The sequence below is a fragment of the Ochotona curzoniae genome, unplaced genomic scaffold (genome assembly GCF_017591425.1).
Source record: "Ochotona curzoniae isolate NIBS_2020 unplaced genomic scaffold, NIBS_Ocur_1.0 contig_1274, whole genome shotgun sequence".
NCBI lineage: Eukaryota > Metazoa > Chordata > Mammalia > Lagomorpha > Ochotonidae > Ochotona > Ochotona curzoniae.
The window spans coordinates 7,923,626-7,994,128 of record NW_024465023.1 but is presented as its reverse complement, the minus strand read 5'-3'; the positions used below and the strand labels follow the sequence as shown (position 1 = coordinate 7,994,128).

The window sequence follows — 70,503 nt, the reverse complement described above, 5'->3', positions numbered from 1 at the left end:
GAGTAACAGAGGAGGAAGAGACAGAGAGATAGAGATCATCCAAGTGGTGGTGTCCAAATGGTGGTAACAGCCAGGGCTGGGCCTGGTCAAAGCCAGGAGCCTAAAACTCCAATCAATCTTCTACGTGGGTGCAGGAGCCCAAGCACTTGGGTCATCCTCTGCTGCTTTCCAAGGGATGTTAGCAGAAGCCTGAGTGGAACATTTGGGATTGAACCAGTGACCACATGGGATACCATTTTCAGGCAGCAGCTTAACCCACTACACCACAATGCCAGCCCCTGAAATGTGTGTGTGTGTGCGTGTGTAAAACTGTTTTAGTTTTACCAGTCTGAAGCATCATCTGTTTTTAATTTATCTGTTTTTCTTTATTTTCTTAATTATATTTTAAATTATTATTCATATGCATAAGGATTTGTGTTACTAGGAAGACAGAATGACAGGATAAACAGAACATAGTGTGTGACACAAGGCAAAACTGGATTTGAATCCCAATTCCCAGCTCACTGGTTGTGTGATGTTGAAACACTCATTTAAAACTGAGACCCCCAATTCCTCAGCTATAAAAAAAATTAGCTGATAAGAAACCGTCTCACAAGTTTAGGAAACGCTAGAGCACATAGTAACTCCTGACATTCCGTAAGCGCTCTATAAATGGAATTTCTTGCCTTGCTTAGTTCCTGCACTTAATACTGTTGCCATTATTGCCAACCGACTCACCTTTTGTGGCCGAATGGCTGTAGGATCTGGGAATCCAGGTCATCTTTTCTGATTTATTTTGTGTTATGATACCACAGACACTTCAGTGTGAAGTAAGTGTTAAAACTTTTTTCTTCCATTTCTCTGAGTCCCTAGGGAGAAGGCAGTTAGGATTATTTAATTTGCTGGCCAATTCTCATGCTGCTATCTTCTGCCTTGCACCTTTGCAAAAATTCATTCATTGCCAATGATATTTGGGGGTTTGATTTTTCATCCATGTACAAATATATCATTTGAAAAATGCCATTTTACAAAATATTTTACTCATTTGGAAGTCAGTGTGTGTGTGTGTGTGTGTGTGTGTGTGTGTGTGTGTGTGTGTGAGAGAGAGAGAGAGAGAAATGAATTCCTAGATTACTACAATGGCCAGAGCTGTGTCAGGCCAAAGCCAGGGGCTAGGAGCTTCCTCCAGGTCTCCCATTTGGGCACAGAAACCTAAGTCCTTTAACCATCTTCCGCTGCTTTCCCAGGCATATGAGTGGGGAGCTGGATTGGAAATGAAGCAGCCAGGACTCCAATCAGTGTCCATATGCGATCCCTGGTGTTACAGATGGTGGCTTTCCCTGCTTTGGCCTCTCCTATGTTCTATCTTTTTTTTAAAAAATAACTTTCTTTCATTTTAAAAAGTTTTCTTCTTAATATTGTTTACATAGCTGAGTGGGCCCATATGGGCCTCTGATTACGGTGTAGAGGATCAGGCATGCAGGAAGCTGGGTGGGACGCATGCACTAGTCTTTTTTTATTTTTCTGTTGTGTCTACAGGGGGGAGGCCTTATTGTGAAGCTGCATCAGCACCAGGTGATGGAAATCAGTCTTTTGATGACACCCTAGAGACCCTGATGTGGGGTTAAGGTTCCCAAGGGTGTTGCTGGAGTGCTTTCCATTGCCTTGAGACATTGTTGATTTCATTGCTCTAGGATTGAGAAAGTCCTTCCAAGGTCTACTGCTTGACGAATTCCACCTTGGTGCATTCACGGGCCTAGGAACATGCTGAAAGCATAGCTAGGAGAATGATCCAACCTGTTCTGCTTCCCATCTTCTAATGAGGCACTTGATATCCCCTACTGGCGTAGATGAACTGCCCATCATGTCCCTGATATGCATCTGGACATGCTGTCCACCACATAGGCATCAACAACTGAGGAGGTTCAGTCCCAACACATGTGTTCCAAGGTTGGACCACACATCCTGTGATTTTCCCATGTGGCCAGGATCTGAGTTCAGTAGTCTGAATAGTTGTGGAGTCCTCCAAAAAACCTCACTTGGGATGGGCTCAGACTTGACTCTTACATGTACTAGCTAATTCAGGGTCAATCATGGTCTCTCACCCATATCACCCAACGCACATACTGGTGGATGCAACTTGGTCAGTTCTACCTCAACACCATATCTCATATGAAACAGCGGGTACTGTGGCCCAGCCCAGTCAACCCACTGCAGAAATTGTCCTCATGCACACCAGTGGCTGCCGCAGCCTTGTCAGGGCAATGCTCAATAACCTCCAACAGGCCAGCCCCCACCTTGGTTTTTTCACATGCTGGTATCTGCCTTGGATTGGCCCAGTGAAGCCCACAATGGGTCCTGCTCTCAAGGCACACCCATAGGTTCTGCAGCTTAACTCAGTTCAACCTGCCCCTAGACCTGGCCCTCATGTATGTTGACACGTGCCACTGCCTAGTCCAGCTTGACCTGCCCCCAGATCTGGCATTTGTGTTTACCATCAATAAATGCAGCCTACTGGGGGAGTGCCCACAACCCCCCTGCCAGGCATGCTTCTAGCCCTAGATCCTACACCTGCCAGGGGGTATTATAGTCCAGCCTGATATGACTTTCACCTAGTTCTGGCACTTACTAGCTGTTGCAGCAGCACAGCCAAGCAGACCTGCACTCATTCTGATTCTTGTGCATACTAGTGAGTATGGCAGCCTAGCTCAGACTTGCCTGCCCCCTGACTGGCCCACTTCTAGTCTCAGATCTCATGCTCACCAGTGGAAGCAGCAGCCTAGCAAGGGAATACTTGAGGTTCCCCTTCCAGGCCTGCTCCCAGCCCTGGAAGGGTCTTGTGTGTGCTAGCAGGTGCTGAAGCTCAGTCTCAGCATTTGCCAGCAGATGTTACAACCTAGCTCAGCCCAGCCTGCCCCAAATCCCAGCTCTTGCCAGCAAGTCTAGTAACCTAGCCCAGTCTGGTTCATCCCCATTCCTCATGTGAACTGGTGGGCATTACAGTCCAAGTTGACCTGGCCTGTACCCTGTCTTGACTCTCACTAGTGCTAGTATGTGCTGTAGACTGACGCTGTCCAGTCCACTCCCAGTTTTGACTCACACATAGGTGCTGCAGCCCAACCTGGTCAAGCTTGCTCCCAGCCCTGACTCTAGTGTTCACCAGTGGGAACTACATTCTAGTAGGGGAATTCCCCAGGTTCCCCTACCAGGCTTATTTCCAGGAGTGGGTGCTGCTACCCAGATTGACATGGCCGACTCCCAGTTCTGGCAGTCACCAGCAGGTACTGCAGCCACACCCAACTGGCCTACACCTATTCCAGCTCTTATAGACAGGTACTACAGCCTAGTCCAGCCTGACCCACACCCAGACCCAACTGTCATGTGAACTGATGGGTGATGTGGTCTAGCGTGTCCTGTCCCATCCCATATCCATCCTTGCTCTCTTGATCACCAGTGGGTGCTAGAACCCAGCCCAACCTGGCCCACCCTCAGACCCAGCCCACAAGCATCTGACAGGTGCCACAGTCTTCCTTGCTCAGCCTAGTCTTCCCATAGTCTCTGCTCTCATGTTCACCAGTGGAAGCTGCAGTCCAGCAGGGGAGTCCCCAGAGTTCTACTAGGCCTGTTACCAGCCCCAGATCTTGCACATGCTGATAGGTGTTTTGACTCAGCCTGGGCTGGCCCACTTACAGTCTCATCTCCCACTGGCGGGTATTACAACCTAGCCCAGCCAAGTATAGCCCACACACTGTCCCTGCTCTCCTGCGTGCAAGTGGGTACTGAGGCCTGCCCCAGATCCGGCCCACACAAATGTTGAGTACTACAGACTTGCCTGATCTGGTCTGCTGCCAGCCCCAGCTCTTGTGCTTCCCAGCAGGAGCTGTGGCCTAGTAGGGGAGTTTCTCAAGTTCCCCTACCAAGCCTGTGCCCTGCCCTGGATCTCATGTGTATCAGTGGGGGCAGCAGGCATGCTTGGCAAGGCATGCCTCAGTCCTGGCCCTTGTATGTGCTGGTGGGTATTTTAGCCTGGCCCGACCTGGCCTCCTCCCAGCCCCAGCTCCTGTGATTGTCAGGTGTGTTCCTGTCAGGTGAGTTCTTTGGTCCAGCCTAGCTATGCCCATCACCACCTCCAGCTCAGCTCGCACAATTCAGTCCCACAGAGACAAACCCACAGTTCCCCTACACAATCTTCCCCCAGAGTTGGTTCTCTCATGTTCTGGTAGGTGTTGAGGCCTAGTCTGACGTAGCCCACCTCCTGCTCTGACACTCTCCAGTAGGTACTGTGGGCTAGCCCAGCCAAACATGCCCTCTAGTGCCAGCTTTTGTGTGTGCCAGTGGGCAGCAGGTGATGCTATTTAGCTCATTCCAGGTCTCCCACAAGGGATGGTGCCTTGGCCTGATCCAGACATGCCCTCTGATTTCTCCGTCAAAACTACTCAATCTTAGCTCCCTTGCCTACCTGTAAGTACAGTGGCCTGGTCCATGGAAGCTGCTAGAAGTTATTCCTTTCCTATCAAACATGTGCTCAATCTTTCCCACTCCAGTATTCTCAGACCCCTTTCCTTGAGCAATCTACTGTACCTTCCCACCACCACAGCCCTTGTCTGAGGTGGCATGTCCCAGCTCAGAGTTCCTCACCTTTCCCCATTATCTTTTTAAAAAGGATATTATTTTTATTTAAAAAAAATAAAAATTAAAAAAGAAGAATAAGCAACTTTGCAGGCACTGCTATAGTTAACACAAATTTGACATGAACTAGATCCGGGATACCTGCCAGCTACAGGTTGCTTTTCTCCCAGAAGTGTAACACTTGCCTAGGTACAGGGTAACCTAGGCAGTTGACCTAGAGCTAGGACTAGGTGTATTCTTATCAGGCAACTTTCTCCCACTGCTGAGATTTTTAAGTCTTAAGTGCAACTTGGCTTTCTCTGTAGTTTTGTCTTGGCTTATAATTTGATTTCCTGTTTCCTATACTTGTTTTCTTTAGTTCTTCAAGCAAGAGTGTCACTGTTTCTTTTCCGTGGTGATAATAAGCTCGGGCAACACATTTCCTCAGTGCTGCCTTGGCAACATCCTGTCGAGCTCCTCTCATAAACTCAAGTCTTGCCAAGATTTCCTTCTGCCTCATCCTCCCTGCTGCCTTGCCAAAGAGCTATCAGTGCTCCACTGCCTGAGGATTTTTGATATTTTGTTCAATCTGGGATTTTCCCCCCTGTTAATTCATATTTCTTTTAAAAATGCCTTCAAATATTTCTCTTATTGACTGTTGGGATCCTGGAGGAGGCAAAACCTTCTGTGTACACCTCAGTCTAGTGCCAGTCCTACAGCAAAGGTTGCAGGCAATTTCTGTTAGCAGTTTTCTTTTGAAATGGAGGGCTGATGGCAGAGAGACTGAGAAATGTCCAGACATAGCTAGCTAGCTGTGCTGGCTGCCCGAGATCTGTTTTCTGCTTTCCCTGCCCCTGTTGTCCCTTCCCTACTAACATGTCAGGCTTTCAGCTCAGCAGAAGGCCTTGTTCATGTGCAGCTGTTGGCACTGAGCATGACCACATCCCTGTTAGGGATGTCTGGGATCATTTCATTTTAGAGAGGTCAAAGATCACTGTCTCACCCGCAGGAATAAGCCCTCAGGGCTCCTGAGCCCCCGCAGATCCTAGGCAGGGTCCTTGGGGCCCGGAGCATTCCTTTCTCTGCTGGAGTCTGTCAGTTAGCTCTGGCAAAAATCAAGCTTCCTCACCTCACATTTACCTCATCACACAAACTTGCCGGAGCAATGAGGGAGAAGAAATTTGTTCTTCTAATCCCCAAATGTCAGAACTTGAAGGGCCCTGTGAGACCATCTCGCTCCACCTCCCTCATTTAAGAGAACATATCATTTCCTTTGCTGTATTTCCATGTTCCAAGGAATCCCCAAGGCCGCCCATAATAAGAATCATGAGCAAGGTAGGAGCCAAGTTCATTAAGGAGTAAACTATGCGATCCAGCTGCGTGCATAGAAGACTAAGTCATTAGAAATGCGGCCTTGGCCTGGGGATTGGTTTACGAAGGATTTTCTTCAAGGGCAGAGAGAAGGATCTGCCATGGCTCAACTCCAGAGTTTTTTTGTGTGTTGGCTTGAGTGTGGGGGTGGGAGGAGAGGGGGTTGCGGAGGCTGGAATAGGTTTCCTTAGCTTTCAGCTGCACTGAGAAGTTTTTAAAGTTTGACTTCAAAAGGGCTTGCTTCTACTTCTGACTGATCTGGATGCTACAGGCCAGTTGACAAAACTTGTTTCTGTGCCTCTTACTTCTTCCCCAAACTGCCTCTCTAGGCTCCCTGCTGTCAGGATGTGGCTGGCAGTTCTGAACTGGGTCAAAAACACAGGCTCCACATTGTATGAGCACTGTTCCTGACCAGCATGGCTTTCTCCATATGCTTGTACTTGGGGCAAGATTCACCCTGCACCAAACATTCCTCTGGGTTAGCCTCTAAGCAGTGGGAGGGTGATTTTTAGCAACATCCTACAGATGAAAAGAACAATCCCTGGTGGTAGCATTGTGGTGTTGTGAGTTAGGCTGCTGCCTGCAACACCATCATGTCCTGTAAGGGCTAGTTGGAGTTCCACTGCTTCACATCTGTTCCAGCTCCCTGTTAATATGCCTGGGAAAGCAGCTGATGATCCAAGAGCTTGGGCTCCTCCTGTCCACATGGAACATCTGGATTGAGACCACTTGGATGTGAATCAGCAGATAGAAGATGTCTTTCTCTGTGTCAGTCGTTGTGTCTTGTCATTCTCCCTTGCAAGTGTGTAGAGTTTTTCAAAAACAAGGAATAAAAGGCAGAAAGACCGAGGGAAAGAGAACCTCTTATAAGGTCTTTCCCTCCCATAATGTCCTAGTTAGTAGGCGGCCAAGCTGAAATGAGGCCCTAGAACTGAGCCCAGGTTTCCCAGGCCTGTGGCAGGGTCCTAAGTCCTTGAACCATCACCTGCTGCCTACCACAGGATATGAACAGGAAACTGGAATTGGAAAAAGAACCTGGACCTGAACCCCAGCTCTACAAGGTAAGATGCGGGCATAATAGGAAATATCTGACCACCTGTCTCATGCCCAGCATGACCAGCACACAGCTGTGTTTTAAAACCTGATTTTTGAGGGCCAGTGTTATGGCACCATAGCTTGGTAAGGTCAGCCTCCCATATGAGCACCAGATTCTTCTCTGTCCCATTTCTGATCCAACTTGTTAATGCCCCTGGGGCAAACAGGGCAAGATGGCTTGAGTGCTTGAGTCCCTGACACTCATGTGGGAGACCTATATGAAGCGCAAGGCTCCTGACTTCAGCCTTGTGCAGTCTCAGCCATTGTGATTATTTGGAGAGTGAACCAGTGGATGAGAGAGGTCTCTCCTGCTCACTATAATTCTGTTTCAAATGAATAAATCTTAAGCATAGAATAAATGTAATAGTACTGGAAATTTAAAAACACATACTTTTGTTTATCTCACAGGTAGACAGGCAGAAACAGAGGAGTTCTGCTTACTCAGTTCCCAAACACCAGCAGTATCCATCCCTAGCTGCTGCCGTCATTTCAGTTGACGACTCAGCAGATGGATGATCTCTTTTTTCCTCTCACTTTGTAGCTTTCAAATAAGTCTTTTAAAAGAATTTTAAGGGCCTGGTATAGTATCCTAGTGGCTAAAATCCTCACCTTGCATGTGCCGGGATCCCATATGGGTGCTGGTTCATGTCCTGGTAGCCCAGCTTCCCATCCAGCTCCCTGCTTGTGGCCTGTGGAAGCAGTTGAGGACGGCCCAAAGCCTTGGGACCCTGCACCCGCATGGGAGACCTGAAGTAGCTTCTGGCTCCTGGCTTCAGATTGCCCAAGCTCTGGCTGTTGTGACCACTTGGGGAGTGAAACAACAGATGCAAGATCTCGCTCTCTGTCTCTCCACCTCTCTGTGCAGCTGACTTTCCAATCAAAATGAATAAAACACTTTAAAAAAAGAATTTTAAAGGTCTGGAGGACTGCCTGATGCTATGTGATTAGTAAAAAAATGTCTTTTAAAATGTTAAAGATTTATTTAGGGCCCAGCACAGTGGCACAGTGGTTGGGGTCCTCGCCTTGCACGCCCGGGGTCCCATATGGGCACCGGTTCTAATCCCGGCGGCCCCTCTTCCCATCCAGCTCCCTGCCTGTGGCCTGGGAAAGCAGTAGAGGACAGCCCAAGGCTTTGGGACCCTGCACCCGCGTGGGAGACCTGTAGGAGGCTCCTGGCTTCAGATCGGCATAGCATCGACCGTTGCGGCTCACTTGGGGAGTGAATCATTGGACGGAAGATCTTCCTCTCTGTATATCCGTCTTTCCAATAAAAATAAATCTTTTAAAAAAAGATTTATTTAACATAATGACATATAGAGAGGGAAACAGAGATGGGGGGGAGGGAGGGAGGAGAGGGAGAGAATGATAGAGATCTCTTATCTGCTGAATCACTCCTTAAATGACTGCAATGGCTAGGACTCGGTCAGGCCAAGATGCCTAGGATTCTTTTTGTGTCTCCCATGGGGTGTCAGGGTTCCCAAAAAACTTGTCCTACCACCTGCTGCTTTTTCAAGTGCATTACTAGCAACGTGTTAAGTCAGACACAACTCTTCTGGTGATCAGATATGGAATACTAATATCACAAATGGCAGCTTAACCCAGTGTGCCACCAAGCTCATCCCAAGAAGGGAAGCTTTATCTATTGATTCCAGAACCCATGCTTGCTCTAAAAAGTGTCATGGCATGCCACAAGAGGAAACAGAAAACTGGATAGACAGGGGTCCATGTAAATGAAACCACTATCTTGATCTGATTTGCAATGAATTCTGGCATCAAGCTTGACTTTTGGGAAGCACAGAAGAAAACTAGCAACGTGGTGCTAGTCCTAAAGGGGCACTGATACTCACCAGAACTTACCTCTGCGTAGCTTTGTGTTCTGTTCTTGCAACATTTTTCTTCAGACTGGCAGAAGGTAAGGAAATCGCACTAAATGAAGTGGTTTAGGTGGTGTTTAGTCATGTGCGGTGAACATTGGTGTGTGTGTGTGTGTGTGTGTATGTGTGCGGCCAGATTTGGTGCTGTCCACTTCAACTTTGTGTTGGCCTAAGCTATCTAATAGGCACACTCTTTACAATGACTCAGAAAGTTGTATCGTTGTGATTACAAAATGAATGATCAAATTAGGTGTGGATTTTGAGGAGAAACAGGGAAGCTGCAAGTAGCTGATCTATAGACTGTGGTTATTTTGGACAATCCAGACTGTTTAGAAACTTGGACAAAGGAGTCTATCACTGTATCTTGGGTGGTTAGACCGTAACTCATGATGAGTTCTTGACACCTGTTTGCTACTCAATCATTAGTCCTAGGAATTGGATCCATTTCCCTCTTATGAATGAAGTCAGTCTGACAAAGAGTGGATGCGATATTTTTTTTAATTCATTTTTTGCCCAGCTTGTTGGATACCCTGAATTTGCACAGGGAGACTGCTCAAATGTGCTGGGAAATATTCACCAGCCTGATGTTAAGGGTGTTCCAGCTGGGTTGGAATGCTGCTGGGTGGTGGTGGTGGGGGGGGGTAAGGTGAGAGGAGTCAAGACATGTCGTTAGCTCACAGGTTAGCAAGCAGCCAATCTAACAGTTGCTTTCTAGCCATGTTACCCACGGCTTTGTCCAGCTGACGTTCTTTGGCGAACTTCATGACCTCCTGGAGAAGATCTCCCACACTGTAGCCCTTCTCCGCTGCCTTAGCTGAGACTTCAGGAAGCTGTGAAGAGATTGAATCAGTTTGAATCACCAAGTACTTTCTAGAAGAAAGGTCTGCTAGACCAACTGAATGCTTCCCCCAACTCCCCTTCTCTTCTTCCCTGCCACCGCCTTCCTACTCACAATTCTAGGATTAAAATGTGCAGTCATCACTGGAAGTGGACTGTAAGTACAGGTCTGCCTTCTTCCCTCTGCTCTTTTCAACCAACCCTCTCTTCCCTAGAGCCTTGGTGAATTGCTTACCTTCTCCAGTTGTCCATCATCATCGCCCATGAAGTAGAGCATTGGCACATTATACTGGGAGGCGGCAATCCACTGCAAGACAGCCTGTAGCTGCTTCTGCAAGCTGCTGGTAGAAGACTGATTATTGACGATTACTTCTGGCCTCTGGGAGTCTTGGTATTTCTGTGACATGCCACCGATGTGACTACAACGAGAGCCAAAATTGGAATTGCTACTCGAGCCTGCTTGTTCTTCCAGTTCAGCCAGAGCGGCTCCATTGTTGCTGTACTTGGCCATGATAAGGCACAACTTCATCACAGATTCTACCAGTTGATCTATAAAGTGGCGGTTCACTTGCTTCACGCCACTCATGAAGTCCGGGTCTTGATTGTCCATGCTCTGATCTTCTTCACCTCTGTCAGCTCTCTTGGACATGCAGCTTAATTTGCTTGCTTTGGTCTTGCTGTCATTTTCATATTCATCACCATTTATGGAGCTTTCACTAAGCAGCCTTTGAATCAGCGATAGGACAATGCTTGACATGTCCAATTTTGGGCAGTCCAGCTGCTGACTGTCTTTGGAAGATACTGATGGTCCAAGACCTCCACGAGATTCCAGATGTTTCATTGAAAGTGATTTGGAACTTTGACCGTTTCCAGACTTTTCGTAATGGGCAGTTTGAGTCAGATAAGTAGTACCAGGACCCTCCTCTTCATATGAATCTTTGCCTTTGGCTTGCTGGGTCAAATGATACTGGATCAACATAAGGGCAGAAACAATCAGATCCTTAGCCAGTGAATCTGTGGAAGGACTGAGTTGTTGAGTTTTCTCGTCTTTACTAGTGCATGTTTTGCTAGGCATCTTGCCCTGATTTCCTTGCTTTTGATTCCACATAGTTAGACTCTCTTTGAGGATGTGTTCACCAACCTTTTCAGCACTGGTCAGTGCTTTGTCCTGGTCTGCTTTCATTTTGCCTTTGTCTTTCCCCTTCACTTCGGCTTTCATGGCGGAGAATTCGAGACTCTGATTCTTGGATTTTAGATCGTGGGATCCAGCTTTCAATGTTGCGTAAGACAGACTCTGAGATTTAGTCTCCTTTTTCTCTCCAAGAAGGGCACTGACTAAGCGTTTCAGCATGGCTTCCATAATATCAGCAGCATTTTGTCTTCCATGGTTAAACAGATTCCTTTTGACAGCTGAGACGAAGTCGGAGTCCGTCATGAGGACACCGGTGATGTTATGCAGGTTCTTCATACAGGAATCAATCAGATCAGACACGATTTCCTTGGTGTGTTTTAATAGCACCCTTTTCAGGACCACACAGGCTGGAATTGGCTTTCCTGAACTATGCATCTTTAAGGTTTTCATAACAGAGACCATCATATCAGATGCTAATTGATTGGCATAAACCATGAGCCCCTTACTTAAGGAATCTGCAAAATCTTTGCTATCTCTTTGGCATAGTTGTTTATCTGAACTCCTGGTCCTGTTAGTCAGCTCACTATACAGAAAAGTTTTGCGGCCACCGTCCCTGCTGTCGTCACCAGTACTACGCATTTCAGATGATGTCATTTCTACAGCATCGTGGGCCAGTTCAGAAGCAATCTTGCTCACAGCACTGCGAGGACTATTCTTCCCTTTTTCCCCAGAAGGAGAATAGATGGATTGATGGAAACATTTGCTTCCGCCTTCCAACTTCTCCTTGATTTCTTTACGGGCCATTTGGATTACCAGGGAAGACAGTCGGTTGACGTAGTAGGAGAGGTCATCCATAGAGCACTCTGTTTCAGATGAGGCAACTGACCTTTGGGTGCTTGAAGACTTGGCTATAGGACTTGAAGGACTTTGGTTGTTGTTAGTATTTTTGGATGCGGTCAATTCTAGATGTGTGGTTTGAGAACTGTTGCCTGTACAATCTATGTTTAGTTGATCAGCATAGACACTGTAGCCATTTGCAGTGGATGATCCAGGTTGTTCATTTCCTATATCTCCTACTTTGTGTTTACAACTTGAGGCTGAGGGGCTCAGTGCATGTTGGAAACCCAAGGCATATTTTTGGAGGTCATTAAGAAGCCAATTAATAACACTTATGGAGTCGGAGGGAGTTTGTTTGAACAGGCATACGGATCCCTCCGTCTGGAAAAAAAAAATCATCTGTCAGGGTCATGATCTCTATGGTCATTGTGGTTTGATCAGGGCTGTGTGTCTTAGTGTATGAATGTTTATGTGTTATATGCAAGACTAAGAGGATGGATGTTTGTATATGTGTCCCCATATCTGTATGCCTTTGTAGATCTTTGCATGTGTGTGAGTCCTTGTGTAAGAATAGGTCAATGTACTCAGGTTTGTTACAACTATTTTGTGTGTCCAAATATGAGTTAGAGTGTCTCTGAATGCAAATGAGCAAGTGTCAACAAGTGTTCTACCTATGTCTATAACTCATAATTTATGAATTTATATAAAGTAATCCATATATTAGTGATCTGTGTAATTTCTACATGCTTAATCGGATAGCAACTTATATTTTATCAATACTTGACAATGTGTCAGTGTTGCAGAGTCTGGCATTTGAGTATGTGTAAGTATCTGAGTGTGTCACAGCATTTGTATCAATGTGTGCTTTAAAGCACACAACCCACTGTGTCAATGGCTGTGTATCACTTGATGTTAAGTTTGTGTGTGTATATGTTAGCATGATTGTGTGACCATGTATATCCTATACATACTTATATTTAAGTGTGTATGTCAAAACATGAGCCTGTGTAGTCACTGTGGCTTGATGGATGCCATGTGCTAGTGTTATGAGTAGTGTTTATTCATTATGTGCATAAATGTAGAAATGGGCATTTATATGTCATACATGCAGACATGTCACTACATCTGACACTGTGTGTCTATATCTACATATGTGGGACCACTTTAAGAAATAGATTTGTTACACCAATTTTGTGTGTCAAAATGTCAGAGTGTCTCTTAAAATAGATGAGGAAATGTGAACAAATCAATGTTCATTCTATTATAATTTATTGATTTCTTTAAAGGATAATTCCACATACTAGTGATTGTATAATGACTGTGCATGGTGAATTGGGTATGATTTTGTGCTATATCAATGCTTTACAATGTATATGTTAGTGTTGCACTAATCTGGCGTATTGTCTTTGTGGCAGTATGTGATTCTAGGCATACAAACAAGTGTATCAACAACTGTCACTTGGTGTAAGTTTGTGTGTATGTCAGCATGTTCATGTATGATGTGTATACTAAAACATGAGTCTATGTGGTCACTGTGGTTTGATCAATACTATATGTATTAGTGTTCCTGTAACTGTAATAATGTATGATTCAAAGTGTACAAACATATGTGCCATTGACTATGTGTCAGTTGGTAAAAGTTTGAATGTGTGTATGTTAGCATGATTGTGTATTACATGCATACACATTCATATGTATGTATATGTATGCATGCTACAACCTGTATGTCTATGATCACTGTGGTTTGAATAAGGTTGTGTGTATTAGTGTATCAGTATACGTGCATGAATGTGGGGATGCATGTTTGCATTTGTAACATATGGTCATGGTTTGCTTCTGACACTGTGTGCCTTTGTAGCTGTGTTGTGAGAGTCCTTGTGTAAGAGTAGGTCAATGTATAGGTTTCTTTAATTTTGTGTGTCCAAATATAAATGAGAGTGTCTGAGTGTAAATGATCAAGTGTCAATAAGTAATTGATGAATGTATATGCCCTAACTCATTTATGAATTTATGTTAAAGAGTAAATCCTTATATTAGTCATTGTGTAATGACTGTGCATGTTTAATTAGCTAGAATGTGTGTTTTGTTAATGCTTGACAATGCATTTGAGCATGTCTGAGTTGGATGTGTCATTGCATTTATATCAACGTATGTATGATTCAAGGTGTCAAGTGTGTTAATGATCATGTGTCAATTGGTAAAGTTTGCATATAGGTATGTTAGCAGTATTGTGTTTGACCATGCAAGTTTTTTCATAGTGATGTATACTATAAGCGTATATGCCAACATCTATGTTTTCAAGGTGACTGTGATTTGATCAAGACTGTGTGTGTTAGTGTTATGTGTGTTTACACATGTGTGTGAATGTGAGGATAGGTGTTTGCATGTTATACCTGTAGACATGTTTCTGCATCTGATACTGTGTGCCTTGTAAATCTTTGCACATGTGTAAGTCTTTGTATAAGAATAGGTCAATGTACTCAGGTTTGTTACAACTCTTTTGTGTGTCCAAACATAAGAGTGTCTCTGCGTGTAAATGAGCAAGTGTCAATAAGTAATCAGCTATAAATTATGTGTATAAATTCAATTAGTGATTGTGTAATGACTGCATATTTAATTTGGTATGGATTTATATTCTATCAGTGCATGTCAAACGTGTATCAGTGTTGCTCAGTCTGGCATTTGAGCATGTGTGAGAGTATCTGAATGGGTGTGTCACTGTATTTGTATCACTGTGGGAGTCAAGGCCTACACATCTGTGTATCAGTGATTACACTGTTACTTGATGTCTCTGTGTGTGTATGTTAGCATAATTGTGTGACGATGTTATGTCTTTGCATAGGTATGTATATTTAAGTGTGTATGCTGAAAGATGAGTGTGTAGTCACTGTGGTTTGATGAATGTGTATGTATTTATGTGTGTATTTATGTATTGTGTACGTGAATGTGGAGATAGGTGTTTATGTGTGATGCCTGTGGACCTGTCACCACATCTGACTCTGTGCATATGTTTTTTTTTTACATATATACCTCTCCTTGTTTAAGACTAGGTCAATGTGTTTAAACCTGTTACATCAATGTCATGTATTTATCAGTATCTCATGTAGCCAGGCATGTTTTTGCCATTGCTTATAGAAATTATTTTTAAATGTAGTAAATGTGCACTAATTGTGTCATTTTGTATAAACTGATGGTATGTGCACATGCTTGTGACAGTCCATTTTGGAATATGTGTCATACATACGGTTTTTCTTTCCCTTCTTCCGTTGCTTCAACCCCTCTCTTTTCACTGAGGTCATGAAATGGTCAGCTTTTTGCAAATAGGTTTAAGTTGCAGTCAAGGAGATCTGGGTTTTGTGTGGTAAATATGGGTTGCTTTTTTTTTTTTTTTAATAAACACCAAAACTAAAATGGAGTCAGCTACCCCTGACTAAACCCCAAACTCTTTGGGGGAATGCTGTGAACCTGTTTTTTCCCTCCTTGGGTGACTGTTGTCACTCTGAAATGGGGCCTGAAATGATACTTTTGTAATAAACTAGGAGCCCAGAGACATAAAAAGAAATATTTGACTCCTTTGCACTAATGCCAAATGTCTTGTGCCTACAACAGGAACTCCAGGCTTGTAAGAATGTGAGAGTGAATTGTTGTGTGCTCCAATTCCCTCTCCAAACAGGAAACCTGATATATTCTGGGATACTTAACACAAAAACAAAAGGATTCTGTATGCAACGGTGGCATGAAATCCCAATTGTTTCTAATTTGGAATGACCCAAACATCTGGGTAATCTCTTAGAGTATCCAGAGTTAAGACTAGGCACCCAAATTGGTAGTTACTATGAATTTTCTGTTCCTTATTCTTTGTTGGATGTTGGCAATGAGTACCGCACAAGTCCACTCTAAATCAGCAAGGAACATTGCTTAGAATGTTGCTTGTGAGGCTACATCTTTGACAAAGAGGAGAAACGTTCCTTTGGAGTGGGTACATGAGACTAGAAAAGAGTATTCTGAATTTCTTTGATTAATGAATGTCACCATTAGGCATCAGTGTATTGCACTTCCTGTGGCCTCAACTTAGCCTTGTGTTCTTTATATTGTTGTAGTGTTGAAATTGATGGGAATGCTTGACAATAGGTTTCTTGCTGTGTCTGGACCAGAGTCATTGGACTTTGTGTTGGACTTAGGAATCAGAAGTGGTGGAACCTCACGTGTTAACTATACCTTGGACTGTTCTTGTTTCTCAGTGTCTTTGATCACGATGATTTCTTTCTCTTCTAGGCGGTCCAGGTTTAACTCGCTTTCTGAGGTGGAACCAGTAGCATCCTATGGAATCCAAGGGCCATATTCTTAGGAATAGTTGCTTTTGGAGACTTCTCCATGCTGCTCCTTCCACCCACCCAACCCATCACTTCAAATCATGAATGTCATGGTTCTTGTTACTCTTTGGCTTCCTGCAGGAGAAGTAGTAGGCTTGTAATGCTAATTTGCCTCTGAAGACAGACAAAAGTTTCTTCCAGAAACTGCTATTTCTCCTGCAGAAGGTGCTCACAAAGTCATCAAGAGCCATGTAGAACCATACTGATTTCATCATCACCTGTTTGGAGAGCTTGGCTTTTTTTTTTGGGAGGGGGGAACTTTTCTGACATGCTATCTGCCATGCTTTGATTCTTTCAGTCTTATTAGAAACTTCTAAATAAGTTCTAAAATGAGACTCGGAATTTAGAGTGATGGTAAAATCACAGGGATCCCAGGTCATGGGGATGATGATTTCCACCTGAATTGTCTCTGCTTTCCTGTCCTACACCACATCTTTTCCCTTTATTTGTACTTGACTCATAATCCATCTCAGTAGTTTCCCATCCACTGCAGCTCTGAGCTGCAAATACGTACCTTGCCCTCTTTGTCTTCAACGTTCAGAGTGGACACATCCACGAAGCATATCTGCATCAAATTAGGAGCATGAGTTTAGAAAGACTAAAGTGAAGGCTCTCTTTGAGATGGCAATACACTTACCTTATGACATCCTTGTGAAGACTAACTTGGATAGTACATGTGAAAGGAGCTTTATGAATGGTATGAAACATAGAAAGTCCTCAATGAATGTTAACCTTGTGAATATTGTTAGACAGACTATATACTATATCCCTAAATAAGAACAGCAATCTGCCATAAGCTCAACTTGTGTTAACTGAGAAAACTGAGAAGTAGCTTGTCCAACTGCACAAGTTCAAAGGTAGAGCTTGTATCAGAACTAGATTTCCTTTGCTTCAGGTTAAGGACATTTTCTACTACATCAGTTTTCTGAAAATGTTGCATGTAAAGGGTTTCAGGTGATACATGACTAAACATTAGTGTTTGATATATGTGTTTTATTAGAACCTCAAACCTGTAAAATTATGGACAATACTTCCTAAGATGACAAATTTTTAAAATGTAAGTTAATTTTAAAAACATTGTATTAAGTGTATAATTGCATGAGAACACGGAGCTGGTAAGAACTAGGAAATACTAGGCAAATCCATTGAAGTAACAGTATGAAGGCATAACAGTATGAAGTGGTTGAAGTATTTCTTCCTCCAAGGGATCCTGGGATAACTTGCTGGTGGAGAGGCAATGTTATTATCACTTAACATGTCTTATGCAATAGGCACTGGCTACCAAGCAGCCACTTCTCTGCCCCACCCATGGCTCTGCCAGGTGCCCCTCCCACCTCTTACATCACTTCCACCTTGTCCCGCCCATGGCTCTGCCAGGTGCCCCTCCCACCTCTTACATCACTTCCACCTTGTCCCGCCCATGGCTCTGCCAGGTGCCCCGCCCACCTCTTACATCACTTCCACCTTGTCCCGCCCATGGCTCTGCCAGGTGCCCCCCCCCACCTCTTACATCACTTCCACCTTGTCCCGCCCATGGCTCTGCCAGGTGCCCGCCCACCTCTTACATCACTTCCACCTTGTCCCGCCCATGGCTCTGCCAGATGCCCCGCCCACCTCTTACATCACTTCCCATCCTGCCCCACCCTGATGGAATGGCCCCTTTGTGACGTAGGTGTGCCCACCCACCTGCAAGTTGCTTGAAGTCAAGTATTGCTTGCCATTCATTAGCTTATGTGGGCTCTAGAATATCTATACCCATGTGTCAATACATTTCTACTGCATTGATAGTTGCTTTACATCTTACCACTTTCCGATGCTGATCTTGTTGTCCCTTTGGGCTGTAAAGATCAACCTTGCACACGCCCCTGCGGCTGTGTAACCAGTCAATATCATCAGACATCTAAAAAGAGTCAGAAAACAAGTTACAAATGGTTACATATGGGTTTGAGAAATGAGACTAGCTTGTATATGACTCTCTGGAAGGATCCTGAAACCCACCTTTTCACTCTTTCACTTTTTACCCCCTCTTCTACCCCATCCCCTCCTCCCCATCCCACTCCTCCCCCTCCCTCCTCTAACCCCCTCCTTCCTCTGGCCCCTCCCTCTTCTAGCCCCTCCCCTCCCATCCCTCCCCTAGCCCCTCCCCTCTCACTCCCCTCCCTTAGCCCCTCCCTTCTCTCTCCCCTCCCCTAGCCCCTCCCTTCTGACTCCCCCTCCCTCCCCTAGCCCCTCCCCTCCCCTAGCCCCTCCCTTCTGACTCCCCCTCCCTCCCCTAGCCCCTCCCTTCTGACTCCCTCTCCCTCCCCAGCCCCTCCCTCCCTCCCCTAGCCCCTCCCTTCTGACTCCCCCTCCCTCCCCTAGCCCCTCCCTTCCCCCTCCCCTCCCCTAGCCCCTCCCTTCTGACTCCCCCTCCCTCCACAGCCCCTCCCTTCTGACTCCCCCTCCCTTCCCTAGCCCCTCCCTTCCAACTCCTCCTCCCTCTCCTAGCCCCTCCCCTCGGACTCCCCCTCCCTCCCCTCCGACTCCCCCTCCCTTCCCTAGCCCCTCCCTTTGACTTCCCCTCTCTCCTCTAGCCCCTCCTCTCTTCACCCCTCCCTGTTTTGGCCCCTTCCCTCCCCTTACCAGTCTCTTCTCCCTCCTCCCCCTCCCCTTCCTCCTCTTTCCCTCCTCCCTCTCTTCCTCCCCTTTCCTACATTTTGGTAAGTTATCCTCTATTGACTATTCTTTCACATAGTATTACCTTCCTACCCATCACCTTACCATTCTGGCCCCCAAATGGGCTTTCCACTCAAGAACGTGTACAAAACCTTGAAAAAAAAGTTATAGAAAAACAATTCCTATGCTCTCAAAGGGGGAGATTCTTTGTTTCAAAGAAATACAGAACACAAACCTAGGAAAGAGAGGAGGAGGCATAGAAGTCCCTCGTGTGATCTGGGTATATAGCCTCAGTTCAAATCCTAAAAAAACTTTTAAAAAGTTTTTATATATATTATATATATATGAACTCATTACCTTGTAGTGAAGTTGGTTTCAACGTTGGGCCACCCAGAAAGGAGCTATGCCCCGTTAGATGGAACAGGGCAGTGCCAAGTTTTTGGGCACCTGCAGCTGGCTGCCACCCTGGTCAGCTGTTGGAGCAGACTGACTGGCCAGGCCTTTGGCTCCTGGCTCTACCACTGGGGTATGACAGCATAATTTGCTGAGTCACAATGCCCAGTGCTACATCAGACTGGCCAAGGGCGTGGCTCTCTGGCAAGCTCAGTAAGCTCTTCCCTTCAAAGTCTATCACTTGTCTGCTTTAGGACATGTTTTTTTTGGGGGGGGGTTGGAGATTAAGAGGGGACATATATTTAATGTTTTCTCCAGTTCACAACCTCCAATGTCTCCATTCCATTTCTTGTTAGATTTCCAGATCAACCTAGGGATAATCTTTACCTGATTGACAGAGGCCTGTAGTACTCCCAAACAGAAGTCCCCCAGTCTCTGAGAGTCTTAAGTGCTCATTTTCATTATTTAAACCTAATTATTTTTAAATCTCCCAATAAAAAATCAGAGTCATGTGGCAAGAGATCTTTATGTTTGTGTAGAAACTGAGCAATGTTGATAAAGACTTTTCTGGGCCCTGTGCTCCCAAACTATGAAACAGAAACTGGAGGCTGCCTTCACAGCTTCTGTAGCCTCACCTCACCACTAAGACAGCCCTAAAAGCCAGTCCAAAGGAAGGGGGAGGATACTTTACCTTCTTAGAATCAGGATACGTGATCGTGAAGGACATTTGAATGATGTTAGTTGCCAAGTTGGATGCTGAGGTGACCCTGGTAGTCTGCTTCAAGGTGGTACTTCTTGACTCAACCCTCCATACCCTTTTAAAGGCCAATTGCTCATTGGGGCAGGAATATATAGCTTAGGGCTCAGCTGTTTCTATGGAGAACAGTGACAGAACAAAGTCAGGGTCTTTGTTCTTAGGTTTTTGAGCTGTCATTGGTTTAGCTAGTTCTGATCATCAAGAAGCATGACTAGTTCAGAAAAAGGTTGAGCCAATTGGTAGAATCAGCCTTTCACAGACTCCTAAACCATGAAAAGGTTCAAGTACCATTCAGTCCCTTTGACTCCAGCCAGTGTTAAATTGGTGGTTATAGTGTTTTTAGACGATTACCCATTACACTTCCAGTTGCTTTCTGTTTAGACTAAGTTTGAAGCATTCATTTACAACCCAATGGATATCACTGTGTCCAAGTCTTCTCTCTTCCCCACACTGCCCTGTCCTTTTCCTACATGTCTCCATTTTAACCTCATACGTGTGAATAAATACATCTGAATTAATAGTTAATCAAGCTGACCATCTAAGTAATAGTTTCATATACTTTATAATACAGATTTATTTATTGGGGCTGGCATCGTGGACAGCAACAAGCTGACACCCCATATGAGTGCAGGTTCAAGTCCTGGTCCTGCCACTTCATATTCATCTCCCCCCCTCAACCCCCCCCCCCATGAGCCTGGGAAAGTACCACAAGAATCCCAGAGTATTTGAGTCCCTGACATCCAGGAATGGAGTTCCTCACTCCTGGCTTCAGTCCCTCTGACTCTCACCCTCTCCTGAAAGGTAGAGCTACCCAGGACAGGGAAGGACATGGAAGACAGAGGGAGAGAAGGAGGGATAGGAGGAAGGGGGGAATAAGAGAGAGAGGGAGTGAGGGAGTAAGGGAAGAGTGGGAAGGAGGGGGAGAAGGAAGGAGGGAAGGATGGCAGTGAGGGAATGAGCAGGAGAGGGAGTAAGGGAGGGAAGGAGTGAAGGGAAAGATGGAAGGAGAGAAGGAAGGAGGGAATAAGTGGAGAGAGGGAAAGAAGTGAGTAAGGGAGGGAGTGAAGGCATTGAGGTAATGAGGCAAAGAGGGAAGGAAGGAATGAGGGGAGAGAAGGAAGGAGTGAGGGAAGGATGGAATGAAGAGAAAGGGGGAATGAGGGTAGTGAAGGAAGAAGGAGAGGGAAGGAAGGAGAGAATAAGGGGGGAAGAAGGATGAGAGGCAGGAGTAAGGGAAGGAGGAAGTAGATGAGTGGGGAAAAGGAGTGAAGTGAGAGTGGGAAGGAGAGGGAGGAAAGGAGTGAGTGAGAGGAGAGAGGGAAGGAGGGTGGAGATGAAGGAGGAAGTGAGGGAAGTAGGGAGTGAAGGGAGAGAGGGAAGGAGGGTGTGAGGAGAGAGAAGGAAGATAGAATGAGGGGAGAAAAGGAAGGAGAGAAGGAGTGTAATAGGAAGAGGGAAGAAGGCAGTGAGAGGAAATGTGGGAATAAGGGAGCAAGGGGATGAGAGGGAAGGTAGAAAGGAGGGAGTAAGAGAAGGAGGGAGTGAGGGGAGAAAGAGAAGGAAGGAGAGAGGGAAGAAGGGAGTGAGGGGGAGAAGGAATGTGGGAAGAAGGGAGTGAGGAGGGAATGTGGGAAAGAGGGAGTGGGGGAAGGAGAAAGTGAGGGGAAGGGAAGGAAAGAGGGAGTGAGGGCAGTAAGGGAATGAGGGAGCAGGGAGCGAGGAAAGGAGGAGAAGGAATGTAAGAGGAGGGAGAGAGGGAGGGAGTGGGAGAGTGAGAAGAGTGAGGTGAGAGTGGGAAGAAGGAGAGGGAAGGAAGAGGAGATGAAGGAGGAAGTGAGGGAAGTAGGGAGTGGAGAGAGAGGGAATTTAGGGGAGAGGAAAGGTGGGAAAGATGGAGTGAAGGAAGGGAGGAAAAGGGGGAATGAGAGAGGAGGGAGAGAGAAGGAGGAACTGAGAAAGATGGAGTGAGGGGAGAGAAGGAAGGAGTGAGTGAGGGAAGGAGATAGTGAAAGGAGAGTGAAATGGTGAGTAAGCAGAGGAAGGAGGGAAAGAGGATAGAATGTGAAGCAGGGAAGGAAGGAGTGAAGAGAGAGAGGGAAGGAGAAAGTGAGGGAAGGAGTGACTGAGGGGAGGGATAGAAGGAGGGGGTAAGGGGAGGGATGGAAGGAGAGTGAGGTGAAGAGTGAAGGGGCATGAGGGAAGGAGGGAGTGAGGGCTGTGAGGAAATGAGGGGAGAATGAAGAGAATGAGAGAGATGCAAGAAGGGGGAGAGGGAAGAGAGTCAAGAAGGGAATAAGGGAAGTGGGGAGTGATGGGAGAGGAAGGTGGGAGTGAGTGGAGAGAGACAAGGATGGGGAGAGGGGAGAGAGAAAGGAGCGAATGAGGGAAGGATGGAGCAAGTGAATGAAGGAGTCAGGAGAGAGGGAGTGGGGGACAGAGGGAAAGGAGTTATAGAAGGAGCGAATGAAGGGACAGGGAAGTGGAGAGTGAGATGAGCAAGGGAAAGAGTAGGACAGGCAATGTGGGAAGGAGTGGGATTCCAGAGGGAAGAAAGGGGAGAGGGAAGAAGGGAGTGAGGAAAGGAGGGAATAGGGAAATGTGGGAGAGTGGGACTGAGGGCACCAGGGAGGTAGGGGAGAGAGGGAAGGGAGTAGGGCAGAGATGGAATGGGGGAGGAGGAGAGAGGGAGTGAGGGGAGAAGGGAGTGATGGCAGTGAAGGAATGAGGGGAGAAAGGGAAGAACAGAGGGAGGGAAGAGATGCGAGGGGGAGAAGGGAAAGAGTGAAGGAGGAAATGAGGGAAGCAGGGAGTAATTGGAGAGAGAGAAAAAGGGAGTTAGGGGACAAAGGGAAGGAGGGAGAGAGAGAAGGAGAGAGAGGGGGAGAGAGGGATGGAGAGAGGGGAGCAGGAGAAGGGGAAGAGGCAAGGAGGGAATGAGAGAAGGGGAGAGTGAGGGGAGAGAGGGAAGGAGGAGTAAGGGGAGAGGGAAGGAGGAGTGAGGGAGAGGGAAGGAGGGAGTGAGGGAGAGGGAAGGGGGAGTGAGGGAGAGGGAAGGGGGAGTGAGGGAGAGGGAAGGGGGAGTGAGGGAGAGGGAAGGAGGGAGTGAGGGAGAGGGAAGGGGGAGTGAGGGAGAGGGAAGGGGGAGTGAGGGAGAGGGAAGGGGGAGTGAGGGAGAGGGAAGGAGGGAGTGAGGGAGAGGGAAGGGGGAGTGAGGGAGAGGGAAGGGGGAGTGAGGGAGAGGGAAGGGGGAGTGAGGGAGAGGGAAGGGGGAGTGAGGGAGAGGGAAGGAGGGAGTGAGGGAGAGGGAAGGGGGAGTGAGGGAGAGGGAAGGGGGAGTGAGGGAGAGGGAAGGGGGAGTGAGGGAGAGGGAAGGAGGGAGTGAGGGAGAGGGAAGGGGGAGTGAGGGAGAGGGAAGGAGGAGTGAGGGAGAGCGAAGGGGGAGTGAGGGAGAGGGAAGGGGGAGTGAGGGAGAGGGAAGGGGGAGTGAGGGAGAGGGAAGGGGGAGTGAGGGAGAGGGAAAGGGGAGTGGGGGGAGAGGGAAGGAGGGAGTGAGGGAGAGGGAAGGGGGAGTGAGGGAGAGGGAAAGGGGAGTGGGGGGAGAGAGGTGAGAGAGGGAAGGAGGGAGTGAGGGAGAGGGAAGGGGGAGTGAGGGAGAGGGAAGGAGGAGTGAGGGAGAGCGAAGGGGGAGTGAGGGAGAGCGAAGGGGGAGTGAGGGAGAGGGAAGGGGGAGTGAGGGAGAGGGAAAGGGGAGTGGGGGAGAGGGAAGGAGGGAGTGAGGGAGAGCGAAGGGGGAGTGAGGGAGAGGGAAAGGGGAGTGGGGGGAGAGAGGGGAGAGAGGGAAGGAGGGAGTGAGGGAGAGGGAAGGGGGAGTGAGGGAGAGGGAAGGAGGAGTGAGGGAGAGGGAAGGAGGGAGTGAGGGAGAGGGGATGTGTGAAGGAGGGAGTGAGGGAGAGGGAAGGAGGAGTGAGGGAGGCGAAGGGGGAGTGAGGGAGAGGGAAAGGGGAGTGGGGGGAGAGAGGTGAGAGAGGGAAGGAGGGAGTGAGGGAGAGGGAAGGGGGAGTGAGGGAGAGGGAAGGGGGAGTGAGGGAGAGGGAAGGAGGGAGTGAGGGGGAGGGGATGTGTGAAGGAGGGAGTGAGGGGAGGGAGTGTGTGAAGGAGGGAGTGAGGGGAGAGGCAGAGGAGGTGTGAGGGAATGAGGGGAAAGAGAAGGAAGGCTCAGAATAATGGTGGAAATGAGAGCGGTGGTAGAGTGGGAAGGAGGGGAGGGTGAAGGAGGCAGTCAGGGGAGAGAGGGAAAAAGTGAGTGAGCGGATATAGGAAAGGAGGGATTGTGGGAAAGAGGTAGTGAGGGAACAAGGGAGTGAGGGAATCATGGACTGAGGGAAGCATGGAGTGAAGGGAGTAGGGTGTGAGGGGAGGAATGGAGACAGGGAAGGAGGGGGTGAGGGAAGGAGATAAAGAGGGTGTGAGTGGACAGAGGGAAGAAGGGAGTGATGCGAGTGGGGGATGGTCAGAGGGAAGACTTCTCTGATGAGAGAGAGGAAATGAGGGGGAGGGGGAAGAAGGGGTTGATAGGCCTAGCCAGGTTAAACCCAAAATTTCACCTGACAGGAATACACCTCACATTTATAGGAGCTGGGACTGGGAGGAGGCGGAGGGGACACCAGGCTGAAGTACCTACCACAGATGCAAGGGCCAAGACTGAGGGCATACCATGCCAAGCATGCCTGCTGCCCCTACTGATAAGCATGAAATCCAGGGCACAAAGCAGATCTGGTAGGAGGACTTGAGGCTTACTACTAGGCCACAGTTCCTGCTAGGGAGCTCAAGAGCTGAGAGCTAGGCCCGTCACCCATCTCCCTGTCTACACAGGCAACAGCTACATTCCCATAGACGTGAGACCATAATTCCCCTACAGATTCTCTCCCCAGATCTGGCTCTCTGTTGTTCTGGTGTGTGCAGTGGCCCAGACTGATGTGACTTACAGCTACTCCTTGCACTTGACAGTTGGTGCCACAGCCTAGCCTGTCCTGTCCCACACCTATTCTGGCTCCTATGAAGGCCAGCAAGTATGGCAGCCTAGACTAACATTGCCTACCCCCAGACCAGCCTGCCCCTAAGCCCAGCTCCCATGCTCACGAGTGGAAGCAGCAGCCCAGCAATGGAGTCCCTGAAGTTCCCCTACCAGGCCTGCTCCCAGCCCTGGTTCTTTGCCAACAGGTGCTGCAGCCTGCATCACCCAGGCATGACCTCAGTCCCAGCTCTTGGTTACAACACCCTATCCCACACTGGCTCATGCCCATTCCTCATATGAACTGGTGGGTATTGCAGTCCAAGCTGGCCTGGCCTGCACCCTGCCCTGACTCACTCGTGGCAGTATGTGCTGTGGACTGATCTTGCCCAGCCTGCCCCCATATCCAGTTCACACATATTTGAATAGGTGCTGCAGCCCAGCCTGGTTTAGCCTGTTCCCCGTTTGGGCTCTTGCACTCAGCAGTGGGAGCTGCTATGCAGACTGGCATGTCTAGCCCTGAGTCCTGGCACTTACTGCCAGGTACCGCAGCCCAGCCCAACTAGTCTGCACCCATTGTAGCTCTTACTGATGGGTTCTACAGCCTAACCCACAGACATTCTGGCTCTTGTGGGCACCAGAAGGTGTTGGAGCCTAGCCTATTCTGGCCTTCCCATAGACCCAGCCCAGAAGCTTGTTTATAAATGCTGCAGCCCTGCCCAGCCTGGTCTGCCTGCAGCCCCAACTCTTCACAGTGACTAGTGGGAACTGCAGCCCAGCAGGGCTATACCCAGAGTTCTCCTACCAGGCCCGTTCCCAGCCCTGGGTCTTGTGGGTGATTGCAGGTGCTAACATGTGGCAAGACCCTCTCACAGTCCCAGATGTTGCTGGTGGGTGTGGTAGCCTAGCCCAGCCTACATTTGCTTTTTGGAATGCCAGTGGCTGCTGAGACCTGGTCCATCCAAGCCTATCCCTAGACCTAACCCACACAACTTTTGAGGAGTGCTACAGACTTGCTTGGCTTGGCACATCCCCAGCCCTAGCTCATGTGTTCCCCAGTGGGAACTAGTAGGGGAGTTTTCCTTTGAGGCATGCTCCCAGCCCCAAGTCTGACACATGCAGGTGGGTGCAGTGTCCTTGCTTGGTATGGTCTGCTTTCAGACCAGGTCCTTGCATGTGCTTGTGGATGCTGCTGCCTGGCCCTGCTGGCCTCCTTCCAGCCCCAGCTTCTGTCAGGTGGGTTCCTCTCAGGTGAATTCTTTGGTCCAGCCTGGCTTGGCCTGTTACTACTTCCAGCTCTCTGTGTAAACTGACGGGTGTGTCAGTCCCACAGAGGCAAGCCCAAAATCCCCCTACAGAATCTGCCCCAGATCCAGTTCTCTTCTGTATTGGTGAGTGCTGTGTCCCAGTCCGACGTGGCTCATTCCCTGCTCTGACACTCCTGGGTGGCATACTCTGACACACTGTGGCCTAGCAGGGCCAGGCTTGCTCCCTAGCCCTGGCTTTCTCATGTGTGTGTGGATGGTAGGCAATGCTCTTCATTCCAGCCCAGGTCTCCCGTGTGGGCAGGAATCTTGGCCTGACCAGGACATGCCCTCTGGTATCCACCCTCTAATCTACTCTGTCTCAGCTTCTTTGCCTACTTGTGAGTGCAGCGGATGGTTGGTGGAAAACTCCAGAAGTCTCTACCTAGGGCTGGGGTGTTTTGTCCTGGCCCAGTATTTCCCTACTTCTCTAGTTATCTTTTAAAAAGAAGGAAAGGAAAAATATAAGAATAAGAAGAATAAGCAACTATGTTGGCACACTGGTATAGTTAGCCCAAATTTGGCATTAACTAGGCTCAGAATGCCCGCCAGCTATTGGCTGCTTTTCTCCTGGCAGTGTGATATTTGCCTAGGTACAAGGCAACCTAGGCAGTTGCCTATAGCTGGGGCTAGAGATTCCTTTTGACAGCCTTGTTCTCATAAAAACATTGTAAGCAGGATGGACTCATTATTCTAGTGACATGGACTTGGCTGTTAGAAACCATGTTAATGTTTGCATCTGTTAGTGTGTAGGGCCTGGTAGGCCAAATCTTTGATGCTGAAGGTGGCAGTCCTTACAAAGCCAAGGTTGAAGCCTAGTGGAGTATAGGGTGCCAAGGGACCTGGTTAAAATTTGGTCAAGGACAGTCTGTCATTTATGATCAGCAAAATTCTACAGGGCAGCATCTGTTTTCCATATACCACCTTTCTGTCAAGGGAAAATGTGTGATGATTAAAGACAAAGTTGAGGCTCCTGTGTCTGCCTTATCTCTGTGGATTAAACAGCAAAGAAATAGTGTTACGGCCAGCAGCACGAGTAACGGGGGGTTCAGCGAGGGTCCTGAGGGATTGAGGCACCGAACGGAGACAGGAATGGTGCCGTAAGACACTAAAAAAAGAAAGAGAGATGGAGAAAGCAAGCAAGCTATATGTCTCCCATCTGAGAAAGGAGCAGCCATGATCTGGGCCTGGACAATGTCTTACCAAATCCTCAAATGACAAAGAGGGAACTGTCATGGGTGATTAGGGTGCTGTCTATGGTACCCCAATCCTGTCATCTTGGAGGCCGAGTAAGAGCAGACTTTGGATGTGAAATCGATGATGAAAATGTAAGGAAAGGATCAGCAGATAAGTTTCAGTCACAGGCCACACTTATCTACTGCCTCTTCCTTCTCACTGAAGGAAGAACTGGGAGCAGGGCAATCAGGGAGAAGGGATGTTCTTCAAAAGGTGAAAAGAAGTGTGAATTGTCTGCTCTTGGTTTTGCCTTTAAATGCCAAAGGCAGAGCTATTAAACACAGAAGAAGCCTCAGCATGCTTTTCCCTAGCCACCACCACCATCATCACCCAGTTTTCTAAACTTCTTTATTCTCCCCAGTTTGCATTTATTTTCAGTTTGCATTTAGTTTAGGGAAAAAGTTATTAAGATAACAACAACAACAAAAAATGGTCCCCGCGTCTACAATACAATAATGATGAATAATAGCAAAAAGAAATGCAACGAATTATCGGTGTTCACAAAATCACAGCCTGCTTGTACGCCCTGCTGGGTATCTTGCCAATTCAGATTTAGCCTGCTTGATTTAGATTCTGTGGTGATATTGTGATCAACTGAAAAATGTGTAGCAAAGCCACTGATTATCAGGCCTCATTCGCTGTCAGTCAATACATTTGGGAATGCCACTTCTTTTCGTCCTGAATTAGGCTCCAGCAGTGTGAAAACGTGTGATGGCGTTTAGAGCAGCTTCCCGCAAGCACACTGCAGTGAGATGTGAAACAGCTCTTCTGAACACGTCAGCAACAGGGTTGACCTAATGACTTCTGTCAAGTATTTATGTTATGTCAGTGTCGTGTAGGTCTGTCCTTTCCTGTGAATGATCGAAGGGAGAAAAGAAAGAACTTCCAAAAGTGAATAAACATTCTCTTTTTCTGGAACTTTTCGGGGCAGCTATTAAAGCTCAATGGGCTTAGAGGCATGTTGGGGCTGGGCTTCATCAGGCAACTAAGGTCTTGCCTTCTTGAAGAAAATGGCTCCCAGCCATTGTTGAGATACGGGCTTGGCTTGGCGAGGACTGTTTCTGCTCAGGTTCCTCTCTTAACATTGTGAAATCTCCCAGCTTTGATTTTGCAGAACATTTGCTCATTGTCAGTATAATGCATTTGACATTTACTAGAGCTGTCCTGATTGGGTTAATTAGCTTTGCTATATTGCTCCCTTGCTAGTTGGGGGGTGGGGGTGGAGGGCCAGCTCTGTGTCTTATTCACAGTGTTGGTCACGATACTGAGCACGGGGTGAGACTCAGCAGACAACAAACGATGCTTTTGGACTAGTAGGCAAAAAAAAAAATCAAAATGGTAATTTTAGATTATTTATCTCAATTTTATCATATTTGTATTTTATTATGTATGCACAGTTATTTATATATTTATTACTTTAGTATATTTTGGTATATTACTTTTTATTATGTTATATTTTAGATTATATATTATTATTTTCCCAGGAATCATGGAATCCCTAATAATGGCAAAAACCAACCAAACAAAAACAGAAAACTAGCAAACAAAAACTTGGTTGGTTATCTGACAGGGTAATGATTGTCACACTTTAGCTTGCATCAAAGTCACCTGGAGAAGCTTATTGAAGAAAATTGTTAGACTCCAGCCCCAGTTTCTAAATTTTCTGAGCTGTCTAGGGTTTGGAAATTTGCCTGGTACTGTGTTTTATGTGGTTGGTACTATTTAATTTCACACAGTCTTATAAATGGGTCCCATATAAACAGTTTTTATTTGCATTGACACATCGCATTGCGTATTTTGGCGGCTATAGCCTGATGTTTTAATTCAACTATGCATTGGATAATGATCAGATCAGAGTAATTATCTTATCCGCCTCCTTTTTTGGCTTTGAAAAACATATTAAGGAAAATCGAGATAGAGACACTACCCAATAGCACAAAGTACTGTTGTGTTGTAAAGTGACTAAATGGTTGTTGTTAATTTAAGTCGCTCTTTAGTTGCTTTACAACACAACGGTAAGATGTGGCTATTGGGTAGTACTTCCAGCTCAATCTTATTTTGCTACTAGAGCCCCAAGGGCTGATGGTCTTGCTCGGGACAGACCATTTTCATGTCTTCGCGGGGGGTTGGATGTGGGCCTCAGAGGGGTGCATGTCTCTGAGATTAGGAACCCTTTTTTCGCTCTAAGGTCTGGAGATGGAAAAGATTTCTCAGAAGTTTAAAGGGAAGCTACTCTGATCTTCTGGCCCCACCTGGTGGTTTCAAGCCCGACTGAAAGAAGCGTTGCCTCATTGTCTCCCCCTGCTGGCGAGAATGGTAGGGTCCGCGTGACCGCCCCCAGCTGGTTCCCTCAGGGCGGTTATTTATCGGGCCGCGCCGGTTATTTCGAACAGTCTCTCGACGGCGGCGTTCCTGCTAGGGCGGGTTCGTCGTTCGCTCTAGCCTAGGACTTTCCCGCTTATACTTTGTGACTCTACCCAAAGGGCAGAGACTTATTTTCGAGGTATAGCTTCTGTGAGAATCAATGAGGTTTTAAGGCTAGCCATTTGAAGAACTTTGTCGCTTGGAAATTTGTAACCCCGTGGTGGGTCTAGAGACGGGGGATCGCCGTGAGGGAGAAACTAGCGGAGGGAACTAGCCTAGGGAATCAGAAGTGTTTTTTCTTGTCAAACCAACAGACTTGATGGGAATAGCTGATGGAATAGTCTACAAAGTAACTGTGGCGATAATTGGTGACAGCCTATCCTGCACTCAGGATGGAATTTATTTTTTCCTGTCCCTACCTCACGAGGATGTTGGCGACTGCCAGCCTCTTCTGTTTTGTGGGGAGGAGGGCTCTTAAACTAGGAGGACAATTTTTGTAGTCTCCTGCCATTGCGGCAATGTCAATGCGATGTTTGCGGGAGGCGGATATGGATTAGACGGGGGCATTTTTTAATTCTGTGCAGCTTTGTTTTTAATAATATTTATGTCCATAACTTTTTTTTTTGCTACTCTCATTTTCTAGAAGATTTGATGTTAGTTATTGTTTCAATATTTGATTTATTTCAGGTGATACCTTCTGTGAGGAAAAAAAATTTTAAATTTCATACTTATTTTCATAATCTTTTTTGGACTGCCCTCATATCTTCTAAGATATTTGGTGTTAGTTATTCTTTAGATATTTGATTTATATCTAGAAATACCATCTGTGAGGAAAAATTTTAAAATTTGCACTCGGAATGTCTAAAATTATAGGGCTTTATTTTTCTATTTTTCTTTTTGGGAGGCAAAGCACAGTACTGATTTTTAAAAATATTTTCTAAAAAAAGGGTAATTGTTTGAAAGCGAGCAGGAAAGGGAGTGGGAGTGATGAAGAAAAGCGAATGAATTAAGGGAGGGAAGGAAGGAGGAAAGAAGAGGGAAGAAGGAAGGAATGGGGGAAGGAAGGAGTAATGAAGGGAGGGATGAGGGATGAAGGGAAGTCAGAAGAAAGGGAGGGAGGATGGATGAAAGGAAGATGGAAGAGAGGGAGGAGCGATGAAGGGATGACAGAAGGAAGTGAGGGAGGAGGGGTGAATGGAGCACAGAAGGAAGAGAGGGAAGAGGAGGGATGCAGGGAGGGAGGACAATAGGAAGGGGAGAAGAGAGGACAAAAGGAAGGGAAGGAGGAGGGATGAAGGGAGGACAGAAGGACGTGAGGAATGAGGGATGAAGGGAGGACAGAAGGAAGGGGGAAGGTAGTTCAGAAGGAAGTGAGGGAGGAGGGATGAAGGTAAGACAGAAGGAATGGAAGGATAAAGGGAGCACAGAAGAGAGGGAGGAGGGTTGATGACAGGAGAGATGGAAGAGAGGGAGGAGGGATGAAGAGAGGAAAGAAGGACGGGAGGATAAGAGATGAATGGAACATAGAAGGAAGGGAGAGAGGAGGGATGAAAGGAGGACAGAAGGAAGTGAGGGAGGAAAGAAGAAAGACAGGAAAGGTAGTTCGGAAGGAAGGGAGGGATGAGGGAGGAAGGGAGGACAGAACTAAGAGAGGGAGGAGGGATGAAGAGAGGACAGAAGGAAGGGAAGAGGGATGAAGACAGGACAGAAAGAAGTGAAGAAGGAGGGATGAAGACAAGATGGAAGAAAGGGACGAGGGATGAAGGTAGGACAGAAGGAAGAGAGCAAGTATCGATGAAGATAGGACGGGGGATGGGAGGGATGAAAGCGAAAGGGAAGATAAAAGGGAGGGAGGAAGGAAGTTCAGAAGGAAGAGAGGGAGGAGGGATGAACGTAGAAAAGAAGGAAGTGAGGGGGGAGTGATGAAGAGAGGAAGGAGTGATGAAGGGAGCCAGAAGGAAGTGAGGAAGGAGGGATGAAGAGGACAGAAGGAAGAGAGAGAGGAGTCATGAAGAGAGGACAGAAGAAAGTGAGGTAGGAGTGATGAAGAGAGGACAGAAAGAAGGGAGGGAGGTGGAATGAAGACAAGTTAGAAAAAAGAGACGGAGGAGTGATGGAGACAAGACAGAAGGAAGAGAGGAAGGAGTGATGAAGAGAGGACTGAAGGAAGGGAGAGGGAAGGATAAAAGGAGGACAGAAGGAAGTGAGGGAGGAGTAATGAAGAGCGGACAGAAGGAAGGGAGGGAGGTACGATGAAGGGAGCACAGAAGGAAGTGAGGGAGGAGTGCTGAAGACAGAAGAGAGGGAGGAGAGATGAAGAGAGGACTGAAGGAAGGGAGAGGGAAGGATAAAAGGAGGACAGAAGGAAGGGAGTGATGTAGGGAGGGAAGGAAAGGAGGGAGGAAGGATGAATTTAGGACAGGACGGATGAAGGGAGGACAGAAAGGAATGGATAGAGGATGTATGCAGGGAGGGCAGAGGAAGGGAAGGAGGTGGAATGAGGGGATGACAGAAGGAAGAGAGGAAGGGGAAGGATGAAGGGAGAACAGAAGGCAGAGAGGGAGGAGGGATCAAGGAATGTAGGAAGGGAGGGAAGGAAAGAGGGAGAAATTATTTTGGGTGAGAGGGAAGAAAAGTGATATAGGGATGCTGTGAGAAATGGAAGAAGAAAGGGAGGGACTGAAGGAAGAGAGAGATGATGGGTGAAGGGAAGGAGGGAGGAATGAGCATTGATGATGGAAGGAAGGAGAAAAGAGAAATGAAGTTTGGATGGAATGAAGGTGGAGGAAGGATGAAGAGAGGATGTTAGGAAAGAGGGAGGAGAAATGGAGAGAGCGAAGGAAGGTGGGAGACGTGAGGAAGGGGGAGACGTGAGGAAGGGGGAGACGTGAGGAAGGGAAAGAGAATGAAGGAAGGGAAGGAGCAAGTGATGAAAGGAGGAAGGAAGGGAGGTTGAAATGAGTGTGGAAGGGTAAATAGAGGAGGGAAGTAGTGAGGTAGAAAGGGAAGGAAGGAGTGAGGAGAGATGAAGGGAGGTCAGAAGGAAAGAGGGAGGAGGCATGAGTGAGGGGAGGACAGAATGAAGAAATGGAGGAAGGGAAGGAATGAGGAAGGATGAAGGAATCAGGAGAGGATTGAAAGAAGAAAAGAATGGAGGGAGGGAGGTAGAAGGATGAAGGGAGGAGAGCAGGATAAGGGAAACCTCATGAAGGAAGAAGGGAAGGATAGAAGGGAAAGAGTGAGGATGAAGCGAGGAGAGAAGGAATTAGGGATTAAGTGAGGAAGGAGGAAGGGAGGAATGAAGGAAAGAGGGAAGTAAAGAGGAAGGAGGGATGGAGGACAGAAGGAAGGAGTAGGGATGGGGGAAGGAGGGAGAAATGAGGAATGGAGGGAGGGAATGAAAGGTGAAAGGAGGGATTAAGGGAGGAAGAAAAGGGTATAGAGAGTTAAGAGAGGGAGGGAAGAAGTGAGGAGGGATGAAGGGAGGGAGTAAGAAGTAAGGAAGGAATGGAAATGAGGGTAGGAAAGAGGGAAGAGGGATTATGGAATGAGGGGGATGAAAAAACGGAAAGAGAAAGAAGGGAGGAAAGGGGAAGGATGGAGGGAAGCTGGAATGAAGAAGGGATGAAGGAAGAAGAGAGGGTAGAGTGAGAAATGAAGGGAGGAAAGGAAGGAGGGAAGAGGGATAAGGGAGTGTGCAGAGGAGGGAGAAGGGATGAAGGGAAGATGAAAGGAGGCAGGAGTGAAGGAAGTGAGAGAGTGAATTGGGAGGTGTCAGATGTGACGGGAAAGACAGAAGAAACGAGTGGATGGAGAGATGGAAGATGGGGATAGGGAGCAAGGAAAGAAAGGGAAGGAACAGAGGGATGGAGGGAGAAGGAAGAATAAAGGAAGGGGGGTTTGAGGGAAGAAAAATAAGGAAGGAAGAGAATAAGGGAGGGAAGTGAAGAATGGAGGAAAGGAGCTCAGAGTTCAGAGGGAGGAAAGGATGGAGCAAGAGAGAGAGAGAGAGAGAGAGAGACAGACAGACAGACAGACACTGACGGACTTTCACCCACTGTTTCACTCTCCAGTTGGGGAAAACTACTGGGGCTAGATCAAGCCAATGTGTGGAGCAGGAATTCCTTCCTAGTGTCCCATACAGTCACAGGGACCCAAATGCTTGGGGATAGCAGCATTTAGGAGCAGAATTAGAAATAGAGCATATGGTGATTGATCCAGCATTGTGCTGTGAGATGCTAGCATTGCAAGTGGTGGCATAATTCACTATGCTATAACACTGGTTCCTTTTTATCTTTTATGTATTTATATAGTTTTAAAAATATAAACTGTTATTACTCCAAACTTCCCTTTCAGCACTTCTACAGCTGTGTACCACAAACTTTAGTATATTACAATGTATCATTTTCATTTGGTGTCATATATTCTTAACTGAGACATTTTTAATCCATGAGATTTATTGTTTAGTTTCCAGGTGTCTTCAAATTTTCCTTTTAGTGTTATTATTGATTTCTATCTTGATTGTGCTGTGACAAAAGAACATACTCTGGTTTGATTTCAATTATTTTTATAGTTGCTGAGATTTGCTAAAGGTGGAGGAATGGTCTATTATAAAGATAACTATTCCATGGACATTTGGAAGAAATATGTATTTTACTGTTATGGGGGGAGTTCTATACTTGTAAACATTGATTAGATTGTTTTTGTTGCTGATGTTGCTGAGTTTTTCCATAACCTTGCTGATTTTCAAATCTGACTATTAAGCAGCAGTGATTGAGATAAGGATGTTGAAATCTCCAATTGCAGATTTGGATTTGCCCATTTTAGTTTCTGTCACTTTTTGCTTCATAATATCACATCTCTGTTGGTTAGTAATACATATTTAAGATTGTTACATCTTTTGGTGGATTAACCCGTCTACATTATGCAACATTCCTTTCTGCCCTTGGTAATTACTTTGCTTTCATATTGCCTTATGTGATATTCATATAGCATATCCTGGTTTGTACAAACCAATTTATATGACTTATCCTTTTTTATTTTTAAAATTTTCATCCTACTTACATCATTTTATTTGAAGTGGGTTCCTTGTTGACAGAATATTGTTGGGGCATTTAAAATTTTTTGGAACAGTTTATTATTATTATTATTTCCTTTGATATAGTTTCGGAGGTATAGGGATTCCTCCTTCTCCTTCCTCGCTCCCTGTTTTCTAGTTTACCATTTTGCATCCAAGGCCCCTTAGAGTAACCCATAGGAGCAACAACTTATGTACATCACTCAGGCTGCTGCTATTTGTGGCTATTGCACACCGAGCACCTAAAGGAAAGGAGCCTAGTAAGCCTCATTGGCTGTGGACTTATTTCCTTTGGAAGAAAAAAAAAAACACTGCTTATGTTGTTGTAATGCATTTGTATTAGAAAAAGGTCAGATTGAAAAGGGGAAATCAGTTTAGAGGCTTTTGACAGTGAGGCAAACAAGAGACTAAATGACAGTTGAGCTGGAAATGACTGGCTGGACATAAGATATATTTTGAGGTAGATTCAGCAGTATTTGCTGGATTGGATATAGGCAGGTAAGGTGACGGAAAAGAGTTTGGGTCAAAGATGTTACCCAGATTTCTGACTTGATGAACAGATTCAGTGTGCTATCAGTGTGTGCAATGGAGGCTATTGGAGAAGGATTAGGTTGCGGAAGGCGACAAGAGTTCTACTGTTCTGTGTTAAGTCTGACGTGTCTATGAGATGTCCAAGTGGCAATGTGGAATACTAATTTGGATTTCTGAATCTGGAGATGAGCCAGTTTTACATTATAAATCTGGATATAATAACCTGGGGGAATTAAAATTAGAATGGGACCTGAAATTGTATGGATATCATACCTTTAATATAGAGGCTGTGAGAGCCTAGGAGACTAGGCTAATAATAAAGATAGGAGTGGTACAGTACCTGCTACATATGTAGGAAGTCTTAGATTTTATCCCTGTTGTTTCCATTTTCTCTCATTCTTCAGAGGATGGGGCAGGGTGATAAATGCTCCAACCCTTTTGTAAATTCCACATACATATGGATGTATCATATGTAATACATTTATATTTAGTTTAAATTTTATACATTTAATATAAAGACACATACATATATATTAGAAAAGTATTAAAAACTTAGTTCCGGGGGGAGGGGTTGGGGGAATCCCAGTACCTATGGAACTGTATCTCATAATACAATGTAACCACTAATTTAAAAAATAAATAAAAAAAATTTAGTTCCTAGCATGAAGCAGGTCCTCATTAAATATTAAACAACTGAAGAAATGTATGAATGAAATAAATGGGAACATCTAGGTTGCAGTAGCATCCTTGCTTCAATGTAATTTTGTGATGCTGGGAAGTTACCAAGCTACAACTGCCAGCAAAATGGCATTAAAAAAAAGAACCTATCTTTTTGAATTGCATTTTTAGAAATTAAGAAAAAAAAAATCACAGCAAGTAACCTAGAGCTAGTGCTGAATTAATGCTAACTTGTGTTGCCTCTGGGCATTCTAAATGCTCATTCATAAAATAGGAACTACTTCTGCCCTGCTCCCGTCAACTAGGCTGTTTGGGAAGACTACAGGTGTTAATGTTTGATTCTCTGAGGGTTGTTAATCCTAATGTTTAAATTAGTCTGAATGCACACTATTACAGCTGCTTCTTCCCTCATCTTCCCCACCCCCTGGCCACCCTTTAGCAGGCGTATTTAAATGACAACGTGTTTTTAGAAAGACCCAGTATTCTCCTGTCAGCCCAGCTTGGTCCAGAAATTGCACTCAAAATTACCCCCATTAGTCGCACAGTTCCCTAGCTCCAGCTCCTCCTTGTTAGGTTGGCGTCCCTCGCAGCTCTGCACGCTGATTGGTCCTTTCCTGGCCAATCAGCACTGTGCTCTCTTCTGGGGTTGTAGGGCTAATTGGATAGAGCACCAGCCAGGTTGAGACCCTACTTGGGTCGCTAAGCAGAGCTCCGTTCAGTAGCCTGGTCTCTCCTGGCATAGGGCTGCGTCACTGGTTTTTCCTGTTCTGTTCTCTGTCTCCGTGTGAGGTAGGCACCTTTGGGCTTGTGCTGCCTGGTGGAATGTCCAGCTCCGTTGCCTGCCGGCGGGTTCTTAAACATCACTGGAGTTCCTTGTTACCTGCTGTGTTCTCTTCTGCGGATGCATGGCATCCCTGCGGGGCAAACCTTTGTGGTATTCTGTGCATCAGCAGAATGAGCCCTGCATGAAGAAGGAGGAAAGAGAGTGTGTGTTGGAGAGAAATCAGAGGAAACTAGACTAGGTCGCAGCTTTGAAACAAAGCAACTAGTACATGTGTCTGAACCAGAGGACTTTTACAAAGTCTTTTGCAAGTGAAAGGATGCAGCATAGATTTCATTTCCAGTTGCTGTAGGAGCAGATGAGTTAGAGAATGCTAATTCAAGGGCGTCCGATGAACCACAGGTGGAAGGCTGTGGAGGATAGAAAGGTGCTCTTGCTCTCCTTTTTATCCCTCTTAGCTCCTTGAAAGTCAGAGGTGGAACAAACCCGAGCACAGTGTCTCTTCAACCATTCCAGAATGTTGTTAATTCACAGGTTGCAATTTGGGAGGCCTAGCTTGTGGCCTAAAGACTAATTGCTCTCCAGCTCCCGGGTGATGCTTGACTTTGACTATACTTTAAATAGGAAGGAGACTCTACTCCCATTGCTGCATTTCATTAGATGAGGAAACGGGCTGAGGTTGTCCTGTGTCATCCAGCCAGCTTGTGGCAGGGCCATAACTGGACCCCCGCATCCTAGCCAGCCCAGGGATGTTTTCATTGATACCATTTGGTCTTTTCTTCCCTGTGCTTTGCTGTCTGTAACCTGATTTTCTCCTGAAGATGTATTTATTTTTCTTGGAAAGGCAGATTTTTATTGAGAGAAAGACCTTCCATTCATTGGCTCACTCCCCAAATGACCACAGCAGCTGGAGCTGAACTAATCTGAAGCCAGGAGCTTCTGCTGGGTCTCCCACACAGGTGCAGGGTCCTAACGCATTGGGCCGTCCTCTACTGCTTTCTAAGGCCACAGACAGGGAGCTGGATGGGAAGTGGAGCTGCTGGGATTAGAACCGGCGCCCATATGGGATCCTGGTAAGGCAAGGATTGAGCCACTAAGCCATCATGCCAAGGGCCCAGCCCCCAACCCACCCCGTCCCCCCAGAGGCAAGGGCATTAGTTTTCTTAAGTATGTTTCCTGCAAAGCAAGTGATTAGTGAATAGGATAATAGATGTAGTATATGGCTATCATCTGAGAAACCTTTCTCTGAAATTCAGTTAGCCTACTGTGCTATCAGCTGAAGTTTTTCGCCTATTCAGTGCTCTTTCCTTTGGAAGGGTAAAGGTTTCAGGGTGTGAGTCTTGGTCCATCTCTAAAAAAAGTTGTATGAGGCATGAATAATACAAATGGAGTGAGTGGTTTTCACAGTGAAGTTAAGGGTGGGTGCACTCAATTTCATTTCATTGCTGCTTGGCTGAATTTTGAAGGATGAGACAGAAAATAGATTTGGATTTGAGGAAGAGAAGGCAAATAAGACCATTTATTGAGTACATACCCTGCTTCAGGCTTTGTATATACAGGCTGACATTTGAGTCACCTGACTCCTCTGCAAGTAATTGCATTCATAGTTATTCTGCAAGGAAGGAGACTGAGGCTTGGAGATGTTAAGCAGGCTGGTATAGAAGCCCAGCTTCTTCTGCTCCAAAGCCTGTGTTTGTTCTATTTCCCTTCACTTTTTAAAAAATGCTTTTCAGTGTGATCTGAGAAACTTGATGACATTTTAGGCAACATACAAAGGGCAGTCCAGCTGCTTACTAGTCCATTTGTCACTACTCAAGTCACTAGTAAGTCACTAAAGTAATCTGTGGGGCTGTAAAATGAAGAGAACTGAACCAACATTGCTTACCCTCCCCACTTTTCTGCTTGCTTAAACTCACCCTTGAAGTCGGCATCTTTTCTGTTTCTCTGTCTTACCAGCCTCGCTGCAACCTAGCATTTCAGCCCCATTATAATCCTCCTCAATATGCCCTTTATGCTCCAAGCTCCAGGTGCCCGGATGTGCCTGAACTCTTCAGGTTCACACCTTTACTGAGACTTAGCCTGTATAACCTAGACAGTTCGAGCTCCCCGTCTAGTTGGGGACCTCATTGTTTAAAGCTGGGCCAGATATTATCTCCTTTAAAAAAATTGATTTTTATTGGAAAGGCGGATATACAGAGAGGAGAGACAGAGACGAAGATCTTCCGTCTCATGGTTCACTCCCCCAGTGAGCGCAATGGCCAGAGCTGAGCCAATCTGAAGCCAGGAGCCAGGAGCTTCTTTTGGGTCTCCCATGCGGGTGCAGGTTCCCAAGGCTTTGGGCCGTCCTTTTCCAGGCCACAGGCAGGGAGCTGGATGGAAAGTAGGGTCACAGGGATTAGACTCGGCGCCCATATGGGGTTCCAGTGCTTTCAAGGCAAGGACTTTAATCACTATGCTATCGCGCTGGGTCCTCCTTTTTAAAGCCTTCCTGTCCCTGAGATGATTACTGACTTTGCATTATTTCTCTGTAATACAATTTCTTAGCTCAGGCTGGTATAACAAACTATCAGAGTTGGTGGCTTAAATGATAAACATTTGTTTCTTATAGTTCTAGCCAAATCTCCAAATATCTTCAACATTATGAATTTTATAGGGACATAGACATTTAGTCTCTAACAAGTATTTTGTATTTACCTTTATTAAATCACGTGTTACATTTTATATTAACATTAGAGTTGTACCCCTCACTGTCCTAAGAAATCAATATTTGTTTATGTCTCTGTTATAGGACGTATCTGATACATAGTGATACTTTTGTTGAACTGCTTTAGAATATCTCTTCTGATACATACTGATACTTTTTAAAAATTGCTTTAGATTATCTCTTAGCGAAGTCTGTTTTGGTCAGATGCACTTGAATTTGGAAGTTGAATGTGGCCAAAGTCAAGAGCTTCTTCCAGATATCCCACTTGGCTAACAGAAGCAAAAATATTTGGGCCATCTTCCGTTGCTTTATACAATACATGAGCAGGGAGCTGGACTTGGAATAGAGAAGAGAAGCTGGTACACGAATTGACGCCCTTGTGGGATCTGGCATGGCAGGCAGTACCTTTATCCACTATTGCTAGAATACCGGCCCCAGTTCATCTCTTTTAAAAATATTTATTTGTTTATTTATTATGCAGAATGAGATAGGGAAGGAGAGAGGAAGGGAAAGAAGAAGGAAGAGGCAGAAGGAGAGAGAGATGTATTAATCTTCCATTCACTGAATTACTTCCCAAATGGCTGCACATTCTGCGACTTGGCCAGGCCCGAGTCAGCAGCAGCCTGAAACTTCATACAGGTCTCCCATAGGGGTGGCAGGGGTCCAAGGATCTGAGCCATCTCCAGACTCCTTCCCAGGTGAATTATAGCAGGGAGCTAGTCTGAAGTGGAGCAGCCGGGCCTCAGACCTGTGCTCTGATACATGATGCTAGAATTTCAGGTGGCAGCGCAGCCTGTGCCACAATGCTGGGCCCATGTTAGTTTTTAAATTTACTTTCCTATCCAGTATCTATAGGTGAGTTATAGCTTTAATCTGATTGAATTACATCTTTGCTTTAAAGGCATTTTATTTATTTTTACTGGAAAGGCAGATATACAGAGAAGAAAAACAGAGAGGAAGATCTTCCGTCTGATGATTCACTCCCCAAATAGCTGCAACAGCCGGAACTGCGTCGATCCGAAGCCAGGAGCCAGGAGCCTCTTCTGGGTCTCCCAAATGGGTGCAAGGTCCCAAGGCTTTGGGCCGTCCTCAACTGCTTTCCTAGGCCACAAGCAGGGAGCTGGATGGGAAGCAGGGCTGCCGGGATTAGACCCGGTGCCTATAAGGGATCCTGGCACATGCGATATGAGGAACTTAGCTGATGGGCTACTGTGCCAGGTCCAATATTTGAACTCTTAACTGCCCAGATTTGATGTCTGGTTTTCTTCTGGAGTTAGTGTAGAGATAATGGGTTTTCTCAAGAGTCTGTGTTTCTCAAGTCTGTGTTGTTCTTGGTAAATGATGTTTTAACAATGTCCCCTTCTAATTGCAGCCCTGTCCCTGGATAACTTAATAACTGAATCTTCAAGATGCCGTTGCCAGTACCACCTCCAATTCCCAAACGTGTGCCTAAGAAACCTCAGTCCAGTAAAAGTCTGCTCAACGATCGTGACTCACCTGAAAAGGTTAGAGCAATCTGTTTGTCCTAAGTGTCTCAAATGATATTTTCAGCCCTGAATCATTCAGAATATGTCTGATTTAATCTGAGAAAATGGGGGGAGGGTGGCAGCCCTCACAGTTGGAAAAAATAAGAAAATGAGAAGTTTAAAAGTGTGAAGTCTTCTTTTTTGTGTAAATGTGCAGGTCAGTGGAAAGCTACTCTCTATAACCTTCAGCATCAAACAGCCCTGAACTCTTGGGATTGGTCACATCTGTATGCTTACTTTCCTCGAGAAGCTAAACAGGCTTGCCAGAATGAGCAGGACACCCTTTTTTTCATTCCCCACTCGCATCCCTTAATTCACTGGCTAAATGGCTACCTTGGATGGGGTTGGGCTAGGTCAAAGCCAGGAGACAGTAGCTTCTTCTGGGTCTCCCATATGGATGGCAGGAACCCAATACTTGAGCCATCATTCATTGTTTTCCCAGGCCTTAGCAGGCAGCCAGATGTAAAGTGGAGCATCTGGGACATAAACAAGTACAATTATGGGATGCTGATGTTGCAAGCAGTGGGTTAATCCATGATGTTGCAACAGTTTGTTCTCAGAATTTTGTAAAGAACATCTGAGGCTTAAGAAAATTTCACCCAATAAAAGCTGTTAGAGGATAGACAAGCCCTACTGTGGGGTTTTATCTTTTAACTCCTAGTACCCCTACCCAATCAGGCCTTGAGTAAGGAATGCACATACCTGCAATAGCTAGAAAGGAGCCCTCATCTGCACCACTCCCCTCTTCTCCCAGCCCTGCTTTGTAAATATACTAACAACTACTGGAGATAATGCTGGATTACCAAACAGCTTTCTTCCAATATAATATTTCCCTTGTGAGGCGTATAATATCAGACTTTATACTTTATGGGTTATTTACTTTTCAAAAGGTACATTCTGTCAGTTAATCCTCAAGGGTGCTGTAAAGTAAGTTTTTGTTCCAAATGAAGCTCAGAGGGGATTAAGTGACTTGTCCAAGGCCAACACCGAATAAAGAGCTGATCCAGGAACATGACCTCGATCTGCATGTTGTTCCAATTCGGAATGTCTTAAATTTGCCACTTTAATGAGATTCTTAATATTGGTTGATTTACTGAGCTGATTCACTGAAAGCATTTATATTCAAGGAATGACTAGGGGTAGCAGGGACAGTAAATCTTAGAATAACCATGAACTTGAGAGGAGTAAGAAGAAAAATGACCAAATTATTTTCTCATTCTGAGAGTCAGACTGAAGGTGGTCTTGTCTCTGTCATTGGTGAATACTTCTCACAGAGCTTCTTTAAATGCCTGAGTGGAAAAATGTCCTTTTATAGCGGTTAGTTAAGGTTCATTCTATGTATCCTAAGTCATCCAGAGATGCCGGAATTTCCCTAGAACCCTGAATATGCTCCATAGTTAATGAAGAGAACATCCACAATTTGCATATGCTAGTTCACCTCTTACTTTTTCAGAGAGCAATGATACCTTCATCTTCACCTCGAGGAGTACTCTCAATGAGATTAGCTTTAGAAGATGTCACCAATGTGAGTATGTTATGCCAATCCTGCCATGTCATTTTTTAAATTGTTATTTTTGATGATGATTACATGTTTGGTTAGGGAAGAGTGGGTGATATCATTGTTTCGAAATTCTCTATTTCTTCTTGACTCTGGAGGAAGGAGGGAGAGAAAGGGGAAAGCCACATCCAGCCTCCCAAATGTTCCAGTACCCAGGGATTGGGGAATCGCTACCCGATATCAACCCAGGGTCCCACTCTAGTGCATGTTCTGAGGGTTCTGACCAAATGGTTTGGATAGTTCTGAAATGCTTTCAGTTTTGCCGATTCAGGGGTAATGCAACCCTCCCAACGTCCATTGGCTGACATAGTCAACCTCAAGTCTCCATTCAGCCAGATCTTGTTGTCATCGTTTGCAGGGGTAGTTGTCCATTTTGCTCTGTTCTCCTTCCTCTGTGATGGTACCAAATGGGCTGCTATATTTTCCATATGCATCAGGATCTGCATCCACAGCTATACTCTTTTTTTTTTTTTTTAACTCACAGGCAGGCCCAAGGACCTGCCTGGGTCAGGTGACCTGAGCCCCACCAGATCCCCGACCCCTGGGGCTCACAAACCCAGTACCCACCACTCAGGCAGATCCCAGTACCCCAGACCAGGTGACCCAAGCCCTGCTAGATCCAGGGCTCACAAACCCAGCACCCACCTCACAGGTGGGCCTTAGGACCTGGGTCAGGTGACCCAACCCCTACCAGATCCCTCACACCTGGGGCTCATGAGCCCAGCACCCCCTTTGCAGGTGGGCCCAGAATCTAGGCAGGGTGATTTGATTCCCACTGGATCCCCCACCCCTGGGGCTCACAAACCTGGCACCCACCATGCAGAGGGGCCAGCTCTGCCAGCTCCCCTGCCCCTGGGGATCATGAACTTGGTACCCATTAACCCCAGGCTGGCATGGATCGCCTCACTTGGGCATTCACTATGCGTTGCGCAGTCTGGCTCAGTTCAACAGGCTCCCAGTTCCAGCTCCTGCTGGTGGATACTGCAGCCTGGCCCAGTACAGCCAGAACACTGTCCTGGCCCTAGTGTGAACTGGCCGGTGTTGTGGCCCAACTTGGACCCTTTGTACCCTGTCCTGGTTCTCATATTTGCCAGTGGTTGTTATGAACTGGCCCAGCTTGTTCTGTCCCCAGACCTGACCCGTGTGTATGCCATCAGGTACTATAACCTGACATCGTCTGGGCTGCTCCTTGCCTTGGTTCTTGCACTCACCTGCAGGGACTGCATCCCAATGAAGGAGTTTCCCAAGCTCCTCTGTCAGGTCTCCTCCCAGTGGCAGATCTCACACACACCAGTGGGTCCTTGGCCCAGGCTGACTTTGTCTACCTCCTGTCCTGGCAGGAACAATGGCTTTGCTCAAGCAGCCCACGCTCACTCTGGTTCTTACTGTTGGGTGCTACAACCCACCCATGCCTGGTCCATGCCCCCTCCAAACTGCTTGGTCTCAGCACCCCTGCTTACCTGAAAGTGCAGTGCCCTTGTCCATGGATGTCCCTCAGTAGTCATTCCTCTCCTGGACATGAACCCTGCTTAGCCTTACTTTTTCCATAGCCCATACCCCATGTAAGCCCACATGCCCACGTCCCTAGAGCCTGTCACTTGAGGGCCCAATCTGGAGTCACCTCTGCCGTGTGCTGGATGAGTGGAGGCAGGCGGACTCTGCGCATGCCCCTGAAGTTGCCTCCTGCTGCTGCTGTTGAGCATGCTGGATCAAGGTGACTCCAGGCGAGTCCCATCTAGAGTCACCTTTGCTGCTGCTGGATCAACAGAGGCAGGAGGACCCTGTGCATGCACCCATTTAAAAAATATTTTATTTTATTGGAAAGGCAAATCATTTATAGAGAGAAAGAGCTTCTGTCTGCTGGTTCACTCCTCAAATGCCCACAACGGGTGGAGCTGAGCCAATCCAAAGCCAGGAGCCAAGAACTTCTTTCAGGTCTCTCACATGGGTACAAGGCTTTGGGCCATCCTTCTATTGCTTTCCCGGGCCATAAGGAGGGAGCTGGGTGGGAAGCAGAGTAGCCGGGATACGAATCGGCACCTATATGGGATGTTGGCATTCAGAGCTAGAGGATTCAGTTGAGCCACCACAGTAGTCCTTCTCACTCCCCTCCCATCTTGTCATTTTGCTTAATAAATATCTTCCTCCTGGAGGGATCTTTCCAGTTTAATCTATCCCAAAGCTTCTCGAAATTACTGAGACAGGTTTTATTTAGAATGAATGACTTAGCTTCAGAAACTACAGGGGTACTTTTACTGGCACACAGCATCTGGTTAATTGATAGAGTTTTCTTAAGTAGCAAACAGTGCTGAACAGATATAAAATTATAGCTAAGATATATGGCATTTCGATAAAGTCCAGAAATGGCTCAGCTGGCTGGCTGTGTCTTGAAGGCAAGTACTTTGTAGAATCATTGTCTTTATCAGTTCAAATACCATGGGCATTTTGGGCAGGATAATGTTTCTGTCTAGGATTAATTTCAACTGGCATTAACCCAGTCATGGTGACAATAAAAAATACTTACTGAATTTACAGACTGTTGACAACTTTAATTCTGTGATTTAGTCTTCAACTATGAAGACTAGTTGAAGAGCTAGATGCCCAATCTTGACAACATTTTTTTTTAAGGTTTACTCATTTTTATTGGAAAGACAGACTTACAGAGAGAAGGAGAGACAGAGAGAAAGATCTTCCATCTGCTGGTTCACTCCCCAGGTGGCCTCAATGGCTAGAGCTGAGCTAATCTGAAGCCAGGAGCTAGGAGCTTCTTCTGGGTCTCCCATAGCAGGTGCAGGGTCCCAAGGCTTTGGGCCGTCCTCGACTGCTTTCCCAGGCCAGAAACTGGTAGCTGGATGGGAATAGAGCAGCTAGGATAAGAATCAGCAACCATTTGGGATCCCGTATGGGATGCAATGTGAGAATTTAGCCACTAGGCTACTGCACTGGGCCTTTGCCTAGAATTCTTGAGTTGGCTTTTATGTGCTTCCCTTCTGATATTATTTAGGGAGCAGCAAAAATAAAAATTAGTAGAACTTGATAATTGAATATAAAATCAGTCCAAAGTTACCTTTTGGTCTTAGAAAAGTTTAGCAACTGATCAATACTGAGAATTTGCCCTGTGCTAGGCACTATTCTATGCACAATTTAATGTATCAATTCACATTATTGTCACATTGTTGTCATGTAACCCCATGAGGCAGATATTGTAATCAAATGTATTTTTACAGATGACGGCAATGTTCATTTTAAAGTCTTATTTCATCTAGGTAACAGATAAGACTGGTGAACAATTCTTGCCTGATACAATAGAGTGTATTTCTGTGACTACCAGAATACCTGTATCTATTAGATGATGTTTTACCAAACCCTTGGGAAGAATTGAATATGCGTTGGCATAAATCTCACCTTAAAATTCCTGCTGTGTAGATAATCTATAACCACCCTTCTGCTAATGCAGCCCTATTTCTATGCAGATTATAACATATGTGCTTAATTTACAGCTTTCTGTGGAATTTCATAGGAACTATTAATTGGTAAAAAGAGCTTCTTCCCACACATGCTTATAAGATTATGTCCTGAATTATTGAACCTTGGATTGGGAAACTTGGTTGAAATGGGATGACCATACTAATTGGGAGCAGAACAGCTAATCCTAGTGTAATTCTTGGCTCCGTGATGCAACCCACAGTGATACCATGTAAGGTGTTTTTTTGGGTTGCTATGACAGATTGGTTAAATTATGAATAACAGAAATATATTGCTTTCAGTTCTGGAGTCTTGGAAATGAAAGATGAAGATCTTGGCAGATTCAGTATCTGCAGAAGATCCATTCCTCATAAATGGTGTCTTTTAGCTGTGTCATTACATGATGAAAGAAGAAAACAGACTCTCTGAACTTTTTTTAAAAAAATTAAGTGTGCTAATTCCATTCCTGGAAAATCTGCCCTTATGACTTAATCACCTTGCAGCAGAACCCTTGTCTTAATGCAATCATATTGAGGACTAGATTTTGACATATGACTTTGATATGACACAGATATTCAGATCATAGTAATAAGGCCCCACAGCATATGAGAAATGGTTCTGGCTGTGCCCAGTCCTTCTTTCATGGTTTTTCTTGCATGGTTCTTTCAGAAAGAATGGTGAAATTTTAGTTTTATTTTTTAATATAGTTTATATAGTTGAGAGGGATGCGCACTCGTGTGGGCCTCTGGTCAGGGTAGGGATGCCTGAGGTAGTGAGAAAGGAGGTATAACAAATGAGTCAGTGCTTTCTTCTATGGCTGCATGGGGGTTGGAAAGAGGAGGGAGCACTGCTTGCTGTCAGACTACATCAGCACCCAGGGATGGTGAACAGTCATTTAATGACACCTTAGAAACCCTGATGTGGGGAAGAGTGTTCTGAGGGTTTTGCTTCAGTGGTTTTGGTAGTTCTGAGACATCACTGACATCATAGTACCAGGGTTGAAAAAATCCTTTCAAGGTCTATTGGTTGGCCAACTCCAACTCAGTGCAGACGCAGACCCAGGAACATGCTGCTTAGCTTGGCCAGGAGAGCTGTCCAATCTGTTCTGCTTTCCGTCCTCTGACAAGGTACTCACGTCCTCTGTTGGCCTAGATGAGCTGGCTGTCATGTCCTCTGTGTGCATCTGGACATGCTGTTCATTGCACAGGCATCAGAAACTGAGGAAGCCCTGGTCTGATACGTGAACTCCAAGGTCGGACCACATTTGTTGTGATTTTTTCCTGTGGCCGGGGTTTGAGTCCAGTGATCTGGTTGGGGGATTCCTTCAAGAAACCTCGCCTGGGGTGACTTCAAACTTGACTTGTGTGTCAGCCACTGTAGGGTCAAGTGTGGTCTGTCACCTGCACCAGCTAACACACATAACAGTGGATGCAGCTGCCTGGTCAGTTCCGTCCGAAGCCTCATCTCTTACGTGAGCTGACAGGTGCTACAGCTGAGCTCAGGCCCACCACAAGCCTGTTCTTCACATGTATTAGTGGGAGCTGCAGCCTAGTTGGGGAAATCCCCTATAACCCCACCTGGTCTGATCCCCAGACCTGATTTGTGTGTGTGCTGTAGCCTAACCTGGTCTGTCCACATCCCACGTGATTCTTATGGATACCCATGGATGTTGCAGCTTAACTCAGCCTGCCCCGCTGCCAGACCCAGCCCACATATAGGCCAATGGGTGCTGTCACCTTGTCCAGTCTGATCTGCCGCCAGCTCTGGTTCTTGTGCTCTTGGTTTTCTCTCTCTCTCTCTCTCTCTCTCTTTTTTTAAAGATTTATTTGTTTTCATTGCAAAGTCAGATCAGATATATAGAGAGGAGGAGAGACAGAGAGGAAGATCTTCCATCCGATGATTCACTTCCCAAGTGACCACAACAGCCAGAGCTGTGCCGATCCAAAGCCAGAAGCCAGGAACTTCTTCCAGGTCTCCCACACGGGTGCAGGGTCCCAAGGCTTTGGGCTGTCCTCAATTGCTTTCCTAAGGCACAAGCAGGGAGCTGGATGGGAAGCAGGGCTGCAGGGATTAGAACCAGCACCCATATGGGATCCTGGTGCGTTCAAGGTAAAGACTTTAGCCACTAGGAAATGGTGCCGGCCCCTTGTTCTTTTGTTTAATATTTATTTATTTATTTTTGTGCTCCTGGTTTTTGTTCTACAGCACCAATGGGTGCTCTAGCCCTGCCTAGATTGACCCACCCTCCGTCCCAGCTCATACACTCATCAGTAGAAATCATGGCCCAGACTGGGAATCCCCAAAGTTACCCTACCAGGCCTGCTGCTAGCTCTGAATCTTGAGCACACCAGCAGGTACTGCAGCCCTGTCTGAGATGGTCCACCCCCGGTCTCAGCATTCAACAGCAGGTGCTACAGGGTAGCCCAACCTGGGCCACCTCCATCCTTCATGTGAACTGGTATGTGTTTTGGCCTGATCTGGCCTGACTTGCACCCCATCCTGGCTCTTCACTCATGCCGGTGTATGCTGTGGACTGACCCAGTCTGTCCCACTACGAGACCTTTCCAACAAGTATGCTGATGGTTGCCGCAACCAAGCCCAGCCCAGCCCAGCCCAGCCCAGCCTGCCCTGCCCCTCCCCTAGCCCTGCCTATCATGCTCACCAGTGGGAGCTGTGGGCTAGCAGGGGAGTTTCTCAAATTCTCCTAACAGGGCCATTTACAACCCCTGGATCTTGCACATGTTGGTGGGTGCTTCAACCTAGCCTGGCAGGGCCTACCCAGTCTCAGCACTCACTGGCAGATGCTGCCGCCTAGCCCAGCCCGAGTATGACCTACACTTGGTTCTTGCTCTCATGCATGCCAGCATTTGCTGTGGCCTGGCCCAGCTGGGTGTGCCTTCAGACCTGTCCCACACAAATGCTGATGAGTGCTACAGCCTTACCTGCCCAACCCCAGCCACAGCTATTGTGTTCCCCAGTGGAAGCTGCAGCATTGCAGGGAAGTTCCCCAAGTCCCCTTACAGACCAGCTCCCAGCTCCAGATCTCATGTGTACTGGCAGGTGCTGCAGCCCTGCTTGGCATGCTCTGCCCTCAGTCCTGGCCTTTGTATGTGTTAGTGAGTGATACAGCCTGAGCCAGCCATGCCTTCTCCCAGCCCCTGGTCCCACAAATATCACGTGAGTTCTGTTGTCTACCCTGAGTCAGCCCATCACCACCCACAGCTCTTGGGCAATGCAAAGGTTACTATAGTCCTACAGAGATGGGCCCACAAGTTCACTACAGAATCTGCTCCCAGATCCAGTTCTCTTGCATTAATGGCGAGTGCTGCAGCTAAGCCTGACATAGCTTATCCCTGCTCTGATACTCATGTATGGGTACTGTGGCCGAGCCCAGCCATGCATGCCCTCCAGCCCCAGATTTTGCATGTGCCAGCAGGTGGTATGCAGTGCTACTTAGCCCAGCTCAGGTCTGTCATATGGGCTGGTGCCTTGGCCTGACCCAGACTAGACCTTCGGCTTGCCCGTCTAAAGCACTTAGTCTCGGCATCCTCGCCCACCTGTGAGTGCAGTAGCCTTGTCTGTGGAAGACCCCAGAAGGCATTTGTTCACCGTTAAACGTGCTTTTAGCTACTCCTACTCCAATATGTCCCCAGAGCCCCTTCTCTGGGCAATCTGCAGCCTCCCTGCCTGGGTGCCGGGGTGGCATGCCCAGCCTGGTGTTCCCTGCTTTCCCTACATATCTTAAAAATAAATAGAACAGGCAACTGTGCTGACACACTTGTATAGTTATACATATTTGTCATTAATCAGGTCCAGAGTGCTTGCCAGCTGTCGGCTACTTTTCTCCCAGCAGTGTAACACTTGTCTAGGTACAATGTAACCTAGGCAGTTGCCTATAGCTGGGACAAATTAATTAATTGTTTAAATCATAGGAAAGCTGGGCAGGTATATAGGGCTCTCTTCCTTAGTCAAACTCAGCATCTATTTGGCCACATGCTGTTGAGAGTATGGGGCAAGTTGCAGGGCATCCTTGAGCAATATTTCTGCTTCTAGATTTCCAGCTGCTCAGAAAGTACATTTTTCTTCTACATTCAGGTTCTGAAAATTTAGTTTCCTTGACTGTTCTTTAGTGATTTCTATCCCAGCCCTATTGTGAACTGGTTGATATTGTGGTCCAACTCAGCTCATCCTGTACCCTGTCCTGGTTCTCACATCTGCCAGTGGGTGCTATGAACTGGCCCAGCCTGGCCTGCCCCCAGACCTGACCCACACATTTGCTAGTGGGTGTTGCATTTTTTTTAAGTTTCACGACATTGCCATTTTTGAATGATGTAGACCCATCCAAATTCCCCTAAACAATTTTAATTAAATAATTTTTCATTTGTTTTCACTCTCCAAATGCCAACAGCAGCTAGGGCTGGGCCATACTGAATCCAGAAGACCAGAACAAAATCTGCATCTTCTATGAAGGTGGCAGGTACACAAGTACTTGAGCCATCACCTGCTCTGTGTGTGTGTGTGTGTGTGTGTGTGTGTGTGTGTTTAAGAAGAATGTTTGAAGAGGCTTATAGATGGGGAGAAGCATAGAAGGCATCTTCTATCTGATTTACTCCCTGAATGGTTGCAATGATCAGGGCTGGGCAGGCCTAAGTTGGGAGCCAAGAGCTTTATCTGGCTCTCCCACCCTGATGGCAGGGGTCCAAACACTTGGACCATCTTCTTTTGCTTTTCTCAGCCATTATCATGAGCTGAATTAGAAGTGGAGCAGATGGGACGTGAGCCAGTGTCCATGCTGATGTTGCAGATGGCAGCTTTACCTACTGTGCTACAATGCTGGCTCCTAGAACATACTCTTTAGAATATGTTTATCAAAATGTTCCCTAGATTTAACATGCATTGTTGATGATTGCCTGAATCAATCTTTATTATAATTTTTCCAACTCTAACATTTCCCCATTTATCAGTCTTATTTTTTTTTAAAGATTTATATATTGGAAAGTCAGATATACAGAGAGGAGGAGAGACAGAGAGGAAGATCTTCTGTCTGATGATTCACTCCCTAAGTGAGCACAACGGCCAGAGCTGTGCCGATTCGAAGCCAGGATCCAGAAACTTCTGGGTATCCCACGTGGGTGCAGGGTCCCAAGGCTTTGGGCCGTCCTCAACTGCTTTCCCAGGCCACAAGCAGGGAGCTGGATGGGAACTGGAGCTGCTGGGATTAGAACCAGCGCCCATATGGGATCCTGGTGCATTCAAGGCTAGGACTTTAGCTGCTATGCCACGCGGCCGGGCCCTTTATCAGTCTTATGTTAACATTCTATAAGCCTGGGTTTTTACTTCATCTGTGTATATTATTGGTATGGACCCATTGCTATTTTTTTAATGGTTTATTGTTTGTATAATACTTTATTTTGATAGTCAAATTGTTCCAAATATGGTCAGTAGGGGCCATTTCAGTTTGTCTGCTGTATCCTTGTAGGGTGCCCTTGTAGTTTTTTTTTTAACATTTTCTTTCCAGAAAAAAAAAATTCTTGGTCCATGTCTTAGTTATTCTATCTTGACCTTGGAATTAACACTTTTTCCAAAAAGTTCTAGTTCCTTGTGGTGGATAATAATGTTTGTATCTCAAGGATTCAGGAGTTGATGTGTTACTAGTGTGTCTGCTTTTTTGCTTGTTCAGCAGAGAGAAATGGGAAATATGTTTCTTAGATGTGTACATTTACACATAGATATATGTATGGTTATATTTATGCATATACATACATACACACAATACATGTAAAAAGCACATACATGTACCCATACCTAAGAAATCATAGATTTGCACAACTCCAATTCCCAAAACATGAAACTTTCTTGCGTTCTCCAATCCATGTCTGTATATTTCTGCAGTGAGAACCCTGGTAGTCAAGAACATCAAAAGATTGTCTCAGCACTGTAATATGTCTACAATAATTTCAAAATTACTTTCTACTGTACTACTGTAACAAACCTACTAGAAAGAGTTGCAGATTTATTTTTAGGACCCTCCCCACCGCAAGCCCTCCTAATCAAGGGTATATAAATCAGTATCTAGTCACACACTGTATTTATAAGTTATGTAGATTGGTAATTTCTTCTCTGTGTTCTTTTTTCCCTTTATAGTGGATACAGTATCTTAAATATAATTAGATTCATGCCTCATTTTAAAGGTTTAGCTGTTAAATTTGTTTTACTGCCATCATTAACTGTCCTGTATCTCTCCTGATATCATTTTTTTCTTTTTAAAATATTTGTTAATTTTTATTTGAAAGTCAGATTTTATGGGGAGAGAAGGAAAATAAAAGCTCCTCTATCTGCCGGATCACTTCCTAAATGGCCACAATGGCCAGAGCTGATTAGATCTGAAGCTGAAAGCCAGGAGTTTCTTCCAGGTTCCCACATGGGTATGAGGGCCCAAGGGCTTGGACCACCCTCTACTGCTTTTCCAGACCATAAAACAGGGAGCTGGATCAGAGGTGGTATAATCTGGGCACAAACTGGCACCTATATAATATGTTGGTAATACAAGGTGCATTATTAGCCTGCTGTACCACCATATAAGCCCCTCTTACTATTTAATAAAGTCATTCAGGATTACAGTCTGTTGTGGATTCTCCAGAGCCCATGTTAATTAAATACCACTTCATAACATGGAATACTACCCTTTAAAAAAGATTTGTGTACTGCGCAACTCCAGGGATTGTCTGCTGCTTTTACTGTGGCTGGTTGACACAGTGCTATACTGGTTATGAGATATTTAGGTTACCATTCTGTGAACAACAAAAAAAGGTGGGGATGTGAGTTAGAAATTGTAAAAACCACATTTGGATAATTTGTTATATTCTTCAAGCGACTACATTTCTCCCTTTTGTTCATAGGCTTATCCATTTCAGTTTGTCCAGTCCAAGAGGGGAGATGAGTTTGCAAAACATGCTTCCAAGAAAGCAAACAAGAATATGTCTCTTAGTACGATGAAAAGCAGTAAGATGAATTCTGACAGGTGAGTAAGAGTAGGCTCAGATGTTTTAGATGATGAAGGAAAGTGTGTGACATCTTTTTGATCCTGTTTTGTCCTTGTTCAAGCTATGTTTAGTGAGTCACAGTGGTGACTGCTGCGGTAACCCCGAGTGCTGCGGTGGACCCAGCTGTAGAGGTTGAAGGGTTACAGACACCCCTCTCATTTTCATGGTGCGTGTACACATATTGAAAGAGCTGATCTCATCAAGCAATTCATCAAAAAACCTTGCACTTAGCTTTTATGTCTCTTAGTAATTTAGTCACTGTTTGAGAAGGTCTGGAGACAGCTTAAATTTCCTGGGACTCTAAAGTTGCTGGCTGACAGCTTGGTATTTTGCTTATTCCATCAAAGGTTTTCAGGGAGATTTGTCCCTTATTATTAGAGACACTACTATTTCTCTAGGTCAAAAATATGTGTCTTCCAGATGTTAGAGATAACTGTTCACAGTTATACAAGTAAAGTTGACAATTTCTATCTAGTCTTGGAAAAAAATTACCTCCAAGAAAACTTTTATAGGAAGAAGATTTAGAAAACGAGCCAAGACTCCCTGTATCCTCTCTTTATTCTAATGAGAACGAGTTTGTTTATTTATTTATTGATTTTTGAGTGTGGCCAACTTGCAATGGGATAGGTTAGACAGAAGGCTATAATACGGTTAGGCATAGGCTCCAAGGGGTAAGGTAAAAAAGATTGGATTCATTTATTCCAATTGTACAGATTAAGTCATTAAACATATAAAAGGCTTTTGAAAATCACTGAGTTAAAAGACTCCATTTAAAATAGAATCAATGTAACATGCAACTCATTTTCATCTTTTATTTTTATATTTTTCTTTAAGAACGGAACAAATTTTTTTCATTCTAAACAGATCAATGAATATACCTTCATTAGAGCTCATGAGAATTGAACTTATTTATTAATAAATATGTAAGAAAGTTGATAAATTCATGTATATAAAAACAACTAACCAAAAACACAGACAAGAAAAGTTTAAATATTAGTAGTTATTTAAAATTAAGTCACTCTTTCAATATCAGTGCCTCTGGACTGATTAACCCAAAAAACTATCATCTTTGAACAAGAAGCAAATTATCTAGAATAGTTAGATACAAAGATTAGCATTTATCTGTACATGATTTCCTGCTGAAATGGAATTCTATGGGTTTGCATGCATATTTGACCTTAGTTTATTGCATTATTTTCTTTGGAATTACCTTCACATTTTCGCTTTAGCAGGGAAACACTCTTTATTGTAGAAATTGCCTTGACTCTAAGTCCACCTGAATTATTGCCCTTATACCAATGCTGAGTTCTCTATGCAGAAATGTCTGTTTATTTAGATCTCTAATTTGTTTTAATTTTTTCTAGTTTCCAGAGTATAAATTTCATAATTGTTTTATTGAATTTTAAAGTATTGTGTTTTTCTTGACAATATTGTAAATGAAATTATCCAGTTTCATCCTTTATTTTGGTGGATGCCTGGTGCCAATAGACAAAGACAAATAAATACAGCTAGTAAGGAAGACTGATATATAAGCAGATAATTCATACAATGTGATAAGTATTATAATAAAAGCTTTTGAATGCAAGTGAAGGTAATAAATCATATATGAGAAAGCATAATGTGGGTTTCACAAGAAAATGTATAGAAAAATATTTAGACCTAGACATAGAAACTATATAGTGTGCTAGGTATTTGATACACAAAGATAGCCATTGATATTTTAGGTTTTAAACTACTGCTTGAAGTGAAAGCCCTTTCCCCTTCCAAAGCTTTAATGATGACAGCAAATAAACAGTATGGTGGGTGAATACTGTTGATGATCTATATTTCTTACCTGGACATATGAATTGTTTTTCTTTATAGATATAAATCAAAACCCTTGGCAGTAGTGTCTTCTACCCCACCGTTAAAAAATAAGGAGAAACTAGACATTTTGGAAAGAGCCACCATCTCTAAAGTACCTGAGGAGACATGTGTCCTCAAAGGAACATTAACTACCGAACGTATAACCTTCATTAATGACCAAGAGTCATCCTGTATAAAGAGAAAAGTTGCAAGTCATAAGAGAATGTCCGTATTTCAGAAGTCATCCCCCTCTCAAAGAGGCACTGACCGTGAAAATAATGTTAATATGGATGTGGCGACAGTTGACAAGAAAAGTAAAACCAAGAAGACAGCTAACACCAAGAGGACATCATCCCCAGAGGAGAAGACATTTATACCTGGGATATACAAGTTCGACCTGAACGATTTCCTTTGCAATTCAGACAGTAGTGAAGATGAGTTCATCTTCACATCGAAGTCTCGGAAGAAAGCTAAAATGGAAAAGCCAACCATAAAGCCATTATCCTCAGAGACGTGTACCCCTCGAGGGAACACATCCCAAGTGAAGCCACAAGTATCACAGCAAGTCACCTATGCAAACAAGCCACTCCCTAAGGAACCATTGTCCCTTAAGAAAAGAAAGCCTGCCCCTGAGAAGGAATCCCCTTCTCAGGGATCATGTGCATTGCAGGAGAAGCACACCAATCAGAAGGCACGAATGTACAAATATTACATCTTCCAAGATTCTCCCAGTGATGAGGAGTCAGTTTCTCAGAAGGTTTTGGTTCTTGATAAAGAGGCTGCCCCCACAAGTGATAAACTTCTGAGGAAGTGCAAAAAGTATCGCAGAAGGGTCGCGATCCATTGCGAGCCACTAGAATCGCAGCCGGTTTGTCCAACTACTGAGAAGAAAACTCTCAGCAAGATGCCGTTATTGTCAAATCAGGAGCAAGTCACACAGGAACAACTGTCCCCCTTAAAGAAACGGCGGCAATCGCAGAAGGGCGCCTTTAAAGAAGAGTCAATGCCTGAGAAGTTGCCCTCTAAGCAGCAGTTTTCCAATGCAAGGGAATTTCTCTTAAAAGACCCACCTACCCTGAAAGAGAAGAAGACCACCACAGATGAACCATCATATGTCCAGGAACCACTGACCTGGAAGACAAAGCCTACTGGTGATGAGATATATTTCAGTCCAGAGCTGTTTTCACCTCCTATGTCTCCCTACAAAGATGAGTCCTTCTCCCGGGAAACTTTGCTTTTGCCAGAGAAGACAGGTACCAAAGAGGACTCTTTCAATAAGCAGTTGATCTCGAAAGGCCAGAACCTCACTGAAGAAGAGTCCTTTTTCAATAAGCTCTTGGGTTTGAAAGAGCCCTCCACTGGGGCAGCAATGAGCACAGAGAGGCAATTGTCTTCAGAGAAGAAGTCTACCACTCAGGGGGTGGCACTCCTCATGTCAAACCAGATGACCAAGCCTGAGAGCATCACCGATGGCAAAGAGTCTTCTGCTAAGCAGCCACTGGCCTTTAACCATGAGAAGCAGCCTCCTTTGCAGGATAAGCTGCCACCTGATGAAGACAACCTCTCTCAGGGGCCCTTGATCTTTCGGGAGATGGCAAGAGTCTATGAGACTCCGATGAGGAAGCCCTGTGCTTCACAGAGCAAGTCCAGCAGCGAGTCAGAGAAACGGCACCAGCAGTGCTTGTCCTTCCAGGAACTGTTTGGATTTGATGAGGAATGCCTGTCTCAGGGACCTGTACTACTTGAGGACAGGGCAAGAATGAGGGGGGTTGTTGTGGATGAGCCCTTGAGTGTGCCAAAGACACCCAGCCTGCGCAAGGAAACACCTAGTGAGAAGCAGCTGTACTTTCAGGAGAAGCTCCTGCTTGAGGAAGATAACATCTCTCAGGAGCCCTTAATCTTTCCAGAGGCAGAAGCAACTGATGAGGCTGCCAAGTGTGAGCCCTGGACTGTGTCATGGGTATCCAGCCCCAAGGGGGCTTGGTACAAACAACAGCACGCATTGGATGAGAAATGCCTCCCTCAGGGATCCGCACTATTTGAGGATAGTTCGACAATGAGAGGGATTATTCTGAATGAGCCCCAGACTGTTCCCAAGACACCCGGCCTGGATTATGAGACATTCAGCAAACAGCAGGCATCCTCTCGGGAGAAGCGCTCTCCTGAGGAAGATAGCCTCTCTCAGGTGCCCTTAATATTTCGGGAGATGGCGAGAACCAATCAGGCTACCGTGAAGGAACCCTGGGCCATTCAGCAGAAGCCCAGCACTGAGAAGGCTACACTGAAAGAAACCGTAGCCTTGCAGGAAGAGCCTGCTGTCAATAAGCTATGGCTTCTCGAAGAAGCATCAGCCTTGAATGAGAACCCCATTGCTAGGAAGAAGCTGTTATTTGAAGACCCAATGGCTGTGGCAGACGAATCTATCTACAGAAACGAATTCTTTCTCAAAGCACTCTTTGCGATGCCCACTGTCAATTCCAGCCCTGTCTTTGGATCCACCGTGTTTGGTGGGGACAAGTCCACTGTCACCAGGAAATCTAGTGTGTGGGATTCTACTCCCGACACACTTGGCTCATCTCATGAACAGAGAACACAGATACAGGTATTAATCTCTTTTTTTTTCTCGAATAAGGTGAAATGTTTTTTGTTTTCCTGTGGTGACTGCTAACAAAGAGAATTATTTTTTTTTTCTTTCTGAACAATTGAACTATTTACAAGTAATGGAAAATCTGACTATATCATGAGCAAGTGATATTTCTTGGGCCTACTTTGAGTAGATGAAAAAAATATCTTCTCACATTTTATAGCCCAAGGACACACACAATATGGGATACATTTAACAGGCTCTTTGGTGGCATTTTTCTGTTAAGTTGGCCTTGTAGAATCTTTTGACTTCCTGATTGGTGTAGTAATTGGTCAAGCAATCAGAAACTATTTATTCCAAGAATACACACAAGCGTATGGAATACTGTGCTGTATAATTGAGCTTTGCAATATGGGCTAGATCATTTCATTCAGGAAACTTACTCATCTCAGTCTCCAACATGATAGGCTTTAGTCAAAAGTAAACAAAATTCACAGGGGCCTCTCCCTGAGGCAGGTAATATTTAAGTTGCAAATTAAAAGAGGGAAGGGACGAAAGTTAACAAAAATGAGAAAATGTTCATTCTGTGGGCAAAGCAATCTTAGTAGAAGTATAGAATACAGGACAAAACTACCAGGAAGATGAATTGGGTCAGAGACTCGGAGGCTAAGAAGACAAGTGATCTAGCTGAAATGTAATAAGAATTTTTTAAAGCTTATCTGCAATATGAATGCCTTGTTACTAGAGTATAACAGGCATTTCTTGTCACTTGATATGAGGATTTCGGGGTCAGCGGCTGGTTTGATAAGGCCTGAAGAACTGTAACAAATGACAGCGGGGAGGAAAGTGTCATCTTTGATGTATATGTGTTAATCCCTATTTGGAATCGTCTCCTAATGTGTCTCAATGATTTCCAAGATGATGAAGAGCCTGATGGAAGAGGCGAACAGATATTACAATGATCCATTCCTCAACTCAGCATATGTTAACGATATCTTCAATTACTTGAAGGAGAGAGAGGTATGTAGGTGGCTGTGGGTATGTGATGATTTCTAATCCTCATTTTTTCACCACTCCATCTTTCAGGCATACTTGTTGAAATAAGATGATGAGAATTGCAATGACAACAACCAATATCTGTTAATAGCTCACTGTGAGTTATACAGTGTGCTAAGGTATTCAGAAATTGTCTTGACAATTCTCCAGGTACCTTTGTGCTGGTAGGTATTATTACCTCCCTTTTACAGACAGGGAGGACTTCCCAGAGGCACAAAAAGTATGTGGTTAAGCCGATCACCTTGAAGACTGTATTCCTGTAGTCTAATTGCTGTGGATATGGTCTGAGATACAACAACAGCAGCAGCAACAACAACAAAAACAACACACACACACACACACACACACACACACACACACACACACACACCCTAAACCAAACCAAAGCAGTCGACTAGTCTCTTTCTGCGTGACTACTCTTAGGGACTTTTTCCTTTTCTATGCATGCTTTTGGCACGTTATGTAAAAGTACATCCTTCATTTAAGTACTTTGACATGGAGAAGTTTTCTTTCTCTTTTGAATTCTCAGTGTCTCTTTCACCACTGATATCATTCAATTTCAATTTTCAGTCTGTCTTAAAGCAACAGACAGGACCAAAATTGTCCACCAGCTAGAACTTTTATCAGCTTGTGGATAGGAGGCAATGCATATCTTTAGATAGAGTGATTAATTGTATTACCCTAAAATTTTTTTGTTTCTTTTAAAAATGCTTATTTTTCTTTATTTTTTTTTCTGAAACAGAGGAAGGAGGAAAGGAGAGAGAGAGAGAGAGAGAGAGAAGAGAGAGGGAGTGGGAGAGGAAGTGAGAGGGAGCTTCCATCTACTGGTTCACTCCCTAAATGCTCACAACAGCCTGGTTTTGGGTCAGGTTGTATAGGGGCCCAAACTCAATCTGAGTCTCATATGCGTAGTAGGGACTCAAATACTTGAGCCATCATCCGCTGCTTCCCAAGGCTTGTTTGGTATCTGATCTGCCTTATCAGATACCAAGTGAAAATGATGAGAGAATCATGAGGGAGAAGTTCATTGTTAACTTGCAATTTTGAACAACAGGAAGAGTTATATATAACTTGCTTTCTCATTGTTTATAGGAAATGTTCATACTTACAAAATATATGAGCTGGCAGCCTGAGATCAACAGTGATATGAGAGCCATTCTTGTGGACTGGTTGGTAGAGCTACAGGTAAGCCTTAACATCCTTCTATTCTTTCTTGATGCATAGTTCCGCAGGACTAGGTCAAAATAAAGGTTAAAATTCACTGAGTCTGCTGAGCTAAAGGAACAGGGGTTATCATTCTCAAGGAGCTTACAGTTTATAGGTAAGAAAAGACATACAGTCAACTAAATGTAATTACAAGGAAAATGTAGCAAATAGTCTAAGAATATTATAAATAAAATCTGTGTGAACCTGGGTGGTGGTGGGAGTGAGACTTTCTAGAACAGGCAATGGTGATATGGTAGTTTTATCTTTCTCTATGTCTTGTAAAAATGTATCCAAGTGATATGAATTGATGGTGACATGCTTTTTCAAAGTTGGATTGAATGGGTGATAGGAAGGACAGTGTGGAAGCAGAAATTCCAGGGAGCTGTTTGTCTGGGATTGGATACTGAGTGAAAACTGCTGTGGGTTTGTAATTGTGATTTTATATTAAGGAAGGAGAGCCTAGAATACTGTCTGGCACATAGTAAGGAGTCAGTAAATGTTTGTTAAAAATAATGGAATTGAATGAATTGCTGTGATGTTTACAAGGAAGCTGTGCCTACTAGCATGCTCTTGCTATATAATTGACAGCAAAAGATAATACAATTTTATCTCTTTTATGGAGTACCACGGAAAGTAGTTCAGGTTCATTTTTGAGTAATAGATTGTGGAAATGTAATAAACAAAATTTCAACATCAACAAAGCATGGAAATGTCTCTTATGGAAAGGATAAAGAGTGATTTGCGAAGGCATGACAAGGATAAAAAAAAGAAAAAAAAAGGAGGTTGTACTGCTAATGCTTAACTTCCATTCTGGCTTCTCTAATCCTCCAGCTCACGTCTAATACTTGTTCCCAATCTGTGTATCCTAATAATTATATCTAGTTGGGAAATGAGGCTATTAAGTGATCAATCTAATAACCACATTTTTGTATTATACAGCTAAAGAATATAGAGCTAAAGAGACATCTCTTTGGGGAGCTCACTGTACAGGTTAACAGCAAGTGGGGAAAGTGAGAATGAGTCTTAGACATCAAAAGAACGGGGTGTGTCCACTCAAGGTGTTCACAGAAAAAACAGAATGTCCCTCTCTGGTTTGAGGATCTGACCATCCACCTGGATGTGTAAAGATAAGTAATGCCAGGCTCCTAAAAGGGACAAGAGATTTTGCATCTCTAGCAGTCTCTAACTGGCTGGGTTGATCTTGAAGCTGCAAGCAGCCTTGGCAGCTAAATTTGTCGGGAGGTGGCTGTGGTTTGGGACAGTATACAGATTCCTGACCTGTTCTGTGCATTCTTCCAGATAAATTTTGAGACAAGTCATGAGACCTTGTACTTGGCAGTGAAGCTAGTGGATCACTACCTAAATGAGGCAATATGTGAGAAAGACAAGCTTCAGCTCCTTGGTTGTACTGCCTTTATGATTGCAGCAAAATTTGAGGTAAGCCCAAGTTCCTAAAGTCTGCAGAGAAATAATCATGTTGCTATCCAAACCAGTGAAATAGACAGATAAAGCAGAAGCATATATGTATATAAACATAAATATATATGTATCTATACATATGTATGTAAGCATGTAAGCACATGTGTTTACATTTGTGAATGTGTACCTGTGTGTATAAAATTACATATTTACATACAAAGATTTTTTTTCCTGTCTTCTGTCTCCCCCAAGCAGGGCAGCTGGTGTTGGTTGGCAGCGATGGTGTATTTGCTGCTGGCTTCATCAAAGTTCTCCTGTTACTTCGTGGAAGATGTGTTGTCTGAGCATCTGCCTAGTTAAAGGAGTGGTTTTTATTATGGCCTCCTTCCAGGCCGTGGTTTTCTGCCCCCTATTCTTTTCTTGTTGTACCAACTCCATCCCCATCTATTTAGTGGTGTCCTGATCTGCATTCATTATACAGCAACTGGAAGCCAGAGTGCTAAACACAATGTATGACTTGGGTAGTGAGTGTATAGAGTCCAGGTACGATTCAGTTTTGAAATAGCAGTGTGAAATCCAGTAGGTAGCCTTTCTTCCTAATTGTGAAGCAATAGTGGGGAATCTGCCCCCCCCTTTTTTGCCTAGAGCATTTGGCTATCTATAATATCATTCAGAAGGCCATACAAAATTGTCAACGTAAAAATTAACCTGCTAGATATGTAGTGAATTCTTTGAGTCCCATCAGAGTTTGCTTGGGCAAGGTCTTACACTCTTGCCTGGGAGCTGGGTGTTCTCTACTCAGCCAGCTAACTTCTGATTCTTTCTCTTTCCCTAGATGGAAAATGGCCTCTTTCAAGTAGTCTTACTTTTCTTCCACCTAAGCTAATTGTGTTGAAACCTCAGGGCTTGGGAGCAGCTTTTGCTAAGGGACCCAGATAATCTTGTGGACAGTGTGTGTCCTGGCTCCTTCCTTCCATCACTCTCTAGTTTACTGCCCTCCCTCCCTAGCCTCACTGCTTCCTCCTTCCCTCCCCAGTCCACCTGTTCCCTCTTTCCCTCCCTCCCTCCTTCTCTCCCCACCTCCTTCCCTCCAGCTCCTGTGCTCCCTCCCCTGCTCCCTAAGCTGCATAGTGCTCACTGTGTCTCCCTGTTCTGTTCTCTCTCCCTTGGCTCTCTCTGTACTTTTCTTCTATCCTCTTCACAGTCGCCCTACTCTCTCCCTCTCCTCCTTCTTGCCTTGTGCTCTTCTTGGCCTGTTGCCTGCTCTCCTCATAGTCCTGCTCTCAGTCCTCCCCTCTCAACACTCTCCTCCTCACTTATTCCCCCTGCTGTCTTCTTCTTCTCTCCTCATGGTGCTTCCCAGCTTTCTCCTGTTTTTTTTTTTTTTTCAGAACTGTTGTGTGTTATGGCAGTGTCCCCCACAACCCCTGCAATGGGCTTTCCCTACCCATTGTGGAGTACAGTTCACGCTTTCCTTCTCTCCCCTGCTCCAGCTCTTCTGGAGCTCCTCTGCCTTCCCAGCTCTCTCCATATTTGTCATTGCCCTGGCTCTGGTGCTCTTGTTTTCCCCACACTTGCACTGCCCAGCCCCCCTTCCCCACCTCACCTCTGGGCCTTCCTTCCAACACCTGTTCACTCCTCTTCTCCCTAACTTGCTTCCTTCCTTCCTCTTCCTGTCTCTCTAGAAGTAGCTTTCCCTGTAGCAAGAGTACACTCTAGGCTTCAGCCTCTGTGGATGTTACAAGCACAGCTTAGGGCGGGGGGGTGGGATCTGGGGAACCTAAAGAGTAAAGGAGGGCAGAGGAAGAAATGGGGGTTGCTTTACAAATCTTGGGAGCCAAGAGCACAACTCTTCTGCTGTGCAGGACAGAGGAGAGTGTCGTCTCCCAGTATTGAGAAGTACAGGAAGATGTTGCTGAGCGGAGGTATAGGAATAGAACGAGAGGCATTGAAAGGGAGGAGTGGCTGGCAGGCAGAGCTGTGACAGGGCGAGACTCATGCCTTGCAAGTGACATTAGCTTACTGCGCAAATCTAAGCAAATCATTTTCCCTGTGTGGGTCTCAACTCCTTTGTTGTACAAATCAGATGATTTGTTCAATCAGAAATAAAAAATTGGAGAGGGGAGGGGTAGAAGGAAGCCTTGGGTGAGTAGTGAGCTTCAGGTAACAAAAACAGTCAGGGATCTGCTTCCCTCTTCATGATCTCCCCCAAATCAAGAGAACAGGGCATGGACAGGTGCTTTCAGGGGTTACTGTTCTGCCTGGCCTTTCCCTGTCACCTCCCCCTCCCATTCATATACTGTCCACACTAGCTGACCTTTGTCCTTGCCTAGCTTTCTGCTGTGCTTGTCTGCTTCTCTGCACTCTCGTACCCTCCCCAAGTATCATTTCTCCTTGCTTAAACTACAACACAAAGTGCAGACTTGCTTTCCAGCCTAGCTGCCTTTTTGTGGCCTCCTTCCTTGCCCAGAGCAGAACTTCCGTTAGAGCTTCCATTTCTGGTGCTCAAGTGCTCATAGTGAGCCAAATTCTTGTTGATGTGTAATATGCAAGCCTGGTAGAAAGAGTGCTCTCTGAAGAGAAAAGCCTTCAAGGTTTCCTACCCCCATGAAAATGAAATATTTGATTATTTTTCTCAATTTTATGAAACATTGTCCAGAAGCCAGTTTAGAGGACTTTGAATTCTTTGGTGATATGTAACATCAACTGAAGTAGAATACATACTCTAGCAAAGGCAGCCCCTCTGCCCAACTACTCCTAACCTTAGCGATCGCAGGTCCTGTGCCCTGCTATTATAAACTCATCCTGACACTGTGAAACTCCAACCCAAGAGGCCCTATCCTCTGTTGGGCAATGATGAACTTTTGGGACAGGCCTCTTCTCTACTTTGGCTCTCTCTCTCTCTCTCTCTCTTTCTCTCTAAGAAGTCATCAACCAGAAGCTGGCCCTCGAGGTTTGTGTCAGGAAATGTGGTGGCCTGCTGTCTGCCCTTCTCCCCTCTGCTTTTCATTGTTAAGCGGAGAGGAGACAGCTTTCTGCGTGGTTATGACTGTTTCTCCTCTCTGCTCATAGGAGACCTCTAACCTTTGTGTGAGTGACTTCCTGTACATCTGTGATGATAGTTATGTGCGAAATGAGATACTTGCCATGGAAGCCTGTATCCTGAAAACCCTCAAATTTGACATCAACATCCCTACTGCCTATCATTTCCTGCGAAGATATGCTAGGGTAAGAGGGAAGAAGGTGCATCTTCATTCTCCCACTTCTGAGGTAGTATCCTCTATACTTAGAGTGGCTACATGGGTGGGAAGAAGAGGGAAAGGGACAGCTGGGATAAGGGATTTTTCTCTTTCTATGCAACCTGCTAGACTTCAGGTTACTGCGGGTTGGCAGTCTTTATAAATTAGTGCAATTGAGTGGGCAAGTTGTGGATTTCCATGGTGTGCCTGTAAGATTTTGAAGTGAATGCAGTGCAAGAGAATGAAAAAATAAGCTGTTTTGACATGTACTATAGCCACCTCAGAATTTTTTTTCAGGAGCGGGTGGCAGGTGGAGGGGGAGCTGCTGCAATGTTTCATTGCCTGAGTGTATGTTATGGGAAGTTCACTTTATAATTGTTCACAGTATCCTACAAGTGAGTTTTTCATCTCTTTTTCCTATTTATAATATTTTTTTCAAGTTTAAACAATAAAGGGTTGTTTTGGAACATTCCTAGAATAGAACAACTGGGGGACTTTGGCTCTCCAAAAGACAGCAGTACAGAAAGGGGAAGTGGCAGGACACACTTGGTGATAATATGCTTAGCAAGACTAAAGGTGGTGAGCCCCATGCTGATTTTAGAATCCCTCTGCTCTTTCCACATGGGGAGTTTGTGCTTTTGCATGCAGGGATCTTAGATTGAGGCATGGGAACAGGAAATCATGGCAGTTCTGCCAGAGAGCCATTTAGTCTGGGTGTGGAATAAACATGGAGAGAGTCTTCTACTTGGTGCTGGTTTTCTGAACTGTAAGTCCGAGCCTGTCTTCTTCCTGCCTTTAGTGTATGAAGGTCAGCATGCGGACACTGACCTTGTCCCGCTTCGTCTGTGAGATGACCCTGCAGAAGTATGACTACGTTCAGGAGAGGGCCTCCAAGCTGGCCGCAGGTGCCTTACTCCTCGCCCTTTATATGAAGAATCTCCGAAGCCTGGTAACACCTGTGGGAGTGGAAAGGGAGGGGGAAGGGACAGGAGGCTGTGGGGAGCACTGATGTGGCCACAGTTATGAATTCTTACACCTGGACAACTTAAGGGCAAGGGTTGCTATAGCAATGGTTTGATATATTTTGTTTTTCTTAGTCACAGGGACCTTTGTTCCAAAGAAACCTTATCTGAAGCCCCAAGGTTGCTACACAGACCAATATGAAATTATGCTGGTGGTCGCAGATGTTGAGTGGCCCCATGTTGTATCCCTGTTCTATCCACTCTTGTGCTACACCCCTTAGCGAGATTTACCTCTGAGGGAGTTCACCGGAACAGGATCTGAACAGCACTGATTCTGCAGCATAGTGAAGCGGTCATCTGTGTGTATCACAGGGCACTCAGGGCATGAACTACAGTGTTCTTTGAAGAGAAAGGTTTGGGAGACTTCTCCCCAATACGAGTAAGAGTCATATTTGACTCTTTTCTGTTTTATGAAAAAGTATAGTTAGAAACCACTTAGAAGACTTGGAATTTGTATTGATGTGTAATATGCAACCCAAGTAGAAGAAAGAGTGCATTACCCCTCTGCCCAGCCACTCCTGAACCCTTCCTAGAAATCCTGGGGACAACCTAGTTGTGCAAACTTGGAGGAGACATGCTGAAATTCCTTGGAACAGAACTTTTTGGGGAGTCCTCATATTTTAGCTGAGAGGGAATATTCAGATAGGGGCATCAGTGAGCATTGAAAGGCTGAGCTATCTCAGTGCCGATGGGAACATTTGCTGCTTGGTCTGGGACAGTGGTTTCCAAACTTCATTCAGGGGAGCCCTGGGTTTCCTGCAGATGTGCCTCAAGGACCACGTAAAATGTAAAGGGACCCGAATTGATGGGCTTCTTAGCTCCACTCCTCCCCCAGCCCCACTTCCAGGTGACATACTTGGAAAAAAAAATGGAGCTGAGGAGAGATAAATTTGGGCCAGTTTTAGAAAGCCCATGGCTTCTCAAAGGTAAGCCATCTTTGTTTTTTTTCCTCTGCCCATGGGGTTTTGCATTTCACGTTCAACTCCAAATGGAGGTGCTCCTTCCTCTGTGAAGATTCCTGTGGCTCTCACAGTCAGAACTGTAAATTCTGCTGCTCTATTTCTTCAGTGTCCACACTCATATCCATCATATACGTTCTGAGACTCTCACTTGCATGTCTGCCTCCTCTGCTGTCACCACATACTCCTCCAGGGCAGGTGCTTTATTCATTCATCTCTACTCCCCTAGCATCCCACACAGTGATATCATTCCCAGTTGGCGTTTTGGGGGGGGGGAGCTGTGTGCTGGGCTCTGTTCTATGTGTTTAGCATGTACAGTTGGCCTTCTATACTCATGGATTTGTGGAGAGATAATGTTTAGAAAAGAAGTTACACCTGTACTAAACATGTACAGATTTTCCTTGTCGTTATTCTGTAAATGATACAATATGCAGCTATTTACACAATGTTTACATTGTGTTCATTATTATAAGCAAACTAGTAGACATTTAAAGTATATAGTAATATGGATGTAGTATATAGGAAGATGGTTACACAAGTGCTACACTATTTTCTATAAAGTACTTGAATGCAATTTTAGCATCAGCAGGAAGTTCTGGAACCAGCTCCTCATGGATGCTGAGGAATGACTGCATATTAACTCCTCTAATCCTATGATGTGATTACTAAAATGGTCCCTGTTTGATGAATTGGGGAAACTGAGGCATTAAGATGTTAAATAAGCAGTTCAAGTCCATGCTGTCAGTAGAATTGGATTTTGAACCGAAGCAGTCTGCTTCCAAAACTTTTGCTCTAAAGCACTACCAGGTTGCTTCTGCTACATAATAGCATTTTGAAAGTTGAGTGTGAAAATGAACTCATAGAATGATAACTGTTACAATCTGAGGGAGAAAAAGTGTTAAGTTTCTAGTGGATGTTGAATTGAAGCCCTAGGTTTGTCAAAGGTTTGCTTGGTTGTTGGCCTTGAAATAAGTTAGCCCTGAAATAAGTAACTTACCAAGTTATTCCTCTTCTTTAGGTCTTTGGTAGACCTCATCTTACATGAATACCAGTGACTATGGATAACATCCAGCGGTTCATATGAATATAGCCATCCAAATGATTTGGCTGTAATCTATTCTTCTAGATAATACTTTATAATGATCAATGTACTGTGATGACTCAAAATGTTTTCAATGTCATCCCTGCCTAAGCATGGATAGGAAGTTTGAACTTGGGACAGCAGAACTGGAGAAAAGAGTTTGCTTCCTGTCATGAAAATCACTGTTTATGGTGTTTCTTCTAGGCTCCTTTCCTAGAATTTCACAGTGGCTACAAGGTCTCTGAGTTATACCCCTTGGTCAAGCAGCTGAATGGCACACTGACACTCCATTTTCGTGACAAGCTCAAGACGGTGTATTCCAAGTATTCTCAGAAGTAAGTACCGACGCCTGGTTTTGATGCTAAGTTTCTGTTTGTCATTGGGGACACTTTAAAACACCAACCCCAGACTAGCCTCACTTCAGAGAGAAAGAGTCAGAAAATTGTCAGCTTCTCTATGCCATTGTAAAGGGGAGCTAGGAAATCGAGGGCCCCATCGCTCACTTGTTCCATAGAGTGCATTTGGCTTTGGCCTGTTTTACCCTGAGTATACGCTCTTTCTTTTGCAGGGATTTCTTTGAAGTCTCCAAAATCCCTCCTTTGGAAATGTGCACGCTGGAGAAGATTTTCAAAGGCTAATCGTGCTGAGGGTGTGGTATCTGGCAGCTGACACCAGGGCCAGACAGATGTGTAAATAGGCTCTATTCTGATTGAATTTGTCTTTTAATCAATGTTTCTGGTCTTATTTTTGTGTTTGTCTTCTGAACTGAAAATATAAATACTTTCATGTTTAAGCATAAAAATAATTAAAAATGAGTGATAGTTATTAAAATGGCTGACTCCTACTTTCTGATTGCTTAGGAATTCCACTTGCAATCCAACAAATTTTTCTTCCTGCGTTAGTAAAGGCTGTGCATCAGGGTCCAGCTTAACGCAGTTTCTCCTGTAGTTGAAGGCTTTCTCTTGCAGTGAAGAGGAATTGAGCTGAGTGTGATTTGATGGGTATGCCTGTGGGAGGGTTTTGAGGCAGGTTACAGTGTTCAGTGCTAGTGCAGCTGATACTACAGGCTAATACTCTTTGTTCTAATCTCAGGTATTTGCTTTCTTTGCTTCTTCCCAGACGATAAGGCAGGGACCAGGATTTTAACCCAAACACACTCTACTTTCATAGGTAGGTTGCTTGGAGTGATATACTGAAATCCCTGATTTGGCTTTTATGCCAAGAGGAGACATCGCTATCCACAAAATTGGCAAGGTGCCCCATAAATGCAAGTAACCACCACTTGACCCATTTTCATGTGCAAAGCCTCAGGAGGTTCTGGGGTGATGGATACTGGGACAGTTACTGCAGATGTTGGTAGAGAGATGAGTGTCCTCTGTGCTAGTTGTTCAAGAGCCACGGCCTCAGTTCCACCTCCAGGACCTCTACAATTCACAAGTAGTATCTGCCACAGCAGATAGAGAGGGAGAGACAGAGACAGAAAAATCTTCCATCTGCTGCACTGTTACTTGCAAATAGGTACAATAATTGGAACCCTGTCAAGCTGAAGCCAGGAACTAGGAACTTCATCCAAGGCTCTCACATGTGTGCCAGGGGCCCAAGTATTTGGGTCATTTTTTGCTGATTTCCCAGAGCATAAGTTAGCAGAGAGGTGGAGCCAAAGTAGAACAGCTGAAGTTGAACCAGCACTCTTACATGGGGTGCTAGCATTGCAAAGAGTAGCTTAACTTGCTGCCCAACAGTGTTGGCCTCCAGGACTCTAGCATTATGTCTTGCAGCCATCCTGATTGGTCTCTGACCATTTGTTACAGTGTCAGACATTTGAAAATACCAATTCTAGGGGTGGACATCTGGTAGAGGGAAAAATGGCTCCACAATCATGGCTGAGACTCTCCAGGTTATTGTGGTTACATCTTTTCTTTTTTTTTAAAGATTTATTTTTATTATTTTCTCATTGGAAAGGCGGATATACAGAGAGGAGAGACAGAGAGGAAGATCTTCCATCCGATGATTCACTCCCCAAGTGAGCGCAACGGGCCGATACTATGCCGATCCGAAGCCAGGAGCCTCTTCCGGGTCTCCCACGCAGGTGCAGGGTCCCAAAGCCTTGGGCCGTCCTCGACTGCTTTCCCGGGCCACAGGCAGGGAGCTGGAAGGGAAGCGGGGCTGCCGGGATTAGAACCGGCGCCCATATGGGATCCCGGGCGTGCAAGGCGAGGACCTTAACCACTTGCGCCACCGCGCCGGGCCCGGTTACATCTTTTCTGATGGATTGGGACAGGAGGGTAAGCATGACAAGTCCTTAGTTGTCTGAGTGCTTTTTTTTTTTTTTTTCACAAGGTGAATACCAGGTGCATTCGGAAAAGCTCCACCTGCTTGGTAGTGATGCTGCTGTAAATGCCCTAAAATGCCCAGGGTAGGAAGCTGTCCTACAAATCCCCAGCTTTCCTTAAAAAGGTGTTTTGCACCTGCTTTTTAATTCTACAGGTTCACATCAGAGAGTAAAATAGCAGGCTGACTCATTTCCCACCTTTTTCTTAATCCTTTTCCTCAGAGGTGCTAATGTAACCTAATGGTCATTTTTTTGGTTGTCACAGCAAGATGCCTCAAAATTTATTTTATATTCATTGCTACTTCAAAAGTAAGACTGTGTTATTCAAGCCTTATTAAAGGAGCACATTTATTCCTTTATCAAGGATACACACACACACACACTATACACAAAAATTACTTATTTGAAAGGCAGATTTTCAGAGAGAAAGAATCGTCAATCTACTGGTTTACTCCCCAAATCGCCACAATGGCCAGAGCTGAGTCAATCCAAAGCCAGGAGCCAGAGCTTCTTCCAGGTCTCCCACATGGATTCAGGGGCCCAAGGACTTGGACCATCTTCTGCTGCTTTC

The 70,503-nt window shown here is 45.2% G+C and overlaps 2 protein-coding genes and 1 non-coding gene across 3 annotated transcripts; 1 reads left to right on the top strand and 2 right to left on the bottom strand.

Annotated features, from left to right (window-relative positions):
• Window positions 1–9,415: 9,415 nt before the first annotated feature.
• Window positions 9,416–19,249, bottom strand: AKAP4 (A-kinase anchoring protein 4). Its single transcript, XM_041001576.1, has 6 exons — window positions 19,119–19,249; window positions 17,911–18,006; window positions 16,621–16,671; window positions 15,952–16,053; window positions 10,000–12,114; window positions 9,416–9,757 (listed from the first exon to the last, which is right to left on the bottom strand). Exons 2-6 carry the CDS (start codon window positions 18,004–18,006, stop codon window positions 9,602–9,604), a joined length of 2,520 nt encoding a protein of 839 aa, XP_040857510.1. The 5' UTR covers window positions 19,119–19,249; the 3' UTR covers window positions 9,416–9,601.
• A 15,800-nt stretch (window positions 19,250–35,049) lies between these two features.
• Window positions 35,050–35,183, bottom strand: LOC121171921. The gene has a single exon (XR_005886180.1). It is a non-coding gene; the product is annotated as a small nucleolar RNA SNORA70 (small nucleolar RNA).
• Window positions 35,184–41,006: 5,823 nt separating this feature from the next.
• Window positions 41,007–68,238, top strand: CCNB3 (cyclin B3). The gene is made up of 11 exons (XM_041002799.1): window positions 41,007–41,102; window positions 42,577–42,648; window positions 53,046–53,167; window positions 55,053–57,636; window positions 58,537–58,638; window positions 59,767–59,859; window positions 61,180–61,317; window positions 64,372–64,527; window positions 65,338–65,487; window positions 67,805–67,935; window positions 68,169–68,238. The coding sequence occupies exons 1-11, from the start codon at window positions 41,007–41,009 to the stop codon at window positions 68,236–68,238; spliced, it is 3,714 nt and encodes a 1,237-aa protein (XP_040858733.1).
• The last annotated feature ends 2,265 nt before the right edge of the window (window positions 68,239–70,503 follow it).

What these genes read in the sequence shown, in the direction of transcription:
- AKAP4 (XM_041001576.1), bottom strand. Translation starts at nt 18,006, where the DNA reads ATGTCTGATGATATTGACTGGTTACACAGCCGCAGGGGCGTGTGCAAG. An exon ending in AAGATCAGCATCGGAAAGTG is followed by an intron (nt 16,672 to 17,910) that starts GTAAGATGTAAA and finishes AATTTGATGCAG; the next exon opens with ATATGCTTCGTGGATGTGTC. An exon ending in AGAAACAAGAACAGTCCAAG is followed by an intron (nt 12,115 to 15,951) that starts GTATAGTTAACA and finishes TTTTTTTTCCAG; the next exon opens with ACGGAGGGATCCGTATGCCT.
- CCNB3 (XM_041002799.1), top strand. Translation starts at nt 41,007, where the DNA reads ATGCCGTTGCCAGTACCACCTCCAATTCCCAAACGTGTGCCTAAGAAA. An exon ending in TGATTGCAGCAAAATTTGAG is followed by an intron (nt 61,318 to 64,371) that starts GTAAGCCCAAGT and finishes CTCTGCTCATAG; the next exon opens with GAGACCTCTAACCTTTGTGT. An exon ending in TCCTGCGAAGATATGCTAGG is followed by an intron (nt 64,528 to 65,337) that starts GTAAGAGGGAAG and finishes TCCTGCCTTTAG; the next exon opens with TGTATGAAGGTCAGCATGCG.